General features: G+C 39.8%; 3 protein-coding genes across 4 annotated transcripts; 1 reads left to right on the top strand and 2 right to left on the bottom strand.

Annotated features, from left to right (window-relative positions):
- The first annotated feature begins 12,556 nt into the window (after positions 1-12,556).
- On the top strand, positions 12,557-24,442 carry hsf2 (heat shock transcription factor 2). Its single transcript, XM_071529363.1, has 12 exons — positions 12,557-12,728; positions 13,749-13,857; positions 15,238-15,365; positions 17,004-17,128; positions 17,831-17,906; positions 18,046-18,107; positions 18,600-18,675; positions 18,885-19,018; positions 19,913-20,197; positions 21,342-21,444; positions 22,281-22,347; positions 23,567-24,442. Exons 1-12 carry the CDS (start codon positions 12,636-12,638, stop codon positions 23,833-23,835), a joined length of 1,527 nt encoding a protein of 508 aa, XP_071385464.1. The 5' UTR covers positions 12,557-12,635; the 3' UTR covers positions 23,836-24,442.
- A 2,208-nt stretch (positions 24,443-26,650) lies between these two features.
- Positions 26,651-40,050, bottom strand: serinc1 (serine incorporator 1). Of its 2 annotated transcripts, none has more exons than XM_071529359.1 (10): positions 39,925-40,050; positions 36,847-37,008; positions 34,886-35,079; positions 34,406-34,485; positions 32,904-33,041; positions 31,405-31,574; positions 30,024-30,114; positions 29,722-29,863; positions 28,246-28,470; positions 26,651-28,072 (listed from the first exon to the last, which is right to left on the bottom strand). In XM_071529359.1, the coding sequence occupies exons 1-10, from the start codon at positions 39,961-39,963 to the stop codon at positions 27,934-27,936; spliced, it is 1,380 nt and encodes a 459-aa protein (XP_071385460.1). In that variant the 5' UTR covers positions 39,964-40,050; the 3' UTR covers positions 26,651-27,933. The 2 variants fall into 2 exon arrangements, with proteins under 2 accessions (XP_071385460.1, XP_071385461.1); XM_071529360.1 differs by having other exon boundaries at positions 39,934-40,042.
- A 3,605-nt stretch (positions 40,051-43,655) lies between these two features.
- On the bottom strand, positions 43,656-46,209 carry LOC139652328 (tripartite motif-containing protein 16-like). The gene is made up of 2 exons (XM_071529362.1): positions 44,565-46,209; positions 43,656-44,138 (listed from the first exon to the last, which is right to left on the bottom strand). Exons 1-2 carry the CDS (start codon positions 46,192-46,194, stop codon positions 44,083-44,085), a joined length of 1,686 nt encoding a protein of 561 aa, XP_071385463.1. The 5' UTR covers positions 46,195-46,209; the 3' UTR covers positions 43,656-44,082.
- Positions 46,210-72,089: the final 25,880 nt, after the last annotated feature.

Here is a 72,089-nt window from a genome sequence, read left to right as displayed (position 1 = left end):
GTTGACAGAATCTCCAGTGCAGCTGGAAAGCAGCTCTGGAGTTTTGGCATCGGTGGAGAAGTGCCATTTGAAGCAGGATTTTGAGGTTATGTAAGAGAGCTGGCTGGCTAGCACTCATTTCCTTACAAGAGACTGTGGACAAACTCTTGGAACGTTCGCTGCCATGGGGCTAATGAAGCCACGGACACTTCTTTTGTGAACAATTATTTATTGATTTATTTTTTTTTCCTCGAGTAATAAAATTCCAGACAGACATGAGGGATACAAAGTAACAAGGGGTAATAAATAAGCAATGAAGCAATGGATTGTTTTCTTTCTCAGCTGTCTTTCATTTGGCAGACCTCTTTGTCTTTCACTGTTTGTCTTGACGTTTTCAATTCAAGTTGCTGTTCTTGGATTGCAGACCCATTCCAGTGAAAATGTTTTTGAACATACCAAAATATAATTCATATCAAATAAGAGATATGCAAGAAACAAAAGGAGATCAGAAGAGTTTTCCACAGTGCAGCACCAAACAAAAAGACCGAACGGGCACAAACATTTCCCCTTGTCGTGACTCTAATTTTGATACTTGATATTTTTGGCGGGGAATTCTTTTCTCTGTTTTCTGAATTTGTATGGAATGATTGAATTTATTGAAGTTGAAACTGATTATAGAAATCAAACTCGTGATGCTCTTACCAAGTTTTTATCCTATTAAAACCATATTGCATTGAAAAGTCCTAGATATTTAGTTTTCTTTAAGATATTAAATTGATACTGGACTCTTGATTTGTTCTGACTTGACTTGGTGTTCTACATTTAGACTTGAGACTTGACATTAATGACATGGACTTGACTTGGACTTGACTTGGTGTTCTACATTTAGACTTGGGACTTGACAGTAATGACATGGACTTGACTTGGACTTGACTTGGACTTGACTTGGTGTTCTACATTTAGACTTGGGACTTGACAGTAATGACATGGACTTGACTTGGACTTGACTTGGTGTTCTACATTTAGACTTGGGACTTGACTTGGTGTTCTATATTTAGACTTGGGACTTGACAGTAATGGCATGGACTTGACTTGGCAAACTACATATAGACTTGGGACTTGACTTGGAAATCTACATATAGACTTGGACTTGACTTGCTTGTGCCTCAAGACTTGAGACTCAAGCCAAGTTGACTTGGTCACATGGTCATATCTGGCAGTTTATTACCCCGTGGCCCTTTTAGAGGGACATTTTATTCCATTTTGACAAGTTATTACATTATCTGATATTCATTACATGATCAGTATGGCCTGTCAGGTGACTATCTCCCTCTGTAGCTTTGACTGAATGATGAGGGTTTTTTAATGCAACATGAATGACTCAGCAACCCACCCCCCACCCACCTCCGCCCCACCCCCTCCGCCTCCTCCTCCTCCCGGGCCTAACTAAGTCTTTGATGATTATTTCTTTCTGGTTTGTATTTGTATTTAATTGTGAACTCCTCTTCCACCATCTGCACGCGGCGTTGACGCCATAGCTGTGACTTCAGCCCTCAGTAATGATATCCTGTCTTTGTAGATCCCACCTGACTGAGCTTAGTTAGCAACAGATAGATGAGGGAATGGTTGTGTTTGGAGGCTTCCATATGGTTTTGCTCTGCTGCTTTCACACGCACACACACACGTGCGCAAACACACACGCGTGTAGACGAAACCAAAGACGCTACCACACAAAGAGGTTGTAAGCCATTACATAACCTTCACACCTCTGTATCCTAAAACCAAAACCGATATCCTCTCGATGAACTATATGTCTGATACCCCCAACTCCCCCTACCCCCAACCCCCTCTCAAACACACACACACACACACACACCAAAATTTCCACCTCTTTGCTGATTGACCTCCTGGGGTTATTAAATAAAAAGCAATTTGGCATTTTCTCTCTGTCTCCCGGGGTCGTGAGAGACTTGCATCTGTGCATAGCAAAAAAAAAAAAAGGGCTTGTAAAAACGAAATAAATATATATACAATAAACAGTGAGAAGCAGCTGGCACACGGTTTTATAGTGCAGTCGGATTAACGTTTCTCTCTGTTGCTTTATGGCTGTGACTTGTCTTATTCTCTGCTAGCGCTGTTAATGGTTTACAGGGACGGCTGGAGCTGGTGTGGAGTCTCGCCGCTGAGTCTCGCGTAGCCAGACCTCCGTGTCAAACAGAACGAGGTCTGGAGAAACTCAAGCAGAACTCGGTTAGAAGAGATGCATTTGGGCAGGCACCTGTGTGTTGTCCTGCTAGCAACTAGTCCCGAAGACAACAGAACTCTTCCTACTCGTTATAGACCTTTTTCACAAACATGGCTGCCGTACTTCCGCAGGGTAAAGCTCGGTTCTCACCACTGTCACCCATAACTCTGTCTGTGATCACTTATTTTGTGTTTCAACATAATGTATAACCAGAGGTGGAAAGTAACTAAGTACATTTACTCGAATACTGTACTTAAGTACAATTTTGAGGTACTTTACTTGAGTATTACCATTTTATGCTACTTTATACTTCTACTCCACTACATTCCAGAGGGAAATATTGTACTTTTTACTCCACTACCTTTATTTGATAACTTAAGTTACTAGTTACTTTGCAGATTCAGATTATTAATACAAAATATAATCAACTAATAAATTGTGATGTATTATTATAGATTACTGTAAGCTACCCAGCAGTATATAAAGTAGTGGAAATCAGCCCCACCTTTTCCAGCTGCAACATTAAACTGATGCTTACACGTTAATGCATCAATAATTATAATTCAGTAATATAATATGTACTGTATTATTCTAAAATGAGCCATTCTGCATAATGAGTACTTTTACTTTTGTTGCTTTAAGTACATTTTGATGTTAATACGTTTGTACTTTTACTTAAGTAACATTTTGAATGCAGGACTTTTACTTGTAACAGAGTATTTTTATACTGTGGTATTTCTACTTTTACTTAAGTAAAATTGATTGGAGTACTTGTTCCACCACTGTGTAGAACACAATACAGGTGTTGTCACTGACATATCTTTCTGTTTCTGTTGTCAGACGACTGTGCAAGTAACTGATCGAGGGTCACAAAATGCTAACTGGCTAACCAAGGCTAACGGTTAGCATTTTGTGACCTTCGATCAAATCACTTTCTTTTTTACAGTTGTGCAGTCGTCTGTCCTCTCTACATGCACATATACCTACACACACACACACACACACCCCTGATATACGGTAGGTGATGTCTTCTGGTGTTGCATTGCCCTCTGTGGCCTCTGGTAACCTAGCTATTGTTTCAACCCATTGATTTTCCACCCAAGATTTCCACTAATGTGAAATGTCCAAACATATTTCATTATTGCTTTATTTTGGCTTGCGGATAGTCTCACATAATTTCCAAGTCTCACTGAGCTGAAAGAAAAGAAATGGATTTAATGTTCTTTTGAAAAAGAACTTCCTGAAAGTGAGGAGGGAGAAAAAGAGACGGAGTGAAAAAAAGCAACTGGAGGTGTGTTTTATTGTTGCACTTTAATACATGGCTCTTAAAAATAACTACTTTGGTGAGATCATTTAATTTCAATTTGTGTGTGTGGGGCTATTGAAATACAGCACCAATTAATATGAAGAGGCATGCCTATTGGGTTACACTTAATCAAACATTGTTTGAAAGTGCAGTAAAACTTATCCTTTGGCAGTCTGGGTTGCCTAATACCTGCGTGGCATACTCCAAAACATATTTATTCATTAAGCTAAAAAGTAAATCTGCTGAGGTCAGCACTAATGCGGGGTTTTTTTTCTTTGGGTTGTTTTTTGTTCTGTTAGACTTCAAAATTAATCGAATAATGAGAGAGAACAACAACTATAAAATGAGTGTCCAAGTTCTACATCCAATGGAAAATGTCTATTCATTCCAACCATTCTGTGTTCCAGCTCCACTGCATAAGTCAGTATGCAGGCGCTTACCTGCTCCACAACTACACACACACACACACACACACACACACACACACACACACACACACACACACACGCCGTCCTCCCTCCATCCAGGCCAGGGAATGGACATTAGTCAAGAATGCATTGGTTCAACTTGAACAATGCTTTAATCCGGTGGTTCTCAACGTGGGGTCCGGGGACCACCAGGGGTCCTTGAGGGGGTTCCAGCGGGTCCAAGGCAAATTGACGAATTATTCAACTTCACCATTATTTAATTTACAAGAAGTGAACACAATTAGAGAATGTAAAGGAATGACTGTTCTGGTCATTGTTTCACTGTTATCTCTATAACTACAATACAGACAGTCATGGAATTCAGGACAAATTCATACCGAACAATAAAAATATTCTCAGATTTGGGTCCGAGAGACAAAATCTCATCAAATGGGTGTCCGTGGCTCTAATGTGGACTAAATTAAGGGTCCTTGATATCAAAAAGGTTGAGAATCACTGCTTTAATCCACCTCACAGTACAAATACAACGTAAATAGATCAATCAATTGACCGGTTAATCAATCGATGGCCATTAGTTAATCAATCGCCAAATAAATTAATGATAAAATGATTGAGATGATTGAGAATTTTGTTGAGACTGGATCAACTTTATGGCGTAAATGAAAACAGAAATATGTGATGGATTTGTCTTGAGCCAAGCCGTAAAATTTGATTCTAGACCTTACAGTTCAGGAGTTATTGGCCAAGACGTAAAATTGCTTGTTATAGCGCCACCATCTGGCCAATCGGTGTAATTTTTGTGATTTGAAACATATCCACCAAATTTGGTTGCTCATACTGTCATAGCTTTGCATTTGTCTCGTTTATATATTATTTGGCAAATAATTTCTTGTTAATTGAAATAGTTCATCAAGTAAATAATAATAACGTTAATATAACTACCTTACCCTGCCTTCCCTCTACTCTGATTGGTTCGCGAATTGGTTAACGAAGCAAATACATTTTTAACGTTGATGAAAAAAAAAAAAAATTGTCCCAGGTATACAGCAACATAAAAACTTGCAATGGTGAAAAGGAAAAGAAAATTTACATCAATTAGATTTTTTTAGGAATTTGTATTTGCCTAAATTCTGACTTTGATGATTTTTAAAAAATGTTTCCCTATTTTTTCTAGACATTCTTTTTGGGCTCCAGTGAAGTACGGAGCCCCTAAAGTCCCGAAAGGTGATATTTTTTTATCTTGTGCGCACAAGTTATTATCTTGTGTGAACAAGTTATTATCTTGTGGGAACAAGTTATCTTGTGCGCACACAATATTTATCTTGTGGGAACAAGTTAATTATCTTGTGCGCACAAGATATACGGAGCCCCCAAAGTCCCGAAAGGTGATATTTTTTTTTATCTTGCGCGCACAAGTTAATTATCTTGTGGGAACAAGTTATTATCTTGTGCGCACAAGATAAAACAAATCACCTTGTGCGCACAAGATAATTAACTTGTTCCCACAAGATAAATATCTTGTGCGCACAAGATAATAACTTGTTTGCACAAGATAATAACTTGTGCGCACAAGATAAAAAAATATCACCTTTTGGGACTTTAGGGGCTCCGTAGTGAAGTGATAATTCATGGTTTTCATTTCAATATTAGCTCATTAAGCCACTTTAAGCTCCCCTTTTCTGGCATTTTTTCACTGTATTTATTCAGAAAAAAATCAAATTGATGTAATTTTTCTTTTCCTTTTCACCATTGCTAGTTCTATGTTGCTGTACACCTGGGAATTGTTTTTTTTTTGCGTCAATGTTTAATTATTTTTTTGCCTCATTTTCACATTAAACCTTTTAGAATGTCGCTGCTATATTTTACGCACGCTTGAAACCGTAAAAGATGAACAAATGACAAACAAACACACAGACACACACAAACCTCACACTTACATAGTGTTAGTGTTATTGTGTTAACATGGTAATCAGGGTTTTTCTCATTTGGGAAATGGATGTGGTTAGCCAGACTCTCATTATATGTACACTTACCACCTTCCATACTTACAAAGCATAACCAGCCTTTAGGCATGAAAGGGTTCCTCTCACTGTAGCTCATATATATCTGGGTTGGCAGCCAATCCCATCGGCTTCATTGTATTTATTTGCAGCTATGTGCAGCTTGAGCCCAGAGAATGTGAAATAATTCCATGTATAAGCCCCACAATTACCTGGATATATGTCCATAATATCTCCTTTTGAAGCACTGTAGGCCCAAGCTGCATAGAACTCCAAACATATAAATTTTGATGCATAGTGCAATATAAAGGAGGGTAAACCTCCAGTTGCTGATCATCATTATGTGAGCTTAGAATTATAAGGATCTATCTGCCTTCAGGATAGTTCTGAGATATTGAACTTCAAAGTTTTCAGCATCCATTGAGTTAAATGGAGATAGGCCCTTTTGACTCAAAAATCATTATTTTCAAAAAATAACACCACACATACGTCAACAGGCACTCATTGAATAGGTTCATGCGACTAACTCACTTTTGACAAAAAGGTCAGATAGAACCTTATAATACCAAGGTCACAACAACCACTAATATGAGCAAAAATCAATTATATTTTTTAGACAAACATTGTTTTTTTCTTTAAAGTTCCTCACGTAATTTACATCAGTCTGATAACTTATGATCAGTAGGATGAATTCATGTCCTAAAGACTTATGTCAGCCTAAAAAAAAAAGGTGGCGAACTCTATTCCGCAGATAAAAAAGGCGGGTAAATCCCTGCCTATATATCTATCAAGTCGATTCATATGCGCAGTGTGAAATGAAAATTCCCTGTATATGTCACCTGTGCGCTTGTAATGCGCTCTGATTCCTGCCTCCCCGTAATCTCCCCCCCCCCCGTGTCAGAGTTAAAGAATGTCCTAATTACAGCCATTTTAAAGGAGCGGGTGACGTCTTTTGATGTAATATTACCGTCCGACCCAATTAGCTCGGCTCTTGTCAGCTTCGCTCAGCGGTGACGGCTACTAGCCCCGAACGTTCGGCCCGAGCCGCTCACCGTCGGCTCCTTCAAAATTCACCAAGCCCCGCCCCTTTCTGAGGAACTACCCCCCCCCCCCCCCCCGCTCCCCCCCTTCTAATCCTCCCAGTGTCTTTCTCTCTCTACCGCTTTAAAAATCCCTTAAAAGAACCTCACGTTTTCATTCATTTACACGAAATTCACCCCCTTAAATCAGGCAAAAATCCCCTTAAAATGAATTAAGGGAGTAATTAATGGAGGAGATCCCATCGAAAACCTCCTTAAACACCACCTCAATGTTTGACTCCTTACTTTCTAATTTAATAAAAAAAATTCAGGGAGAGAGGAACTTTTCCATTCATTTCCACTTAATAACCCTTTAAAACAGTGGTTCTCAACGTGGGGTCCGGGGACCACCAGGGGTCCTTGAGGGGGTCCCAGGGGGTCCCCAGCAACTTGATGAATTGTTAAATTTCAGCATTATTTAATTTACAAGCAGTTAACACAATTAGAGAATGTGGAAGAAAAGACTGTTTTGATCATAGTTTCACTGTTATCTCTCTACCTACAATGCGAATTGTCATGGAATTCTGGACAAAATCATATCTGACAATAAAAATATTCTCAGGTATGGGTCTGAGAGACAAAATCTCATCAAATGGGGCTGTGGCCCTAATGTGGACTAAATTAGGGGTCCATTGTTTGAAAAAGGTTGAGAATCACTGCTTTAAACCATGCACAAAAGGCATGAAAAAATCCCTTAATTACTAGTGCCTCTGTGAATCAACCCATGAATAAATCCCTTATGATACTAACCTTACTTTTTTAAAGCTATGTTATTTTTTATGGATAATTATTGTTTATGTACTGGAGAAATTAAGGACATTTCAGGGATAAAATGAAGGGGTTTGGTTTCGTGGTGCATGTAAATGATAAAAAAAAAAAAACAGAAAGAAGAAAAGAAAAGAAGAAAACATTACAAATTGTATCTCAGCTTAAAAAAAACAAAAAATGAAGGCGATGCACAAAGTTGCAACTGGTTTGGACAACAGAGACGAAATGACCAATAAACTCACAACGGTTTTCGAACACCTCATTCACAACTGACTACTCTTTTTCCCTTACTTCACTGGTTCTCAACGTGGGGTCCGGGGACCACCAGGGGTCCTTGAGGGGGTTCCAAGGGGTCCCCAGCAAATTGATGAATTGTGAAACTTCACGATTATTTAATTGACAAGAAGTGAACACAATTAGAGAATGTAGAAGAATGACTATTTTGGTCATAGCGTCACTGCTATCTCTCTACCTACAATACAGATAGTCATGGAGTTCTGAACAAATTCTCAGATTTGGGTCCGAGAGACAAAATGGCCCTAATGTGGACTGAATTTGGGGTCCTTGATATGAAAAAGGGTCGAGAATTACTGCCTTACTTTACTATAGGAGACGTCACGCCCCCTTGTGGACAACAGCTCCACCTCCGGACTGGAGTGGAGAAAAATCCAAACCTTTGCATTGTCTTCAATCCGTCTTGACTCCGCTATTCTCTATCAGAGTCTATCTATTAGTACTGTCAGCAGGCAGTTTGTATACAGTTGTACTGACAGCAGGCAGGCTGTATACAGTAGTGCTGAAACACACACAGGTTTTCTAATGAATCAAGGCTGCCATCTAGTGGTCAAGGAGAGTTGTCACTACAGTTGGTTGGTTGTAATTCGAATTTCAGAGAAGCATTACAGTTTTTCACAATTGTTTACACACTAAAACTGGAACTTGGGACACAATCACAAACAGAAATCACTGAAACTCATGTAACCAATGCCTAAACCAAGTCTGCAATCCTACAAGCACATTTTCTGCTTTTTACTCAGTTTGCAATTCTCAGTCACACTTTTTGCAAAACACTACACACAGTAATGTGTAGTTTTGTCTCATTCTCTATAGGCACAACATTCAAAAACTAAAATCACATGTGTTCATTTGGAAGCACTGCCATCCCAAATGCTTAACTTCATTTACCAATTGGCCACATTCCACTCATCACACATATAAACACTAATATCTGAATTGTTCACTCAGAAATCAGAGCTTTAGCTCTATAAAAAAGGCCACAGGTGAGCTCTCTTGCTTTTGAGAACAATGGAAACCTATGTCGCAGTGAGAGCTAGAGGAAGAGGAGTGACAGTAAGAGGAGGAAGAGGAGGACGAGGACAAAGAAGAGCAAGGAGAACAGTTATCTCAGATGAGATCCGGGTCACCATGTGGTCCACATGGGTTGAGCCTGAGGGAGGCTGGGCAGAGAGTCCAGACCAACCTGAGCTTCACTGCTGCTTCCATCATCCAGACATTCAGAAATAGGATTACAGTATACTATAAAGCAGTGATTCTCAGTCTTTTTCATATCAAGGACCCCTAATTTAGTCCACATTAGGGCCACAGACCCCCATTTGAGGAGATTTTGTCTCTCAGAGCCAAATATGAGAATATTTTCAATGTTAGATATGATTTTGTCCAGAATTCCATGACTATCTATATTGTAGGTAAAGAGATAACAGTGAAATTATGATCAAAACAGCCATTCTTCTATATTCTCTTGAGTTAACTTCTTGTAAATGAAATAATGGTGAAGTTTAACAATTCATCAGTTTGCTGGGGACCCCCTGGAACCCCCTCAAGGACCCCTGGTGGTCCCCGGACCCCACGTTGAGAACCACTGGTGTAGAGAGTAGGCTACATGCCCGTTACGCCTCTCTACACCATGCTACTGTTCTTTACTGTATACTGTAGTATACTATAGTCCTACATATCACTAGGCCTGTGCTACTCAGTGATGGTTGGCCAATGTTACAGTAATGTGCCATTTCATATCGAAAATTTGAAATATTCTTGGACCATAACCAATCACATCATGTTTTTAGATCTTCTGCAGAACTGAACATGGCTTGTGATGTAAATGAGGTGTCCGTTTTTTTTTTGTTTTTTTTTTACGGAAAACCTTTTTTTTCTGTTTGTCTCCTAATGAATTGTGTTTTGTATATAGAGCACTTCACATATCCAACACATATTCAAGTGTTGAAATAAAATATTTGTGATTGAAATAAAGTATTTGGGCATTACAATATTTGTGAACACATACATTACTGTAACAGCCTTTTCCAACCGGCTGCTGTGTATAAGTCTACCTCTGAACATGCAAAAGGCATAAGCCTATGAAATATTCATAATAGTGTTTTCCGTTGAGCACATCAGTGTTTAGTCGGTTGTTAGAAACATGCATTCATTTGATGGTTGTGTGTGTCATTTTATTGCAAAATAACATTTTGAAAAGAGATAAAATGGTGTTTTTCATTTTGCCAGTGATTTGTGGAGTTTTGCATTTTGTGTTAGTGGTTTTGTGTTTAGAGTTTTGAGAAAATGAGACCTAGTTTCAGAAAATGTGTGTAAGCAATTGTGAAAAACTGTAATATATAAAATTATCCTATTTACATATAACTTAGACATCAGTTTGAGACTACTGACTTTGATGTGTTCCATGAATTTACCTCCTATAGATTAATGTCCGCCTAATAATGTGATTTATATATATTATTTTTACATAAATTGGTAGGTAAAGTGAGTTAGGTGGCTTACAAGTTTACATTTATTTGTACAATGTAATGAAACATATATAGCCTATATATAAACAAGTGCAACAAATTGTGCAGGTAAGATAAAAAATAAATAAAAAATGAATGAAATCTCACATAAAACAAACAAAATGCAAGTAAAACATTTCAAAAATAAGTGACAATGAAATAAATACTTTATAAAGGCAAGAGAATAAAGAAAGTACAGTTGTGTGTGCATGTGTGTGTGCGTGTGTGTGTGTGTGCCTGTGCATGTGTGTATGTGTCAGAAGGAGTCAAGTGGAAGCAACAACCAGCGTTCAACAAAACTTCTCGTTCAAAACAAGATGTAAGACAAAAATGTTCCCCAGTTTTGAGTTGAATAGCAGACTCATTTGCCAAATAATGTTCTTACTGTGTATGTGTATGTATGTGCTGTATATCTGTGAGTGTGTAACAGCCAGCATCTACTGCGAGAGTGAGGAGAGAAAGAAAGAGAGAGAGAAAGAAAGTCGGACAACATGGACAGTTCAAGCAGTTTGGTTCATCATTCATAACTTGTCTATATTTGAAGTTTTTGAGTGATGTAGACTGATTTGCAATGTTACTGTAATAGGTCCACAGTCAGAATCCTCTATAGCTAATATCACAATGAGCAGTTTGACATCTGGGAAGGTGGGAATGATTCATGTCTTGTATTGTAGGTCAGATAGTACGGAAGAGGATTAGGGCCACATGTGAAAAATGTATTTGAGTTCAGAGTTTAAAGTCAGAATTTTGAGAATAAAGTCAAATTCTGACTTTAATCTCAGAATTCTGACTTTAAAGGAATAGTTCACCCAAAACTAAAAATTCTGTCATCATCTCCTCCCCCTCATGCCAGTTGAAACACAGGTGAAGTTTGTCCATATAACACACAGGGAGGTTGCCAGCACAACTCCATAGCAGCCTTCTCCAAACAACTGAAGTCAGTGGGGACCACTCAGAACACAAATACATTTTTCACATGTGGCCCTAATCCTCTTCCGTACAGTCAAACTGTAATAGAGTGTTAACAAACTGATGAACCAAGCTACTGATTTTGCTGATGACACCAAGAGAATGAGTTATTTTATTTCAAACTAGGTGAACATGGTTCTTCCAATTCACGATTTCATCAATCAGGACTCCGAGGAATCTTGTTGATGAGTAATTTGATTATTTCAAACTGAAAGACAAGCATTAGAGCAGTGATTCTCAACCTTTTTCATATCAAGGACCCTTAAGTTAGTACACATTAGGGCCATGGACCCCCATTTGTCTCTTGGACCCAAATCTGAGAATATTTTTTATTGTTGGATATGATTTTGTCCAGAATTCTATGACTATCTGTATTGTAGGTAGAGAGATAACAGTGAAACTATGATCCAGTCATTCTACTACATTCTGTAACTGTGTTAACTTCTTGTAAATGATATAATGGTGAAGTTTTACAATTCATCAATTTGCTGGGGACCCCCTGGAACCTCCTCAAGGACCCCTGGTGGTCCCCGGACCCCACGTTGAGAACCACTGCATTAGAGGATTCAAATCAAATTTGATTGAAGACCAATTAGTTTCTATATAAAGTTATATTTCCACATATTTCTATGTTTCTATGTATTTAACCTATATATTTATTTTTATTTCAATTTATTTACATTTTTCCTTATTTCTATATGCTTCTACATATTTCTATGATTTCTACATACTTCTCTAGTTTTGTATATTTTCCTTAATGTTTATAAAACTAAAACTTGATAAAATCCGAGAGGTATTAATTATATTAGGTGTAAAATCCTACATTTAAAGTACTCAGTAGCCCATTTTGTTGTTTTTTTGTTTTGGGTTTTTTTCCCCAATTCCACGTGAGCGCTCTTACGTAAGTTCATATTTGACCAATCCGCTCCCGTGCTCTGGAACCGGAAGTTGTTAGGCATTTTCCTCAGAGCGACAGACTTGTTTAGCTTTTCGTCCATAAAACAGAGCCCACACTGCGCAGTTTGGATCAAAGTGTGTGTTCATTTGCTGAATTTGCGAGATGAAACACAACTCTAACGTCCCGGCTTTCCTCACCAAGCTCTGGACGCTGGTCGAGGATGCAGATACCAATGAATTTATCTGCTGGAGTCAGGTAACGTTAAACTGTACTCCGTGCGCGTGCCAGTTAAGCTAACGCAAAGCAACCACTACCGTTAGCTGGCGAGGTTCGCCTTAAGTTAGCATGAGTAGCATCTTGCCACGCCACACAGCGATAAAAACAACAAGTAGATATCACCAGCCCACTCTATCAGCTATGTATGCTAGCCCCACCTGCTAGGTGCAACGCAACTGACAAGCATTAGCTGGAGTTAAACAACAGTTAGCTAGCTAGCCATTTTCTTTCATTGTTTACCTGTTTGCTAGCTAGCAGGTAATCCTCATTAGATGCCACATTACTTCTTGTGGCCTTTCAGCGAAGATAACTGTAAATGTGAAAATGCGTAAAAAAACGAGGTTATATCAATAATTGTAAATGATGGCGAGACAACAAACGAAGCTGTTACTGATACCGTGGTGTAAATTTCACCTCCTCTATTCTTCCTGGTAGTAAACACAGGGGAAGATAGGCTACACCACCGCCTTTGTAACGGTGCTCTTTGTGTGCATTTCAACAGTCACAACTCTCTTGTCTTTTCCATAAAACAGGAGCAAATGATTTTCAGCAAAATTTGTATTAGATAAAAAAATTATGGGCGCGTGTTTGCAATTTGTCCCCCAAGTCTGCAAGGTAGTTAGCACAGTGGTGTGGGGTCCGGGGACCACCAGGGGGTCCTTGAGGGGGTTACAGGGGGTCCCCAGCAAATTGATGAATTGTTAAACTTCAGTATTATTTCATTTACAAGAAGTTAACACAATTAGAGAATGCAGAAGAATGACTGGATCATAGTTTCACTGCTATCTCTCTATCTACAATACAGATAGCCTTAAAAATTCAGGACAAAATCATATCTAACAGTAAGAATATTCTCAGATTTGGTGTCCGAGAGACAAAATCTCATCAAATTGGGGGGTCCGTGGCTCTATTGTGGACTAAATTAGGGGTCCGTGATATTAACAAGTTTGAGTTAGCAGACTAGCACATTACAGTTTGTCATGTTGATGATTTCTCCAGGAGGGCAACAGCTTCCTCGTGCTGGACGAGCAGCGCTTCGCCAAGGAGATCCTCCCCAAGTTCTTCAAGCACAACAACATGGCAAGCTTCATCAGGCAGCTCAATATGTGTATGTCCATCTGTTTGTCTCTGTACCTCTCTGAGTGACCACCTGCTGGTTTTAGTCTAGGCTTTTTTTTTGCAGTTGCTGTGTTGGAATGCCCCCATGCTGTCTGGTGACTAGCGGGGGGGGGGGGGGGGTGACGTTTGATTTTTTGCATCTGTTGGGTCCGTCTGTAGTCACACACTCGCTTAAGGGCTCCCAGCTGGGTGGTGACGTACCATCAGGGTGGATTATTTCCTCCTGCCCCGCTCTGAATCAGTAGTGGAAGCTAGCCAACAACCGAAATAGAAAGCCACAATTTGCTCTGTTCAGTGGCCAAATGTATCAAAGTCTATGTACATTTCCTTATCTCTTGTTAAGATGCATTTTGTCCCAAGATCTCATAACAAAACTATGTTGATATTTACAACTGGTGTTGCCGTTTTATTGTAGTGCACCACATGTAAAATTAGACATGAATTTAACTGTACTAGGCTAAATTAAACTACATATCATTGATTCTTAGAATGCGTAAAGTTGTAGGCTATCGTATGGAAGCCCATTCCCGCCATTCAATAGAATAAAAAACGAATCAGTTGTGACTTTATATTTCAGAATTCTGACTTCTTATCTCAGAATTCTGACTTTTTAATCACAGTTCTGACTTTTTATCTCACAATTCTGACTTTTTATCTCACAATTCTGACTTTATATCTCAGAATTCTGACTTTATTTCTTCCACTTCTAACTTTATATATCACAATTCTGACTTTATATCTCAGAATTCTGACTTTATTTCTTCCACTTCTGACTTTATATCTCAGAATTCTGACTTTATATCTCGGAATTCTGACTTTATTTCTTCCACTTCTGACTTTATATCTCAGAATTCTGACTTTATATCTCGGAATTCTGACTTTATTTCTTCCACTTCTGACTTTATTTCTCAGAATTCTGACTTTATATCTCGGAATTCCGACTTTGTTTTTCTCTCGCCGTCAGAATGCCGAGATATAAACTCAGAATCGTGAAAAAAAAAAGTTGGAATTCTGAGATATAAAGTCAGATTTCTGAGATATAAAGTCAGATTTCTGAGATATAAAGTCAGAATTCTGAGAAACAAAGTCTTTCAAGGCTCCCATACTATCTAGATGAACTATGCTAGGCTACATTTCTCTTCTCACTCATCTATCATGTTTAGGGGTTGGTTTGTTTCTGTGCACTCCATTACGGTAGCACACATTGTGTCCCTCCATCACATGACAAGGAGGGTATCATGTGCCCTTTAACGGCTGCACCCCGTGTGTGTGTGTGTGTGATTTTGCGTGTCTCTGTTGTAGCGTACATACATGTACGGAGGTGTGTGCGTGTCCTCTGCCGTTGTTTGATATATTCCCCTCTGTGCAGATGGATTTCGGAAGGTGATGCACATTGACACGGGCATTGTGAAGCAGGAGAGAGACGGACCAGTGGAGTTCCAGCACCCATACTTCAAACACGGAGAGGACGACTTGCTGGAGAACATCAAGAGGAAGGTCAGCATGTGGATTCACCTCTCAGTGATCCGGAGAGGTTTTTATTCTTTGTCTGATTTAATTTGATCTGATTTATTTGGTAATTTAAAATGTAGCCTAGCACAAGGCCACGGTTTCCCACAACGCCTGACAAGCATAGATAGCTGTCTTGACAAAACACACCCAACCACAGGGTCTAGTGACATCTGCTGGCCAAAAGTGATATTACACATAAAGGTCCCATATCGTGGAAAATGGGATTTCCCTTGCCTCTGTGATGATAAAGGAGTTGGATGTGCTGTCTAAACATGGTGAAAGTATCAAAACACACGGTCGCCAACTAAATCCACACAATCCATATTACAAAAGCGAGCCTCTAAACGAGCCGTTTGGACTTCCGTAACTTTGTGGCGTCACAAAGGTTCGCTCATTATCAATTTTGTAAGAAATAATAGACTAACAAAGTGTTTTTTTCAAAGCGGTTGAGCGGTTGTTATTGTTTATTTACAGGAGAGTTTTCCCTACCTGTAGCCGCCGGGCCGTGGTGTCTCACGTTTCACTCTTGAAACAGTTAGCCAATCGGAACAGAGGGGTCGTTAATATTAATGAGCCTTAAAGACACGGTGACAGAAACAGCCTGTTCTTGGTAAGGCTCAGAGAGATGCTGGAAAAAGAACATGTAAAAATGGATTGAGAGTGTTTTTGGTACATGACACCACACACACAGCTTTGAATGGACCTCAAGACATAAAACACTGGGAAGTGTAGAATATGGGACCTTTAAAGAGTAACTTAAAGCAATATTCCACTTAGTTTTAACATGGGGGTTATTCGGCACTTGACCACCATGAAAACCAGAATATAAACTACTCACCAAGATCGGATGCAGCTAGACGAGTTTGTAGCGTTTGGATTTTTACTTCCCATTCATTTGAGTGAGGCCACAAAAATAGCCTGAAAACTTATATTTAACACATTCGTGAACATATTCAACAACAGATCCCACTTTTAAGACAATAAAGCACTCTTGGGTCTTTCGTCAATTTGCTTTAAACTAAAATTAGTATTTAAAAATAAAAGTAGATCTGGTCTCTCAAACAGGAACCATCTCTCCTAAATAGTATCCCTCCGCTATGTTGTCTTCTATCAATAAAAATGCTATTTGGCAAAATTATATTCTAAAACATTGGACCAAAGTTCAATTGAAAATCACAGTAGTAGGATCTGTAGATCTGTCCGACCTTCCTCCTCTGTGCTGTGATTGGTTATCAACTTCGCAATGCAGGGGAGAAGCTTAAAGAAATGGAACACGACCAAATATGTACTTACACCTGCAATAAGCGATATCAGACCTTATAACAAATCCTGAAACTAATGTGTGCTATGTGGAGATTTCATTGAGACATAATGATATAAACTAATATCCACCCGCAGGCCAGCTGTGTTGTTGTTTTCACCTCTTTTCTAAAGCTTGTTGTCAAATTCTTGGCCAGAACGAAGCTCCTCCTGGTCCCTCTCGTAGCTTTTCAATATTTATTTTTAACTAGCTTCACGTCTTGATAATAGCTAATCCGCCGATCACGACCGCACTGTCCGTTTATGCTCCCAGCTGGCCAGTGGTACTGAGAATAGATTTTTTTTCTCCTTTTTGCCTCGCAGGTTTCCAATGCCCGGCCGGAGGAGGGCAAGATCAGACAGGAGGACCTGACCAAGATCCTGGCCAGTGTCCACAGCCTCCACGGCAAACAGGAGAGCATGGACGCCAGGCTGGCAACACTGAAAAGGTTGGCATCAAACCTCGTACAGTTTATCCCAGCAAACCCCAGGAATGCAGGGCAATTACAAACATGTATTGAAAACCTGGACCAAAAATTAAAAAAAAAAAAAAAACGGCTTACACATGTCCTGACATGCTCTGCACTACATGCTGTAGTTGCATGTAGAAAATAACAAAAATAAAACATAAGCCATTGACTATATTTCTATGTTGCTTAACATGTGCTCATTTGTCTGTTAGACAACAGGGTGTCCAGGAGTCCCTAAAAAAACTGTAAAGTAAATTATCTAAATTTAAGGCCTTCCAAAGTGTTAAAATGTCTATTAACTCTAACTCTCTAATTAACTCTATTAAAACCCAGGGTGACACTTTCTGTGAAGCATGTGTTTATAGGAACTAGGAAAGGCGGGACAAGAAAATGCAACCAATGATATTTACTGTAATTCTTGATGTAAAATATGTAAGAATATACAAATTTCTCCCAATTCTAAGATGATTTTGGAACCACAAGGGACGAGTTGAGGTTTTGGTCATACACAAGTTATTTAAAATATCACAAACCACGCAGAAAGCTGCAAAATTGCACGGAACGGGCCTTTAACACGCCACCCTGGTTTATCTACTCAAAGGGGAGCTGGGAGTTAATTAGAAGCAGCAGTGGAAATGGACACTTTTCCACCTTAATGTGCTTTTTTGCTTCATTTTCCAGAGAGAATGAAGCACTATGGAGAGAGATCTCAGATTTACGACAGAAACACGCACACCAACAACAACTCATCAAGAAGGTACTTTAGCACCATGCTGGGGGGATCACTTCATATATCGGGCTATATGACAGTGTATTGTTTTTTCCTTACAGTATAAGGAAATACTGTAAAACTGCATATGACGTTGAATGTAATACTCTTTACGTTTTTTTCCCAGCTGATACATTTCATCGTCACACTGGTACAGAACAACCGCATTCTGAATTTGAAACGCAAAAGGTGAGATCACAAAGTATGTCACATCCTGCCAGCTAGGATAATAATCATAATCAGCTGATAGGCATTCTCAGTAGGTATGAGGTAAAAAAAAAAATATATGAGGCAATTTGACAGCTCACACATATTCATTTCTGATGTTGTGTTATGAATGTCATAGCCTATTTGGTTTAACAGTTTCATGTGTTGGGCAGAATGAAAACCTGCTTAATCCAGCACACTAACATGTAATAACTGTGTTTGGATAAAAACTATGATTTATTTCCACTTGTTACTGTTTATGCTTGCTGTTCATTTTTGCATGTGCTGTTAGCAGAAATCCGGATAAAATGCAAAATTTTAATCGGCAATCAGATTGGCGATCAGCTGATTACGCTGTTATTAAATAAAAAAAATTACACCTATATTTATATGCAAATAATATAAACTATGAAATCCAGGCTATGAGTATAGAATGTATTGTCAATATTATTCTGTCCCTTTTTTTTTGGCCAGGCCGCTCATGAACAGCAATGGAAAAAAGCCCAAATTCATTCATCAAATCTATGATGACAAAGCGTGCGTGGAGCAGGTCAGTGCATACCAATAATATACCACAAATATTTCTTGAGATATGCATATGGCCGTCTTCTTTCCCACCAGAACAGCTTGTGTCGTAAGAGCCGGAGCATATTGTACTTTTTATACACGCCTACATTGGCGTTTGTTTCCGAATATACGCATATTCCGGGATACCTGTTGTGCTCCGGTCCAGAGTTTGACTTGTCGTGTCCTCCCCAGTCGTCTGTCAACAGTCTAAACGGCGTGAAGAGTTCCGAGCTGTTGGACGACGTCATCATCTGCGACGTGACGGACGAGGACGCCGAGGCCATGGCCGAGATCACCGAGGGCTCGTCCAGGGCCCTCGACCAAAGGTTTGGCCACAGTTTCTACATGAAAGTAAATGGGGAGCAGCTGCGAGGTGACTGGCTAGTGGCCGCTTTGGGAAAACACGTTGCCACAGTTCATCTTTTTAGAGGAGAGCATTCGTAGTAGGCTTGGTCGATATCCAAAATTTGATATCGCGATACTGTCCCACCCAAATATCGCGATATACGATATTAGCGCATGTTTTTTTGGGGGGGTATTTTATTTTATTTCTCTCCAAATTATGCCAAATTAACTTGAAACTATAATTGGCAATGTATACAGGGTTCCTACGCAGGTCTGGAAAAGTATTAAAAGTGAATTTGATCATTTCCAGGTCTTGAATAGTTTGGGAATTTGAAAAAAATGTCTGGAAAAGTATGGAAAATGTTGCGGTTCAGGTCCGATACACACATAATTCTAGCTTTTATGTTGTTGTAGACCCACTTTGAGTCCACAGTTTTTGTTGATGTGAAGAATAATGTTCAGATAGAGGGATGCTCTTATTACCCAGCCGCTGTCAGCATGCATTATATCAAATACCCACCAAAATCAAATCCGGTCAAGAACATAGGGTCTGGGAAAAATATGGAATTTTAAAACGGAAACCGTGTAGGAACCCTGCCAATCATCTCACATATTCTGATATTTGTCGCTGTGAAGAACAATCTTCATCTATACAGTGATATGACCTAGTTAGCAGGGGCAAGATGTCTATCTGCGTAAATCATACTGAACACCAGACAAAATCTTCAAAACAAATCAAGGTCTGGAAAAAGTATGGAATTTTTTAATTGAAAATGTGTAGGAACCCTGTGTATAAATGTTCTATATTCAGTAAAAAATATATCTATAGAAGAAAATGCCATGCTCTTTTGCATTTCCCCCCCCCTCCTCCCCAGTGATGTAGAGATCGTGGAAGTGGAGTTGGACGGCTGCGCAGTCCTACCGGCCGAAACGGAGGTCAGCACCACCTCCGCCGACGACGCGAAACCGGCGTACCCGGGCCTGTCCGCAGAACCGGAGGAGGGCCAGAGGAGCGCCTGTTTAGACGGCGGCGTGGCGACCAGCAGCGCCCTGCAGCTCAACAAGCCCTCGGGCCTCAGCCTGGAGGACCCGGTGAAGATGATGGACTCCATACTGAACGAGAGCGGAGCCATATCGCAGAACATCAACCTGCTGGGGAAGTAAGTCCCACGGTCCCATCGTTTTAATGCAGTGATTCTCAATTTTTTTTCATATCAAGGACGCTTAATTTAGTCCACATTAGAGCCACGGACCCCCATTTGATGAGATTCTGTCTCTCGGGCCACAATCTGAGAATATTTTTATTGTCAGATATGATTTTGTCCAGAATTCCATGACTGTCTGTATTGTAGGCAGAGAGATAACAGAAACTATGATCAAAACAGTCATTCTTCTACATTATATAATTGTGTTAACTTCTTGTAAATGAAATAATGGTGAAGTTTAACAATTCATCAATTTGCTGGGGACCCCCTCAAGGACCCCTGGTGGTCCCCGGACCCCACGTTGAGAACCACTGGTTTAATGAATGGTGGTGGACGGTTAAAAGCAACAGGATGAGACGGGAGGAAAAACTGTCAGTTATTTTGAAAACCGTCATCAAAGTAGGCTTGGGCCATATCCAAAATGTAATACTGTCCCGCCAAAATATAGCAATATACCATATTATTATTTTTACTTTATTATTTTTTTTTTTACCTTTTTCTGATTTTTTCTTTTTCCAAATTGCATCAAATTTCTAGGATCTTACTATTCAAACATTGGAGGAAACGATGGCCATTTGGTATAATTTGCTAATTACTGCTTATGGAAAAGGGAACCCACTTGAATTGAATCATATTCCGGAATATTGAAATATCGGCCCAAGCCTATATCGCAACAAATGGGCTTGTAAATGAACCGGGGGAGAATGGCGCCATCAGTCTTTTGAACATCCCATACCTTGCGTGTTTTATAAATGATTATTTTAGATACCAATTTCCATGTTTCTCTCCCCAAATTGCCAGAATTTATAGAGGGAAGATATTAGGAGAGCTTCAGGACTGCCAAAGACCACAAAATTACAAATATTATGAAATATTATGACCACTTGGCCTTGCTTTTTATCAGGGTGTCAGCTGTGATAAAAAATGTAGGCTGATACACCTTGATGTTTTTTGTATTATCTGAACCCCCTCCAATTATAGGCTTTTTTTTTTTTTTTTTTTAAACCTTCACTAAGTTGAAATCATTCCATTCATTAAACCCCGGGTGTAGGTAGTGGTTTTTACTGGAACCTGGTCTTTAATGTGTATGTCTCCCCAGGGTGGAGCTGATGGACTATCTGGACAGCATCGACTGTAGTCTGGAGGACTTCCAGGCCATGCTGTATGGGAAACAGTTCAGCATTGACCCTGACGCCCTAGAGGTAAAACAGCATTACTACACACTGAACTCCAATCAGTTAAATATTGGATGGATATTCAGTGGATATTTGTTTGCCCACCTTCAGTAACATGTAAAGCAAACAAGTGAAATCACACTGAATATCCAAGGGTGCAATTTTCCTTTTGATCTTAAGAGGCCCCGCATTATTTTTGCACTCTTTGGCTTTTAAACTTGAACGATCCCTGTGGGGAAATTGAGTCATTGCTGCAGCAAATAATGGGATATAGCAAAGAAAAATAGAATATAAATGAGGACACGCACAACTACGGAAGAGGATTAGGGCCACATGTGAAAAATGTATGTGTGTTCTGAGTTTAAAGTCCGAATTCAGAGAATAAAGTCAGATTTTAAACTCAGAATTCTGACTTTAATCTCAGAATTCTGACTTTAAACTCAGAATTCCGACTTTAATCTCAGAATTCTGATTTTAATCTCAGAATTCTGACTTTAATGTCAGAATCTCAGAATTCCGACTTTAATCTCAGAATTCCGACTTTAAACTCAGAATTCTGACTTTAATCTCAGAATTCCGACTTTAATCGCAGAATTCCGACTTTAAACTCAGAATTCCAACTTTAATCGCAGAATTCCGACTTTAAACTGAGAATTCTGACTTTAATCTTAGAATCCTGAGTCATTCCTCACCTTTTCACAGGGCATCAGTTCATGTTAATGGGGATTTCCATTTAAAGTGGATTTTTGTAGCCTAGGTCTAGATTCAATCCACTTCTTTGACATTTCTTTCTCTGTTTCTTAGGTTATAAGCTCGTGTTTTGGTCCTTTTGATCTAATGTTTGTCATTGGGTTTTGTTGAAGGAGAGCGTGGCATCCAGAGAAAACGCAGCCCAGCTAAACAGAGGCAGGACAGATGACGACAACACAGGTGAGTGGGGGTCTGCTCAGATACTCGCATACATGTCTGAACTTACCTGGAGAATATATAGAGAAGAATTATCTTAACCCCAAACCCAAATCTGTGTAAAGCCTGACGTCTAATGGTACAAAGCATACTACTATAAACACGAGAAGAGAGAATTCCCGCACACTGTCCTTTTACTTGCAATAAACTTGATTTAAAGGTTTCGGTCCTTAGACCTTCATCAGGTAAAACTGAGGAACAAAGAACATTCCAGACAGATATAGCCAACACAATCAGGGACCATGAGCTGTCAGGCAATCAGTCCCACAGTCTGTATGCATTTAGCCAATTAGAAGGCACAACCCACCATCAAAAATGGACATTCCACAATCTATGATGGACGGCAACTACATCAATTTATATACAAACATTGAATCATATAGTTAAAGTTAAAAACAAATAATCCAAAATCATCTCTTCCATAATGACAATAATAATAGGTTAATGGTAAATCTCAGGGTAACATTATCATAATTTCAATGTTTAGGCTACCCCATAAATATACCTCTAAATAGGCAGTAGGTTACCACAATACAACATTTACACAGCCATATTCAATCATATAATAGTAGAAATAGAAAATAGGAAAAAAAAAAAAAAAGAAAAAATATGAATATAGAAAAATACATTGAATCTCACAATTGAAATACATAAACATAGGGATGATGAAGACAATGTGCAAAAATCATCCAAACAGGGCTTCAATACCTGGGCAATAGAAGAAAATTCCTCTTTAGTGGATAAACCTATAAATCTAATAACAATCAAAGAGGAATCTGTCCTGGCTGATCCCATACAGAACTAATATTCACAGCATCACATTAAGTAGCAACTCATCATTAAGACCTTTGGGGGACAATGTCTGTAATGTGAAGATCCAAAAAGCTTCACATCTCTTCAGTAACAAGTTGTGCTCACCACCTCTAGGTGGCACCTTTACCTTTTCTCTACCATAAAAACATAAGGAAGAGATGTCATGCTTTTTATCATTAAAGTGCATAGCAACAGGATAATAAGTTTCTAAATATCAAAAAATGACACGCTAATGCAGAAGACAAATAAATAAACATCTAAGACAAAATTGCTATAAAAAATCTAGGGTGCCTAAGACTTTTGTACAGTACAGTAGTCTGGACTTGTTCCTTCTCGATTCCCTTTCAATCCGTTTTCCGTGTGTGTTCAGACAAGCAGTTGGTCCAGTACACCTCCTGCCCCCTGCTGGCCTTCCTGGACGGCTGCGCCGACGCCCACCTCCTCACCTCCCCGACCTCCGCCGAGCCCCCCTCGGAGCTGCTGGACGGCGGCCCCGAGCCCGAGCGGCCCCCCCGCAGCTCCCTCATCCGCCTGGAGCCGCTGACGGAGGCCGAGGCCAGCGCCGAGACGCTCTTCTACCTGTGCCAACTGGGCCCCGACGGGCCGGGGGCCGACTCCGCCCAGCTGGACGGGGTCTGAGAACCGGGTACTGGTTTAACAGCCTGATGATGATGCTGGTTTACTAGGCAGAACCCACAACATCCAGAATCCATCAAGATATCCTTCCCTCCAAGAGAGATTGTGTCCACTATTCTCCACCTCTCCACAACGTGCTCGCCAGCAGGCACGGATCCAGGATCAGCTCCGCAATATCTTCACCATCGACAAAGACGCGCATCAGGTTTCCTGGAGCGGCATCAGCTAGGAGGCGACTTCACTCGTGTTAATGGACTGCACCTTTTGTATATACTCATGAAAATCTATTTATTATGGTTTTTGTTTGTTATCTTTCGGTACATTTCTGCCCACACAGCTAAAAACTATTCATCAAAACAACATTCCTTTTTAGCCGTTGTTGTGTTCAAGGTCGGGCTCAGTTCCCTTTCAGTTCATAATTTGAGTTAAATAAAATTAAGATATTGGCTATGTAAAGGAACCTGGATGTTATGTGGGAACAGTCTTGAAAACTGGGACAAAAAAACACTTTTTTTGTCTTTTTTTTGGGTGACTAAAAACATGCTAACATGCAGCTATGGTCCTTTTTAAGATGGTGAAGGTGGCATTACATTTCAGTCCAGGAGAAGGTGTGTGTGTGTGTGTGTGTGTGTGTGTGTGTGTGTGTGTGTGTGTGTGTGTGTGTGTGTGTGTGTGTGTGTGTGTGTGTGTGTGTGTGTGTGTGTGTGTGTGTGTGTGTGTGTGTGTGTGTGTGTGTGTGTGTGTGTGTGTGTGTGTGTGTGTGTGTGTGTGTGTGTGTGTGTGTGTGTGTGTGTGTGTGTGTGTGTGTGTGTGTGTGTGTGTGTGTGTGAGAGAAACTCTGTCCAGTAGGTGGCGCTCCAGACTGCCATAAGCAGTTTGCCACTAAAACAAAGAGGAAATGGATGCTGAACTTCAGGCTTCTGTTCAATATTGTTCATCTCTTGTGAGTAATGAATCTCTGACATTAATGACATGAATAGCAACAAAACAAAAGCTGCAAATGATTTTATATTTTTGTCATTTTAGGAAAAGTCACGAGTCATACTGTTGATAAAAAACATTGTTCTATATTTAATCTAGAGTCATGCTGAACCAAAGCAAAAAATAAGGGTTAAAACGCACAAAAAAAAATCAAATAAAACACAAAAATATATACTAATTTATTAGAATTAGTATATGAGACTCTAGATTATGGTTTTGAGGTTTTAAATTATTGTTTTCCTTGAAATTTGTTTTACTAGAAATGCATAAGTGTTTACTTAAGTAACTGTTTAAAGTTTACCTTCACCCGAAATCACAACTTTTTAGCCTTTGTTGGAGAGTTTGAAATTGGTTTGAAAGTTTTAATATTTTAATCGCTTTCATCAACACGCTTCAGTTCAACAGCAACGAGACATTTTGTCCCAGTTCTCAAAAATAACCGCTAAAATAACGATGAAACCGCCATTTTATGAAAACTGAACTGAAAGTGAGTTAACCTCGGCCCCAGTTCCAGTTCCAGTTCCAGTCATCCCTCCATTTCACAACAGCAACAACTGTATATTATTTCATCGGTATGTATTTCCTGACGTTGAGATAACGGTGTTGAGTTTATGTTACAGTATCTTCATGTATTAGAAAGGGAAGCGCTCTACTGCCGCTTCTCTCCGGGAATTTCATTTCTCTCGTTGGAAGGATCACACGTTCACCAACATAGAAGTGCCTGCGTCATATTTCCCCCCCACGTTTCTTCTCGTAGAACCGCACCGTGTAGGACTTGAGATGCTGTAGTAGTGTGGCGTGCGTCATCGCAGGGGTCACCGTGACACCTCTGTGACCTGCCTTTATCCCTGTGAGCTTTCTGTCATTGTTGCAAGCCTTGCAATAACAATAAAGGAAATGCAAAGTGCCTGTGCTTCATTTCTCCGGTGCTTCAGTGACTCTCGGCACAGATTCAAAACTAATGGGTGTGTTACAGTGGATTTTCAATGGAGGTTCTGTATTCTGAGAATAAAGTCATAACTCAGAATTCTGACTTTAAACTGACTAAATTTTTCATGTGGCCCTAATCCTCTTCCATACTTCAATGCGAGTGGAACAATGAAAAGACTGAACCCAGAGTGTCTGGAGGTCCTTCAAAAAAAGTCTGAAGTGATCAAAATTTAAGGCCTAGTCTTAAAATGTCTTAAATCCAGTAATAAAGGTCTTATTTTTTCACTATATAATGACAGGTTAGTACAACCTGCATCCTGTCTGCTTTAAGTTGGACTTCCCTTTTTCTTATTCTGCCTGTTTAGTTTAACATCTCATTAGCTATATTCAATCAGAAAGTCCTTTAGGGCTGCAACTAACGTTTATTTTCATTGTCGATTAATCTCGATTATTTTCTCGATTAATCGATTAGTTGTTTGGTCTCTAAAATGTCAGAAAATGGTGAAAAATGTGGATCAGTGTTTCCCAAAGCCCAAGATGACGTCCTCAAATGTCTTGTTTTGTCCACAACCCAAAGATATTCAGTTTACTGTCATAGAGGAGGAAAGAAACCAGAAAATATTTACATTCAAGAAGCTGGAATCAGAGAATTTTGACTTTTTCTTAAAAAATTACTCAGACTGATTAATCGATTATCAAAATAGTTGGCGATTAATTTAATAGTTGACAACTAATCAATTAATCGATAAATCATTGCAGTTCTAAAGTCCTTGCAGAATTAAAAAGGTCTTACTGCCCAGTACAGAAGTCACAACCTACTTTCCTTTTAAGTACATGGCCCACATACTTCAAAAACATACAGTACATCATGATGCAGAGGCAAGACACAAAACAGACTTGGTTTCCATTTCGTCAGTTTTATTACACGTGTTACAATGCACTTTTACATGTCAAAAGGCAAATAACTCTAGGGTAAAAGCGGGGGGGGGGTGAGACAATTCCGACAAACTTATTATTATAATACATGTCCGGTCAGTCTGTGAGAAACACTACTGAGGTTTGAAGACTACAAAATAACTTATCCACGACTTTTTCAAACGATCATCGTTTTACAGGTAAGATCAAACTCCAGTGCAAATCATAACCAACAAACACAAAACCAATTTAAATATGTTAAATATGTAACGACTGAGGTGTGTACGAGCTGCAAACAAAAAGCGAAACTGAAATACATAATAGCAGATCACTATATCATGCAAAACACTACATCCCAAGTTGCCCATGCTTGTTGATGGTACTAGTCAGTGAACTATGTTGCTTTTCTAGGTTAATCTCTAATCCTAAATACCACAGCTAGAATCATGTTTGTACACAACTTAAAGTTGACGAGAGCAGAATAAAAGCGGCTTTTCCCCCCTATTTTTTTTTTTTTACACGTAACATTGATTCCTTCTCATAAATAATCCCGCAGTCATATAAATCTCAGCTACACCGAACAAAGCGATAAACCGCTTCGTCGGCAACCTTCGACACATCGGCAAACATCCCCGTAAAAAGCTTCGGAACCAGCTACTGTTCATGTAACACCGAGTTTCAAAGCAAAAGCATGCAGCTGTGTTTATATAGAAAGGAAAAAGGAAAAAAAAAAATCAAACCCGGGGAAAGGATGGTGGGATGGGTAATCCACTAGGAATGCGCATACAGTATATTTACAATGGCAACAGCATGGATCGCCACGGCGACGGGGCTGCTGAGGAATTCACGATTAACATTCTACCAAATGAGGGAGAGACCGGGCTGCATTCAGGGGCTGAGAGGCATTTCAGAGACGGTTGCAGGTTGAAAATTGTCATGTCTCTTCCTCCCGTTCTTTGCCCCCCCCCCCCCCGCTCCCTCCAACCGTTGCCTAAGAAGACCGAGCTCGATCGCGGCGAGGAACCTGCAGAAAAGCCACCGCATCTCTACTCCCAAACCGGCCCTGAAACCTTCCGCCTGCCCCTGAACGCAGCCCCCCGGGGGCCCCGTCCGGCGGTAACAGATGAAGGGTAAAAGCTAGAACTACTAGCCAGAACAAATTCACCTACCTGTTTTTTTTTTTTTTTTTTATCTATTGTTTTGCTCACTTCACTTTTTCGAAAACAAAAAAAATGGGTGAAACAGGTGATGAAATTCGGAGGGGGGGGGGCGTTTTCAGTCAAAGTCTCTGTTGACCAGGACCAGCGGGGCGACCAGCGTCCAGACGTAGAGGGCGATGCAGATCCAGCTGGAGGAGATCTTCACCCAGACCGAGGGCCACTTGCTGGTCATCGTCTCGTAGGTGGAGTCGGGGCTGGACGGGAAAAAGGGAGGGGGAGGGGGAGGGGGAGGGGGGGGAGGGGGAGGGGGAGGGGGGGGGGGGGGGGCAGAAGACGAATACATCAAGCAGCTTCAACGGGTAAGTCATCACGAAATATTCGAGGAATACCCCGGCCATCGAGCCCGAGGCCCCCCCTTTTGCCTTACCTGTACCAGTTGGTGAGGGTCATCATGATGTAGAGCGACGCCAGGAACAGCATGAAGTGGAAGAAGGAGTAGGAGTAGGTGACCCCGTCCTTCTCGTTGTCCACGGCGCGGCCGGGGCCGTCGCCCTCGTCGAAGCTGTCGCCCGGGGGCCCGTCCTCAATCAGCGCCGACTCGTCGCTGGTCAGGGTCAGCTTGTTGACCTGGGCGTTGGACGAGTTGCGGATGCTGGGACAGAAACGAAGGAGCGTTAAGGAAAGGAGTGGTGCTGTCGTTGAGCCAGAGGTGGGGGACTCGAGTCACAGTTTTATTAGCTTGAGACTCGACTCGATGCATGAAGAGAAGACTTGAGACTTGACTTGACTTGGGTTCTGGTGACTTGAGACTTGACTCTGACTTGTACTCTGATGACTTGAAAAGGTTTCTAAAGTCTTGACTTGAGATCTTGTGTTTGTGTAAATGACTTAGATTTGAAAGTGATGGGATTTGTTCCAGCAGACGACTGAATTTAAATTCTGTTTTCTGAATTTGTATGGAATGATTGAATTTATTGAAGTTGAAACTGATTATAGAAATCAAACTCATGATGCTCTTACCAAGTTTTTCTCCTATTAAAACCATATTGCATTGAAAAGTCCTAGACATTTAGTTTTCTTTAAATTGATACTGGACTCTTGATTTGTTCTGACTTGACTTGGAAATCTACATTTAGACTCGGGATTTGACATTAATGACTTGGACTTTACTTGGTAATCTACATTTAGACTTGGGACTTGACATTAATGACATGGACTTGACTTGGTAATCTACATTTAGACTTGGGACTTGACTTGGACTTGGAAATCTACATTTAGACTGGGGACTTGACTTGGACTTGGAAATCTACATTTAGACTTGGGACTTGATTTGGACTTGGAAATCTACATTTAGACTTGGGACTTGATTTGGACTTGGAAATCTACATTTAGACTTGGGATTTACTTGGATTTGGTAATCTACATTTAGACTTGGGACTTGACTTGGACTTGGTCATCTACATTTAGACTTGGGACTTGACATTAATGACATGGACTTGACTTGGATTTGACTTGGTAATCTACATTTAGATTTGGGACTTGACAGTAATGACATGGACTTGACTTGGAAATCTACATTTAGACTTGGGACTTGACTTGAGACTTGTGCCTCAAGACTTGAGACTGACTTGGTTGACTTGGTCACACCTCTGCACTGAACTTTTCTATATTACATTGTATTGTGGTTGTATTGAATCGTGAACCCCATATCACGTATCGTATGTTTCCTATCATGTTGACGCCAGACAATGCTAGGAAACAAGAGCGGCTCATTAGTAACATACTGGCAATGTTATTAGTAATACACAGGTAATGTAATTATTATTTGGTTACAGAGATATGAGGTTCTTCTTGACTTGTGAAGTAGATCATTGGAGAAAGAAGTGGAAAAGCGCTTCCTCACCTGGAGTAGAGGACACACATGAGGAAGAGGATCAACCCCACGATGCCCTGGGCGTCCCACCACTGGACTACGTGGTCCTGACCGGCGGGAGTGGTGCTGTTCAGCCCGATAATACCCAGAAGGCTCGGGTTGCACTTCCTGTCTGTGGAACATGAGCAGGAAAGTCATAGGTCTGTACAGACTCTTAGAACTTTACATCTGTTCATTTGAATAGCTAGAAAAGTGACATGTATAGCTCAATCTGCTTATGTCTTATATCCCACATCCTTCAGACATTGTACATTGTGTGACTGGCATCTTACCAGGCTCGTTGGTCATGGCAGACCAGGTCAGGTACATGGTGTACAGGGTGACCAGGGAAGACTGCAGCAAGCCAGACCTGGGTTGGGATTCCTTCACACAGAAAACATCATGTTTTAGCGGAACAGGGGCCAGATTCACAAAACCTTAAGAAAAAAAAATCTTCTCAAATGCCATTTTTTTCTTAACTTTAGTCTTAAGAAAAACCCACCCTCTTCTCTTATTCTCTACCGTAATCCCCCATATTATCCATTTTCCCCAACAGTATTTTTTTTCTTATAATAATTTCTTCAGTCATAACTTCAAGCTCCTGCCTTTTTGGACCTTTAATACACACACTAGTCCTTTTACCGTTTTTTGGTCGCGCGATGGATTGCATTAATACTGACAAACGTAATTATTTTATTAAATGAAAATTTGAATTCAGTCTTGTAGCCTGAATGGTAGCAAGCCTAAAGTTTATTAACCAGAATTAATTCAGGCCCTATTTTAAGAAGTTCCTAAGTAGGAAAATTAAAGAACTTCGTAAGAAATAAGACTGTTACTAAGAAAATACTACTAAGTATTTTCTTATATACATATATACTTATATACTAATATTACTAAGAAAATATTGAGGAATTGCACCTAAGAGCCTTCTTAAGAACTTCCTAAAATTTCCTCTTAAGTAATTTCTTAAGATCTATCTTAAGAACACATTGGTGCATCCGGCCCCAGATCTATGTTATTTGGCCACTAGATGCCAGTTTGCACAGCATTTATAAAATGGTGGATGGTGATACAGCAAATCTGCTGCCCATTCATTTCACTGAGTCAGACAACTGAGTCAGAACTGAGACGGATCAAAAGCCAACTCAAAAGCCAACCTAGCATTAGCTTTAAACCAGTGGTTCTCAACCTTTTTCATATCAAGGACCCATAATTTTGTCCACATTTGGGCCCCTGACCCCCATTTGATGAGATTTTGTCTCTCAAACCCAAATCTGAGAATATTTGCATTGTTAGATATGATTTTGTCCAGAATTCCATGACTATCTGTATTGTAGGTAGAGAGAGAACAGTGGACAGTTGTGATCAAAATAGTCATTCTTCTACATCCTATTCTTGTAAATGAAATAATGAAGTTTAACAATTCATCAATTTGCTGGGGACCCCCTGGAACCCCCTCAAGGACCCCCGGTGGTCCCCGGACCCCACGTCGAGAACCACTGCTTTAAACCATGTGCATGCATCCTTTGAATATCAGCAGCCTAAATATTTGAACAGGCGCACAGATCTTTCCCTAGCAATTCTCTATCACTCATTATCATTCTATATCCTTCCCCTAGCACCTCTCTATCATAACTCTATATGGAAAAGTCCCAGAGTGCAGCCGGTGCGGACCTGGATCTGAGGCAGGATGGACAGGACGGAGGCCCCGACGCAGAGCAGCATGTTGACGCTGATGAAGGCCTTGTTCTCGGTGCAGCCGTCGGAGTGGGTGTAGTAGACGTAGAACATGACCAGGGAGACCAGAGACAGCACGTAGTTCACCGTGGTGGCCGACAACAGAGCTGCGGAGGGACAAAAGGTCAAAGGTCAATATACAGTAGATCAGTGATTCTCAACCTTTTTCATATCGAGGACCCTAATTTAGTCCACATTAGGGCCACGGACCCCCATTTGATGAGATTTTGTCTCGCGGACCCAAATCTGATGATATCTTTTATTGCTAGATATGATTTTGTCCAGAATCCCATGACTATCTGTATTGTAGGTAGAGAGAGAACAGAGAAACTATGATCAAAACAGTCATTCCTCTACATTCTCTAATTGTGTTCACTAATTGTAAATGAAATAATGGTGAAGTTTAATAATTCATCAATTTGCTGGGGGACCCCCTGGAACCCCCTCAAGGACCCCTGGTGGTCCCCGGACCCCACGTTGAGAACCACTGCAGTAGATCAGCTTGGCAAATCAACAAAGAGTTTGGGGACACCACATTTTTCTGTATTTTTTACTATTTTACACATTTTAGAATAATAGTAAAGACATCAAAACTATGAAATAACACAACTGGAATTATGCAGTGACCAAAAAAGTGTTAAACAAATCTTATATTTTAGATTCTTTAAAGTAGCCGCCCTTTGCCTTGATGGAAAGGCATTGGAAAGAAATTCATACAAAGGCATCAACTATTTATATTTGTGTAAGAAACAAATTTCAAGCATTTAAGCAGAAGCCTTTAGATCAAAATGGCTGTAAGAGAATAAAAAATCACAGTTCATTCAATGAGATGTGTCCAAACTTTTGACGAACAGTGTATATGGGGTTGATATGAGCCATTTATTAAGAATTGACCAATACTACACTGGTTGTCTATGGGGAAACCCTTAACATTAATTGATTAGAATGGGACATTTTGATTGGATTCTGCATAATATAGTACCATTATCGTCATAATCATGGGTTTTAAATGGAGAGTTTAAATGTGCCATGGTCTAAATTTTTAAGCTGAGGCCATTCCACCTTGACAATAATACAATTCTGGGGGGAAAACATGGAATACTTGGAATTTTTTGGATGTGAAAATGATCAAATTTGAAGACGATGTCATGAAGATGCTGAGTCAGCAGCATCATTTTCTGTTTCAATAGATAGATATAGTCACTGGTTAAAAATAGCTTCGTCTGGTTAGATTTGGAAGACTGTAAACTAAGGACATACACCATTTCTACTCCAAACCCTTTCTCGATATGATTGTAATAGAAGACACTATTATTCCATTACTTGTCAAGACGCTCACAGCTGACAACCATGCGATTAACACCAAGCTAGTTTTCACTTATGAAATTAACAAGTTCTCCATGTTCATACTCTTCACCGTAGCGCTGTCACCGTACCTGCATACCAGCAGCGGGAGTTGCCCTCCTCCATCTTCTCAACCCAGGACTCGTTCCAGGAATGGGCGAAGTCGATGAGCAAGACGAGCTGGATGAGGATGAAGCAGAAGGCCCCGGCCATGCCCATATAGAACCACACTGTGGGAACAGGACAGGTTTTTAGAACAGTCATCAGGGTATCTGCAATCAAACACAGCCTATTTCCAATTGAAACAGCAAATCAAAGTCAAATAAATGGGTAGTTTATGGAAAAAGGGCATCAGGAAATGAAATTGTAAAGGGAGATGAAGTCTAATTGTGTTTAGTAAAGCAAATATGATGCATATTGTACTACTAACTAGGGCTGAACGATTTTGAAAAAATATCTAATTGCGATTATTTTGACTGTGATATTGCAATAGCGATATGATTTGCGATATTAGAGGGAATGATAATTTTTACATCTTTATTCTCATTTTCATTGAAAAACGTATTAAAATGATTATGGTGTGATTTTTGCGGGGATCTGCACCAAACAAAGATGTTTTCTTAAGTCTGTAGAATATGATGTGTAGGCCAGGACATCTCTGCAGCACCACAATATTTCATTTAAAATGCTATTTTGACACATTTCACCTTTAACAAATATTGCACCTCCTGCGATTTGAAAATTGCAGTAGGCCATATTGCGATTTAGGTAAAATTTTGATTAATTGTTCAGCCCTACTACTAACCCTGTTCTGTATTAATCTAAAAGTGGAGATTCAGTGTGAAGTGTGTCATTGCATGGTGAAAAAAATAAGACCTGTAATAACTGGATTTAAGACATTCTAATAAATTTTAAAGGCCTCACATTTAGAAATTTTAAGACTTTTTAAGCAGATAACCTGTGTATTCGTGTCTTTTTAAAAAACTGAATCAAATGTCATTACGCTATAATAAATCAGACATGTACATTTTTTCCCCCCCAAAATGTTTTTCTTTTCTTTTGTCTTATTTCTGAAACAATGAAATGAATAAAACAAATCTTCAGCTGTCTAATTATAACTTCCAATAAATAACAAAATTCTTCAGCTGGGTTATTAGAACATACAATAAATGAACAAAATTTTCAGCCGTGCCACTAGAAAAAAAACCAAAAAAAAAAACATTCCTTATGGAAACATGGAGCAATGACCAAGTGACTTCCCCCAATATCCTGACTGTAGTGGTAACTCGCTACAACATACACAACTGACATCACCTTGGATATTTTAACATGCTAACAGGCTATTGCTGGTCTCAGATCTGATTGACTGACAAGCTTACGCTACAGAAGGACGGTCAAGACTGGTCCGGATTCAAGCCTCAAACTTGAAATAACGGTTGATGGTCATGAATGGATCTGATCCCTCACACACCACCAGATCATCTGCATTTTTTTTTTGCTTTCTCTGCTCGTTTGGAGCCTGAACGTTGAGTTCCTCGTATTCTTATATTCTGTGAAACGCCACAGATGAGATGAGGAGGACAGCGATAATTACCAGTAGTGAAGGGACCCTCTGGGATGAAGAAGGCGCCGATGGTGATGGCAGCAGCTGCGGCAAATTTAAAGAACCAAAATCTAAAGAGATGAGAATATAAGCGTCAAATAGTGACCTTGATCTGGCTGACATGGTTTTTTGAAGGCCAATAACATGCATTTTTTGGATTGAAGCTGCTGATAGACGATACTTTGTGCCAATATCTTGAATTCTTTTATAATTTTCATGTCAAAAAATACCAGTACACTGTGTTTCACAAAGAATGTATTCCTGTCAGGGTAGAAAAGCCTTTGAAACAGCATCACGAGCCACCAAAAATCTCCACTGAAACCCAATGACAATAACATACTCATGCGTACTTGCGTGGAATCCGATCCAGATATCTCATCGGAATCAATTCCGGTTCGGCGTATTGATCGATTCTGCGTTAAAAAAAAAAATGTAATAAACTGCAGGGACGAGTGTCTACGGTGGACTCACCCGTTGTGTAGCGAAGCTCGCGGGTCCTGGCTGCTCTTGACTTTGATCATGAGCAGAGAGAAGAGCAGGAAGAACATGGCCATGCCGAAGCAGACGCGGTACACGGCCTTGTAGCCCACCAGCACGTCGCAGTTCACGTGACCCTCCACGCCGGGGATCGACGAGCCCGTCCCGCCTTCGCAAAACCCGGGGATCTGCAGGAGAGGACGGCAAAGAGAGGGGAGATTTAGAGTAGAGCTGCAAGGATTAATCGATTAGTTGTCAACTATTAAATTAATCGCCAACTATTTTGATAATCGATTAATCGGTTTGAGTAATTTTTTAAGAAAATTAAGTGGTTAAGTGGCTGGTTTCTTTCCTCCTCTATGACAGTAAACTGAATATCTTTGGGTTGTGGACAAAACAAGACATTTGAGGACGTCATCTTGGGCTTTGGGAAACACTGATCCACATTTTTCACCATTTTCTGACATTTTATAGACCAAACAACTAATCGATTAATCGAGAAAATAATCGACAGATTAATCGACAAAGAAAATAGTTGTAGTTAGTTGCAGCCCTAATTTAGAGCTGCATCTGGCAACGTTTGGGCAGCAACTGAGCAATCTCGGAACCCGTCGTCTATCGGTCTGATGACCAGGGGTTAAAGTGGGCCGGAACGATCCGGTACGGCGTTCCGGCACCTTCGATTAATAAGTAAATAAATCTGATTGGCAGTTTCATACATAATAATGTGAAGCGAGTTCACGGGGCTGCCGACTCTCACGCATTGACCGAGAGACTCACGCAATGGACATTTATCACACGCTCTCACGCCACAAGTCCGTTTTCTCACACGGTGAAAAACAAATTCATAAACGCGAAGACAGAGCAGCACCGTGCAGCAGAGAGTTATTCAGACCATCTGAATAGCGAGAAATATACACAAATCTATTATATTGCAATTTATTCCCATGCATGCTGCCCAGAGTAATCCCAGTCTATGTCCCAGTGCTATGTCAATGATATTAACTGCAATACAGTATATTGGCATATTTTTAAATACTTTAGCTTTTTCAGTAAACACAAAACCTTTTATAAAAAAAACTGATGCTGCTGCTTAAGATTTGCTGTGTTTGAATATAATGAAAGGGTTTTTTTTTCAATTTGCAATTGAATTTATAGGGCAGAAATCGGGCTCAACACTAGAATACCATGTTTAGGAGTACCACACATAAAATAATTGGAGCCTCATGCGATGTGGAAACTTAAGTGGTTCATATCACAATTTTCTTTCGATTAATGTTGTGTAGCCTTTACAGCGTATGCCACCAGGTTGATGTGACGTCATATAACTGCATCTCAGAAACCTCGGGGCTGAGAAATCTTATTTACTTGGAATTCCAATTTGAAGGGTTCCGTTCTGTTGCATTTTTCCTAGTTGGAAGTCGTAATTTCCGACTTTCCAACTTCTCTGTAACGGAGCAAAAGACGAAGACGTTTACCGACGTCACCTCACGGGATTTGCGAAGGTTATTTGAGAAATACAACTGACAAGATCCTCAGTCTTTCAAAAGAAAGACTCCTGGAAAGACTCCACAGGGGAGAAAGAAGAAAGATGCAATATTTAAAACAAAGCGATTACAAAACGAATGGACGACATCTCTCCATCCCCAAGTGCTGAGATGCCCAAGGATTAGAAAGAAAAGGTGAGAAGAGCAACCAAGAGTGAGCAATTAAGCACACATGTATTGATATTCCACACGTTTACTAGTGAAACAGCACTATAAGACAAAATAAATAATAAAAGTACTATTGTAAATGAGTATTTGTTGAAGTTTAGATAAAAAGAAATACTGACCTAATATTGACACGACATCCTGGGGCACAAATACAGACCCTGTAATATTTCCCCATCTTGTCTTTTCCTCATACTCTCATATTCCTCTCTGTCTTACACAATACGTGATACTGGCATTTACCTTCTTGAGCTGCCCCTCCATGCCGGGCATCAGCATGATGCAGGCGATGCCCACTCCCAGCAGCAGGAAGAAGGCGTAGATGAGGCGGGTCACGGTGGAGTTGTTTCCGCTGGGACAGCACCGGCACAGCAGGCAGGGGGCGCTGCCACAGAGGCAGGGGATCTGGAGGCACGGGGAGAACGGACACGGGTTCAGTGAGTCAGCTGACTTGTGAGGCAAATTGGCAGAGGTCTGTTATTACCAATATGAGATCAGTAATAAGAAACCGTCAATGCAGTAGTATGAGCATCCATGGCTGGCAAACATGGCTGCTAGATTTTAAACAAGGCAACAGTAACCATCTCGTCCCCCATCGATAGATAAGGATGGTGATGACACAGCAAAAAGGAGGAATCAGTGACTTCTTTTAAATCACTTCTTAAAACCCATTTTTATAGACTTGCGTTTATGTGATGTCGTCTTTTTATAATCTTTCTATCGTCTTTTTACGTCTTTTGTCTTAACTCTGTCTTACTTTTATTCTATTTTACTGTTTATCTTGGTTTTCATCCTACGATCCCTGTTTATTATTGTTTCATTGCCTTTTAATTTCATAATTTGAGTATTCTGCTTTTATTTTGTCCGTCAAAGCACTTTGTAAACTCTGTTTTTAAAGAGGTGCTATATAAATAAAATAAATTTATTATTATTACAAAGTGCGGTACAAGTGCGAAACCCTACTCAATTTCTGTGAGCAAAACAATAAATCAACATTTTCTGTGGTTGCTTTGTCTGTGGTCTACTAGCCTAATTTATGTCAAATATAGCCTACATGGATTTTGTCGTTACCTTTTCACAGTTGTCAAACAACAGAAAGTTCATTAAAATGTTTTTTTTTTTTCGTGTCAGAATGCTAACATGACATTTTGCGACTTCCAGATAATTCAGTTATAATGGTCAAGCAGTTGTGACAGACGTGAAAAAAGGTTATGGGCAAATTATTAGAACACAGAAAAAGCAACCAGAAAAAATGGCGCTTTTTTGTTTATGCCTATAGAAATTGAATAGGGTTTCACACTTGTACCGCACTTTGTGGGCGTGGCCCATGTGAAACGTCACGCCATTCTTATCTGTGATGCAATCCTCCTCTGGGCCAATCAGCAACAAATATGTCAATCTTGTTTTGACCTGCAGCGCCACCTCTGGACAATTTTGGAAATTTTGAAGAAACTCGAACGTGTATCTGAAATTAACCTTTTTTGCCCAGAGCTGCCAAGAGCTGGTAAATGCCACAAATATTTTTCACCAGCCAAAATAATTAGCATTCATTTTTCAGAACAAGATTTCATTTTTCAGAGAAATATGCCAGTCTGCAGAGGTTTAGACACTACAGCAAAGTAGTAAAATCAAGAGTTAGGGTTAGCAGCGATATAACCCATGACACATATCCTCTACTTTTTTGGTAAAGAATATTAATAATTCTTCAATCAATTGACATACAGTCTGACATTACAGTCTGACTTGCAAGCCACAGCACACTTTTGCTAAACAGACTCACTGAAACATAAACATTATGACAAAATATACAATAAAGTCAGCATCAATTGCTGAGTGAATGGCTAGTGAGATAACCACTATATACAGACATACATCTTGATGCAAACTTGTAGTATGCATCATAGTAAGTAGTATCAAACATATAGCATAAATGAAAGCTTCTCTGTAAATTAATTCATTTTGTTGATATTGGTGGCTGTTTGGCTTAATCTAACACTAACGTAACATCACTGGGCTTTATGTTTTATACTGCTAAGAGATTAGCTGAAATAGAAGCTAAATCTGCCCTAAGAATACACTAGACAGTGGCCATCTTGGCTGTACACTAGTGGCTCTAGCACACACACATTAAGAAATACCCTTCTAGAAATAGCTAGCAGTAATTGTACTGGCTACTACTTACATCTCCAAAAACTAATAAGCCAGCAATAAAACGACACGAGTCTATCCTGTTCCGTGTATTTAGGGAGCTAGGCCTGATATGTTCTGTGCTCGTATGTTCCGTGTTTATTCTGTTTTAATAACTGCTTCGCCTAATGTCCTCCATCAAAATACAACCTTTTCAATTTGAAAAGGTGAAATTCTTGTATGCCGAATTTTCCAGAAAATCCTATCGATTCATAAAACGTCTTAAGTACCAGGTAAACATCTCTACGCAAGCCAGCATTTACCTAACTATGGAAGTCCATTTCCGCCAGTGTGATGAAAAAAATGTTTCTCATTATTTTGAGATACTAAGTCATTATTTTGAGAAGGTTTCTCATTACTTACAGGACCGTTTTTTTCATCACACTGGCGGAAATGGGCTTCCATACCTAAAAGAGCTTACTCCATACAATAAAAACAGGACGTCTCGGGGCTGTTGGTTAGTTTGACAAGCCTCCGAGTCTAAATAACTACTAGGTTGTTGATGTTTCTTCTTTGGCAGACATGTTGGTGGGGCCGCCTGCCTGTCAGTCTACTTCCATTAGACTGACCCAGACCCACGTTTCGCAATCCGGACTGAGTGCTGTAGCAGCAGATAACACGTTATTTGAGTCTGTTTTCAAAGCTGCAGTGTTGCAACAGTGTCCAGCCTCATTTAAATCACTGACACCGACAGCTGCGTGTTTACCAAAACAGGTAGCTACCAAACATTTAAGACGCCATATCAAGTATCTTCTTTTAGACTTGTTTTTTATTTTGGCCAAAACCAGGTCAGCACATCGAACCGAAGATAGCGAGGCCCGACACATTTCCGTTATCTTTTGATCTTCAAGAAACAAAGACAATATATCAATACGACGTTAGCTCTATGGTTAGAAACTGAACCAATAAACATCTTGACTATCACAACCCTGGTGTCAGGATGATATAGATGAACAGGTAATGAACGTTATGTTTGCTGGTAGAAACACTGCGCCATAGGGAACCACCCTGGCCTGCCGCTTTGTGTTGTTGCGCAGTCATGACAGCGCTAATGGCTACGGAACAGTTTAATAAAAAAATGCTAAAATATTAACTCCGAACATCAGTTTCGACACGAAGACATAAGATAATTACCCAACTCGCCATGGAGCACAATCCGAGAACGGCCCCCATGATGGGTTGTGATGTTTTCCTTTCTTAGTCGGAGAAGGTGAATGATGCTCTACCGTCTGGCGTCTGGTCTGTTTACAAGTTAGGGCCACTTCCGTTTCAGCCGAGTGGCCTGACGTCACATCCTGCATAAACATTTGATGGACTAAACGTATGACGAAATAGATTCATATGAGTAAACATTGGATTTATGACTAGACATGATTTATGTGAGTAAATATATGTATATGACTAAACATCGGTTTAGACCTATATATACTCTGGAATATATATAATCTGGTGCAGTATTCTCTGGACCTGTATATTTCTTGTTTTCTCTGTACTGCAGATTTCCATAGCTTCCCATCAGTGCAATTAGTCAGGTTCCATCAGAGAACCATGTGCATACTGTAGGCTATAGATAAGAGTCCTATATATATTTAAAGGTTGATTTAATCATGTCAACTCTCGGAATACCTATACGAATACGAATGTTGTTACCTATACATTCCAGTAGGTGGTGCTATTGTACTAGCAATTATCTAAATACACACTGTACATTCCCCTTTTCAAATAAACATCTAAGCCTTATCTTAACACTGAACACTTACTTTAACTTTTTTTTTTTTTAAGTTTAGTCCAAATATACATATGCATTTTCTTTTTTTCTTAGCTCCATAACAAAATGTCCCAAGTGTTACCAACAGTCACTTTTTCTTCTTAACTACCAAGGGAGAGGTAGACTGCTCTGCCCTTGCACACCAAATCAAAGGGATTATTCTGCCGTTGTCTTGTCAAGTCATGTTTATTTACATAGCCCTTTATCGCAAGCATCTCAAACATATATCTCAAAAAGCATACATACATCACTATACACTACACATTCATGCCTATGGGCAATTTAGAGTCTTCAGTTCATCTGAGCTGCATGTCTTTGGACTGGGGGAGGAAACCCACGCAAACACAGGGGGAACATGCCAGCTCCACATAGAAAAGATTCAAACCCACAACCTGCTTGTTCTGAGGCAACAGTACTGACCACTGATCCACTGTGCCACAGCCTTGTACCTTGGGTCCTAACTATTTCACAAATTCAGCCTTTGGGGTGGTATGCACGCTCGCTCTCGACTGACCTGCAGGTTGTGGTGAGCTGGCAGGACTTGAGCTGGTGTGCTGGGGGGGGGCTGTGCTGGTGTAGGAGCAGACTTAGAGCTGTGCTGAGTCTCCAGCAGAACCGGGAATGCCCATTGTTCCGACGGCCTATTATTCCGAAACCCCAATAGTCTGAAAAATGTCCCATATTGGACCGAAAGACCATTTGTCCGACATCCCGGAGGTGGTTGGGTTGAGGCATGGGGTCACTGAGGTTAGGGTTAGAGCAAGCTTACGGTCAAGGCTGTCAGAAGCCACGGTTGTGGATGGAGCCAGGCATGGAGTTTTCGGACTATTGGAGTTTCGGAATAATGGGCCATCGGAAAATAATGGGCATGGCACCAAGAGAACCAGGGTAGCGGGAGGCAGTTCTGTAGCTGTGGTCTGTAGAGCCTCTCCGTAGAGCTGGTGCTCTTGCGGTTTCTCACAAGATCTTATCAGATGATCAGCAGGGACTATACGCTCTCTTGGGCCATCGTGAATCAGAAGAAAAAGTGACAGGCGGGCCCGAGGTGCTTCACAATAACAACTTTAGTCCGCTTCTCCTTCCCCTCGCAGAAATGTCTGACTCACACTGGGTTCCCCTCCTGATAGGCTTTCTGTTTCTCTTGCTTTTCTTTAGCTGACCTTTCCAGACAAGGCTTGAGAAGATTCACCTGGTCCTCAACTGCTGCTTAAGGAACAGCTCTGCAGGTGTACAGCCTGTAACTGTGTGTGGAGTGTTCCTGTACATCAGTAAAAGGTTTGACAGTCTGTGTTGTAGCGAGATGGATGTCCGCTGTATACTCTCTGCAAACACCTGTTTCAGGAGTGCCGATTGGACAGTCTGCACAGACCTTTCAGCAGGTCTATTGGATTCTGGATGGTAGGCAGGTACCAGGGTTAGCTTCATGCCATTAGCCTTCAGGAACTGTTTAAATTTACTGGAAGTGAGCTGGGGTCCATTATCGTACACCACTTCCTCTGGTAATCCTTAAGAGGCAAATATGTTGCGTAAGCCTTCAATGGTCTTTGCTGCAGTCGTAGTTGACATAGGGATAACCTCTAGCCATTTGGAATGACTGTCTGCTAGAACCAGGAAATACCTTTAACTTTATCCAGACAGGGCCACCGAACGTGACTCCTTGCCAAGGCCTTCATATGGCAGATGCTTAGATGTCTTGTGTCGAGTTCACTCAGTGACCTTGATTGCTGTGCAGCAGGTACAATAACTCCCCATAGCACACATCCTTGTTCAACAAATAGCTCTTCTATTGTAAAGTATGGTCTCATACCTTATGTGGTTTGGCCATCCATTCAATGTGCGCTCTCTAACTTTGCTGAGTAGCGGGTCTCTACCTGTACTCTGTGCTAAGTCACTGGCTTGTATTGGCAACTCTTCCATTAGTGAGCATAGGAAGATGCTGCTCTCTACTGCAGTGTTGTCTTGGTTACCTTGACAGCCCATCACCGTTTGCAAGGTCCAGTGATTTGCGATATTCCATTTCATAGTTGTAGGACATCAGTAGGAGTGCCCATCTTTGCATCCTCAAGGCAGAGAGTGTGGGAACTGCAGACTTAGGGCCTAGAATTGCCAAAAGACGCTTGTGATCAGTGGTTAGTATGAATTTCCGATGATAGCCAATGCTTCCTTTTCAATTTGAGAGTATTTGCTTTCTGCACTTGTCCATTTTCCATTATGTGTGATATCGGAGTATGGGCATCCAGAGACAGCACAAACAAAGGATGAGGGCATGATGAGTCTAATGGAGGGGTGAACAAGTGAGAGAGAGATGAAGAAAGGGAGGAACAGGTTGAGGGAGACAGAGAAACAGGTGGACAGATAGACGGACAGACAGGCATTGGATAGATAGATAGATAGATAGATAGATAGATAGATAGATAGATAGATAGATAGAACTACCCACACTGAAAACTAACTAAAACTAAACTGAAATTGAAATATATAAGAATGAATGTGTGGTGAATATTACAAGCAGAAATAAATATCAAAGGAACGAAGTACCTTGATTTATAAAATTACCTCAATGATATTCACACTACAGTTTATTAAAGGTCTCTATTCATGTTCTCATGTTCTGTTTCTATATTCCAGGCCTGGATTTTGAAGACTTTGGTCAGTTCAATGTGAAATATTTTGATAGTGGCTGGGCAATGTGTTAACTAGGTCATATCATTTTTAAGTTTATCAAGTTTATTCTTCATCACAATATCTGAAATGACAGCGGGGCCAGGACTACACAAAACCGTCAATATGTCGTCATATGTGTGCCAGGACTGAACAAAGCTTTTTCAGACATTTTGGAAATGATCTAATTACTGTAATTCTTCATTGAAAAGACCCAATCTTGGTTCTAAAATGCAACAAATGATTAAAAACTTGGAGGTTGCAATCTTAGTCCTGTGTGACAAACCTGTTTCAGTGAAGAAAGTTGCAAGGATAGAGATTGATTGGCAAATGTTATCCATTCAGTTATACTGTCATATTAGTTTCGCATTTTCTCTAGCAGCTTTGATAGAGTTCCTGGAATGAATACAGAAGAAATACTTTATTCATTCTTGTATTTTATTTTAATTCATTTTTGCAAACGTTCACTTTGTACACACATCCAATTGCTTGAGTTTAAGTCAATCTTTCATTTACATATTCACTTCACACAATCAACCTGTTAAACCAGCATGTCGACATTGCAGAGGACAAAATGAATGCACTCACAAAGGGCCAAAGTGCTGGGAACAAAATAAACATTAACTTACACTAAAGATAAGACTGCTGGCATTGAGGTCCATACAGTCGAAACAACATTTTACAACAATACAAATATGCAACAAAGATATATAGACAACACAACAGTTTACTTTTTCATATGAATAAATGTCTGTTTTACTACTCTATCACCGATTGATATAACACAATAGCAACCCGACCTATATCCAGTTCATTAAAGTGTTTCCATTTGCTGTTCAAAACACCTGGTGTCTGGTAGCTCTTTACTGGGAAAAATCCTCTGGTGCACAGGAAGTGACGCATTTTACATTTCCAGTTTCTTTGGAATAAATAGAACAACTGGGTAGCATGAGCAGTGATAGCCACCATTGGCTCAACAGACAAAGAAAAGAGCGCCACATACAGAAACTCAAACTTCATCAACCAAAGACACACACTGTTTGATTGACATGTGATCTCTGGGAAGCGTAGTGCAGAAACACCACAGCAATGAGCGCTGAGCACCAAAGATGGAGACAAAATAAAAGGATTTCCAGTTCAAAAGAAAACATTCAGACCAGCAGGTAAGCAATATGGAACCTGGACAGACCTGAGGAAGTCAAAACCCAAAGCTTGTCCAATGGCGCTCTCTAGTGCTAAAGATGGAGAATAAATGAAAAAAAACATGAAAAAACAATCTTACACATTACTGCTTTAACACCTCCTTACTTAAGCTTACACAATTCAGCAGTGTCTCCAATACAACCTGGAAGCCAAAATCCAGGATGGAGAGGCTGAGTGAATGTGGTCTGGACTCTGTGGAGGAGAGTCATGGTTTCAGAGACGCTGTAGAAGGACAGAATACCTGCTCTGTGATCCAGGTACACTCCTACTCTGGAGGACCGAGGGCCTGGGATGGGAGTTGTGATATTGTTATGTCTGAAGTGATGACTATTGCAACAATCTAATGCCCAAGATTTGTCATTGCATCCAAATTGACACTCATTCCCTGTTCTGCTGATATCCTTATATGAGACTGCTACTGAAACTTGTATTCCCTTCCACTCCACCTCCCAATAACAACGTCCAGTCAGACCCTCTCTACTCAGGACCTGAAACCTTTGAACGAATCTGTCTGGGTGACTAGCATATAACTGTTGTTTTCCCATGGAAGTTGTTTTGCTTTTCCCCTTAGATAATGACAGATATGTGTTTGCTGTGTTTGGATCCAGTGTGATTTGATGTGAATATTGTAAGAATTCAGCTCTGGTCTTGGGCTCTGGTGGTGGCGGCAGTAAAACATCCACTTCAGTCACTGTCAATGAGATCTTAGGCCATTCCTCTGTAAGAATGCCCTGTAGTTTATCTCTGGCCTCTGACACAGCTGCAGTCACACCCTCAAAGTAGCGCAGAGGACGGATATTGGTGCCGGGTGAGTCTGTAGATTCACTGAGACGTGACAGCGAGGGGTAACTGTGTAGAAAATGGATGTGATCCTCCGTGTGTGAGAGCTGCTCCAGCTCAGTGTCTTTCCTCCTCAGCTCACCGATCTCCTGCTTCAGCTTCTCCTGAAGTTCTTCGGCCCGACTCGCTTCCTCTTTCTGCCGGGATCTGATCTGCTCCTTCACATCAGAGCTTCTTTTCTCAATGAGACGGACCAGCTCAGTGAAGATCTTCTCGCTGTCCTCCACTGCTTTATCAGCAGAGCGATTGATAGCCTCCGCCTCCTGTTGAAGCACCTTCACGTCTTTCTCTCTGTCCTGGATTCTCTGCTGGATTTCTTGCCGACTCACCCTGAGCTCTTTCTGCCTCTCGGTCCTTTCTGCTGCAGCTGAGACTGTGTCATGGCCTTTGTGTTCATCCATGGAACAGAGATAACAGATACACTGCTGATCAGTACGGCAGAAAACCTTCATCACCTCGTCATGACGAGAGCAGATGTTCTCCTGAAGCTTCTTGGAGGGGTCGACCAGCTTGTGTTTTTCAAAGGTAGAGGATTCATAGTGAGGCTGGAGGTGCTGCTCACAGTAAGAGGCCAGACACACCAGACAGGACTTGAGGGCTTTCAGCTTTCTCCCAGTGCAGAAATCACAAGCCACATCTCCAGGTCCGGCATAGCAGAGATCAGGAGGAGCAGCTTGAAGTCCTGTCTTCCTCAGTTCCTCCACCAACTCTGCTAACATGGTGTTTTTCACCAGGACAGGCCTTGGTGTGAAGGTCTGTCTGCACTGGGGGCAGCTGTGGATTTTCTTCTGATCCTCTTCATCCCAGCAGCTTTTAATACAGCTCATGCAGTAGCTGTGCCCACAGGGAATAGCCACCGGATCCTTCAGTAGATCCAGACAGATCGAACAGCAGAACTTTGCCCCGTCCAGTTGAATTCCTCGCTGCGCCATTTCACGTCTCAGTGACAGTGAATGTCAGATAGTTTCACTTTCTCTCAACAGAAAGAAGTTGGGCTCTGATCCAAACCAAACCTCTGGTCCTTTCCTTCATGTTCATTTGCTGATCTGCAGTGAATGGGCTTGTCAGCTCTTGCACTTCAGAGCATGTTGTTTACACTCATCTTTAAATTGGCAGATCTGTGAAAGGGGAGGGAACGAGGAAATGCCTGGACAGAATGGAACTCGCTGTATTTGAGACCAGGAAGAAGAGGGAGGGGTTATCAGGCATTGCTTCATACAAGATAAAGGAACCGCTTTAAAGAGGCAGTGTGTGTTTAGCCCTCGTCTACAATATTAAGAGTATTAGCATTCTAACAGTACTACATTAATGTAGCAAGTTGTGCAACATTACTGAATAATTAGTATGCAGTGGTGGAAGAAGTACTCAGATCTTTACTTAAGTAAAAGTAGAAATACCACAGTATAAAAATACTCTGTTACAAGTAAAAGTCCTGCATTCAAAATGTTCCGTAAGTAAAAGTACAAACGTATTAACATCAAAATGTACTTAAAGCAACAAAAGTAAAAGTACTCATTATGCCGAATGGCCCATTTTAGAATAATACAGTACATATTATATTACTGAATTATAATTATTGATGCATTAACGTGTAAGCATAGGGCTGATTTCCACTACTTTATATACTGCTGGGTATCTTACAGTAATCTATAATAATACATCACAATTTATTAGTTGATTATATTTTGTATTAATAATCTGAATCTGCAAAGTAACTAGTAACTTAAGTTATCAAATGAAGGTAGTGGATTAAAATGTACAATATAATGTAGTGGAGTAGAAGTATAAAGTAGCATAAAATGGTAATACTCAAGTAAAGTACAAGTACCTCAAAATTGTACTTCAGTACAGTATTCGAGTAAATGTACTTAGTTACTTTCCACCTCTGTTAGTATATAATACTTTGGAAACATTTGCTTACCGGTCCTTTCCTTCTCTCTTAAATCGATGATGAGGTAGTTACAACAATATTACTCAATACCTATTATGTATGGAGAAAAATGCCTGACAATCTGAAAGCTTAAAAGCTCAGCTGTGAAAGGTTGCAACTAGTTTTGAAAGTTTGAAGCACAGTTTTGAATCGTTGTAGGAAGGAATCTGTACTCGTGTTTGAGGTTCCGTGGTCGTAAGAACGTTTTGGAAACCTTAATTAAAAAACTGTGTAATTCCAGTTTGAATACTTACACATTACTTGCTACTTTACTTAAAAGTAATGCATTACTTTATTACTCCCCAAGAAAAGTAATTACACTACTTGTTACATTACTTTTGCGTTAAACCGTAAAACAATTGTGCTAGGCTTACTTGCTTGCTAGGCTTACTTGCATTGGGGTACCGAGTAGCGACATATCTTTGATAAATTGCAAAAAAGATGCAATTGCTTTTGCCTCCCTATTAGCCAGGAGAAGGATCCTGTTGGAGTAAAAATCTGCTGAACCACCTAAAGCATCTGTCTGGCTTAGTGACCTGATGCTTTCCTTAAGCTGGAAAAGATCAAATACTCTATTAGGGATCAACCAAATAATTTCACTCAATTTGGGATCCCTTAATATCCCACTTTAAAAGATTAAAAGACTCTTCCCCTAAACTGACCATCGCATACCTTTCCCTTATTACCTTCTTTTAACCTCCCTCCCCCTTATAAAATTGGCCACCTCTGTCAGTCTAAGTGTTGTGAGGGTCATGGTCTGGTCTCATGGCGTGAGCACATAATCATGAAAAAATCAAGCAGTATACAATCCAGAGCTTTGTCTTATTTTTATTGTAATTTTCGTTCTTATTGTTTTGTTTTATTTTATTATTTTTATTTCTTTGTTGTTCTTGTTTTGGTTTCTCTCCTCCCATATACCCAACTCCATTCAATTTTGTGTAATTGAGCGTATTTATTTTTATCTAATAGTTCTATTGAAACTCAATGTATATGTCACTATGTTGCTATGCTCTTAGTTACTTTAATTTGAATTTCCTATACATGTAGCTTGGATTATGGGTGGGAAACCTGAAAAACAAAAAACGAGAGACTAAACATCTGTAACTAATCTGTTCATTGTCATGTTGGTCTCTAATAAAAAATAACAATAATAATAAAAAAAAACAATTGTGCTAGGCTTACTTGCGTTCATTGGGCCAATAAATATTGTAGACCCAAGCCCACATTACAGGCGTGGAGCCATTGTTTCGGGAAGTGAGGGAGGACACTTGGTTGAAGACTAATTTATTTTATTTTATTTTACCAATTTTGTGGAATAACTCTGCCCAGTTAGATTTTAAGAGTATCATGTGGCAATATTCAAATATTCAGTGATATACTATAGGCCTATTCCCTATTAACTAACTTTTTAATTAATTAAATTAAAAAATAGTGCAAATTAATGGTGAAATTTAAAGTAAAAATGCACTGAAATACACTCATTAAAAGGCTACCAAAATAAAATGTTTTTGCTTTAAGAGTAGTTTATTTTTCTTTTCTTTTGTTAATTCATATTGCATACTTACAGAAATTAATTCTTAGAGCAAGGCCTACATGATCAATCCACCAAGTCCAATTCCCTGTATGTGTAAACTTACTTGGCCAATACAACGGATTCTGATTCTTTCAGATGGTAAATACTACTAGAAAATACTGTTCACTCAGCTTTCAGATGGTAAATACTACTAGAAAATACTGTTCACTCAGCTTTCAGATGGTAAATACTACTAGAAAATACTGTTCACTCAGCTTTCAGATGGTAAATACTACTAGAAAATACTGTTCACTCAGCTTTCAGATGGTAAATACTACTTGGGAACTTATGGGGTTTGATGATGGACTCTGATTTCTCTGACTTTCTGAATTCTGACATCACAACAAAGTAATCAAATGTGGGGAATGTTTCATTTCTTATAAAGCCAACAAAATTGATTTCAGTCACAAAATGACACCACTACTCACTGGATTTCTGGTTTGTGGTTGACATTGCAATGTTTGTTTGCTGTAAAACTGAAGTCAGATGTTTCATTACCAAGTTCACGCGTGTTAAGTTTGAAAAAGCTGATATCGGAAACTACAGAAAACTACAATCTCGGTGTCTCGACGCCTTTAAACGAGTTTAACTGCACAAACACTTCCAAGTCGGTGCTTTCAGGTCATTCTGATAGATATTCCTGTATGACTTTGCACAAATAGGGGGGGGGGGGGGGAGCAGGGCAGACAAACCAGCAGATGGTCCATCAGACAGAGCGAAAGCAGGAGGGTAATGTGGGTATAAACAGACAGATGGATGGAGACAGTTTGGAGGAATGGTGATGATGTTTTACACCTCCCAAATGTGCCACAGTGATCATCTTCCAATAGCAGCTGTCTATGGAAAGCAACTGGAGTCGAGTTAATTGATGGAACTGACGCATGTGTGTGAGTCGTCATTTAATAGGGTCAGACACACCTCATTTTTTTCCGGTCTGAAACTCACATGAGGCCATCATCTTCTGAATGATATGACGAAAACAAAGAACTCATCTCTGTTGAGCTCACAGGAAAATGAATGAGAGTGAATGAGACATTTTACAAAAAAAAAAAAAAAAACACCTTGGAGGAAAATTGGGACCACTTTTTTTTAAGAAGTTTGTATTTTCATTTTTTTTTTTTTCTTTCTTTTCACTGCAGTCTTCCCAGCTAATTTGAAAGTCAAACATCCTGAGATATGGGTGGAAGCATTTGTTTCAGTTCCGTCTCATTTTTCCTTGCCGAGATAACATTTTGAGTAAAAACCGGTCCATCTTACCCCGCTCTCCCCTATATCATGGGCTTAACCTTACCAAATGTATGCACAGTTTTGTCTCCACTAGAGAGCGCCATTGGACAAGCTCGTTGGGTTTTGACTTCCTCAGGTCTGTCCAGGGTCCACGTTGCTTAACTGCTGGTCTGAATTTTTTCTTTTGAACTGGAAATCTTCGAGTTCCTTGTTATTTTATTTGTCTCCATCTTTGGTGCTCAGCGCTCATTGCTGTGGTGTCTCTGCACTACACTTCCCAGAGATCACCTGTCAATCAAGCCGACAAAGAAAAGAGCGACGGAGAGTGCAGGAGTCCAGTAGAAGTCCTACAGGATTCTTTAATATGATTGTCAAGGAAGCCAAAACCATGTACTGATAATTTGCAATGATTTGGCCTACGATTTGTAAGAAATAAAATGAATACTGTGTCTTTTTTTAATGAATAACACACTCTGTCCTTTGTTTCCTTTGTCCTGCAGAGTGGAGTGTTTTGTTTTTTTCCCCACATACCATAATGATGTAATCAATGCATGTATGTGTGCATGTCCATGAGTGGTTTTGAGTGTTCTTATAGGTGGATAATAGTATATGCTATCCATACGTGTTTCCATATTAGGTTGGTTGGCTTTGTCTCAAGGAATCTGAACCTGTGGGTTTGGCTCTGTGTCAAGATTTACTTTGTTACTTTGATTGATTTTGTTTAATCTATATAAGTGAATCCTCTCCACTCCTTTCTTTGTCACTTCTTTGTTGCTCGTCTGGAACACTGAACTGAACCAGGCATGTCTGAATAAAGAATCCACGGAAGACTCTTGAACCTTTGCTCGTTCATTTTGACCCACAAGGGTGAAGTTTATTTTTCCCCTACAGATTCTTACGTATGAATTAGGGGATGTTATGATATGCTGCTATGTGGTTACCATACCTCTGGGTCTGCCTCCGGTGATAATTTGCCTTTCCTCCAAGGAAACTACTCGAATATAAGTACTACTGCAAAAAATCTCCATCTTAACAAGTCATTCAGTCTAATAACAAGTCGTAAAATCCTAATTCTCTTAAAATAAGTGAAAAGATGTGCCACTGTGGTGAGATAATTTCACTTGTTTCTGATGCAAATCAACTTCTAGAATCAAGTGTCATTTTCTTGATAGTAGTGCAGTGATCTGTTTCAATTGTTGACATATTGACACTCATTTCCTGAAACAAGTGAAACTGCATTGGAAACAAGTGTTCTAATGTTCCAGTGTGTAACAAATGATCTCACTCCACTAGCTGATTTTTTTCACTTGTTTAAAGAAAATTAGGATTTTAGGACTCAATAATAGACTAAATGACTTGTTAAGATGGAGATTTTTTTTGCAGCGGAAATTAAAGTAAAAGTAAAATTACTGGTGTAAAAAAAATCCACCGAAGGAAAAGTAAAAAGAAACTAATTTAAAATGTACTCAGAGGATAATTGTGCACTACGGAACCAAGCCCCTTCATTTTCTGCCTGAAATGTCCTTCATTTCTCATTACATAAACGTTAATTATCCATTGAAAATAACATAGCTTTAAAAAAGTAAGGTTAGTATCATGGGTTTTTAAGGGATTTGTTCATGGGTTGGTTCGTGGAGACAATAGAAATTAAGGGATTTTTTGGTAACACTTTACAATAAGGGTCACTAAGTTAAGGGTTAACTAACCCTTAATTAACAGTTAACTAATGTGTCTGGTAATCATTTACTAATGGTGTTCATGTTAAATAAGGTATTAATTTATACATTATTTAATAGTCATCTTTATAAACTATTAAATAATGTATAAATTAATACCTTAGTTAATATGAACACCATTAGTAAATTATTACCACACACATTAGTTAACTGTTAATTAAGCTTATTAAGCATTAACTAACCCTTAACTTAGTGACCATTATTGTAAAGTGTTACCGATTTTTTTTTTTATGCCTTTTGCATGCATAGTTATTAATGAGTTATTAATGGAAATTTCCTGTCTCCCTGAAATTTACATTAAATTTGAAAGTAAGCAGTCAAACATTAAAGGGTACTTAAGATCATTTTGATGGGATCTCGTCTATTAATAACTCCCTTAACCCATTTTAAAGGGATTTTGCATGGATTAAGGTAAATAAGGTTATTTTAAGGGATTACTGGTTCGTAGAGAAACCTGACCCTTTCCTTGTTTTCTATGTAGGCGCTCAAGGCGAAGAACGAATGACTCAGATCCTCTGTGTTGGTAAATGTACAGTCAATGTAGCTTTAAGCCAAGGCAAGCAGAGGTCATCCTCTCCATAAGGACTCCCTGTCCTGGACTGTACTCGCAATGCTAATTGTATTAATGGAAATCAAAGAGGATTAAGTCTGTAGTAGCCTAATTCTTTCAAGGCTCTGTAACACTTTCTCTTTCGGTAAGTGAGGTGACTTGAGTTAAGCTGTGCAAGTCATTCTGACACCAGCTACGTCCTGAGACCATAGAAAGCCCTTATATTCTCATATATACTTTCAGTGCTTCTACACCTTCTTACTAAGAGAGTGAAGCAGTTTGCATGGGGAATGGAACCAGTCAGTGGTGATCATTTAATGCAGTGATTCTCAACCTTTTTCATATCAAGGACCCCTAATTTAGTCCACATTAGGGCCACGGACCCCCATTTGATAACGTTTTGTCTCTCGGACCCAAATCTGAGAATATTTTTATTGTTAGATATGATTTTGTCCAGAATCCCACGACTACCTGTATTGTGGGTAGAGAGATAACAGAGAAACTATGATCAAAACAGTCATTCTTCTACATCCTCTAATTGTGTTAACTTCTTCTAAATTAAATAATGGTGATGTTTAATAAATTATCAATTTGCTTGGGACCCCCTGGAGCCCCCTCAAGGACCCCTGGTGGTCCCCGGACCCCATGTCGAGAACCACTAATTTAATGGGATGCGAAGTAGGCTTGGGTGATATCCAAAATGTAATATCGCGATACTGTCCCGCCAAAATATCACGATATACAATATTATCGTGGGGGCGTGAATGGATTTCCTTGCTTTTACATGTCTTACTAGATGGCTGCTTACTAGGTGTATGGGTTATAGGTGTTATTAATGGAAAGCTCCTGTCTCCCTGAAATTGACATGAAATTTGAAAGTAAGCAGTCAAACATTAAGGGGTACTTGAGGTCGTTTTGATTGGTTCTCCTCCATTAATAACTCCCTTAACCCATTTTAAAGGGATTTTGCATGGATTAAGGTAAATAAGGTTATTTTAAGGGATTACTGGTTGGGAGAATCACTGTAGGAGAATGGATTTTCTTGCTTTTACATGTCTTACTAGATGGCTTACTAGGTGTATCACATAGACAGAAACTCACACACACACACGCACACACACACACACACACACACACACAGGGAGAGGAACAGATCAATCAGTAGAAAGGTAAAGAGAGAGAGTCTTTCCACATGAATCCGCCCTCATCTTCATTTATGAATATTTCATTCTATAATCACGCCTTAGCAAATTACTATTCGCTAACTATTCTAAATATTGAATTTCTTGATGGAATGATTTCATTGCCACCCCTTATCATTTCAGAAATAATTATACGGATACGGATACATGGATGCCTTTAATGAAGCACAAGCTGGAGGGTGTTTTCATGGTTTTGCTTGGCGAGACATTTCTTGCTTCCTTGCCATGATAAACACTGACAAACTGTTATTCAGACTGGGGGTGGAATTTAACAGTCCCATGGCTGGCCTATGTGTCTGACTGCTAAGTGCCAGTCAAACTGCTGCCTTCACTGTCATTTTACTGTTGTCAGTATTTTCAACTCATGTTAAATTCTATGGGCATAGTGTCTTTTAAAGGGGGGTAGGGGCAGCATAAACGTACGATTTTCTGAAAATTTTCTGTACTTGACTTTTGTTCATATTGGTGGTTGTTTGACTTATGGAGGTCACTTCGTTTTCATCCACTGCTTATGGCTGAAAACACATTTGCCCCAAGTTCAGCCCCTAGTACTAGCCGTTGCGCGGTCCCGTGCGTTGGAGAGCGTCCAACTGCTGTGCATGACGTCACAGCAGCGGGAGCGCGTGCGGGCAACGACGGAGAGCAAGAGAGAGAGCGAGCGAGCGAGCGCGCGAGAGAGACAGAGAGAGAGCGCGCGCGCGAGAGAGAGAGACAGAGAGAGAGAGCGAGAGAGAGAAGGAGAGAGCGCGCGCGCGAGAGAGAGAGACAGAGAGAGAGAGAGAGAGAGAGAGAGAGAAGGAGAGAGAGAGAGAGAGAGAGGTTGATACCTCAGGTTCAGCGGTAAGGGAATTCCTCCATAGCGCCATATTCCGTCCGTTTTAACGTCTGCCACTGACTCTACTGACCTGGTAAGTCCTGACATAATATATTTAGCAAACGTTGTCAGTGAGCTGAACGGAGAAGGTTGTTTTTTTTTTTTTTTTTAAAGTTGGGGTTAGCCTAACTGGTTTCCTCCCATTCAGCACATTGACATTGCGGTGATGCTGCTGGTCCAGTCCAGCAGCCAGAATACAGAACATGTTCAAGTGCATGCTGAACACACAGCATTAACAGTATATTCAGCTGGAAGACGGCGTGTACCCGCCTGGCTTTAAATCCAACAATGGCAGCGAACATCCACCAGGCTGCTGTGGAGTGCAGCATTGATCAAATTATTGATATCAAACGGCCTTATAGGGAGATTGATAAATAATTGATCACAGAGGACGGTCACCGGGGTAAAGCTTGCCCCGTTGTCCCCGTAGAAATTTGACTGGAAGCTACAGTATGTCTCTATTTTAACCAGTTATCTGTCAAAGTCCTCGTGAGCTGCATTTTCAGTAATTACGTTTGTTTGGGTTCATTAGACTCGTCCCTCTGTTCAGGGAATGACAAGGTGAATTAGTGTTAGAAAACGTCAGAAACATTTGCAATTCACAGTGTTTACCAGGCTTGCCGTGTGGCGTTGTGTTTTTACTACTACAACATGTGTGGTTGAATGGCTTTGGTTCAGTTTGGCAGCATTGAAGCAATCCTAACAGGTTTTTACAGCATCCCTCCAGTCACGTTGGGCTATTTTTAGCCCTGTGTTTCTTTGGAGATTAATTTGGTTGGAGGGAGGCTGAGTGGACTGGCTCCCTTAGGAAGCTATCAGTAGCTGCCTCTTCACTGCACTATGAAATAATAATAATAATAATGATACTACAAAGGGAATTACCCACTGTTGTATGAAATGCAGGCTGATTAGCTGTACAAACAACAGGTAGACTATACAGTATACCGTTAGAGGTGTCAGAGCCAACAGGGACCTTATACACACACTATACATTATGCTATATATTATTTAATGCCTGCTCTAGAAGTTGTAGCTTATGAATAAATAACATGTGCTGTCATTGGTGGAGTATTGGTCTACATTGAAATGAGTGATTTCTGCTACTGGGACATGAGAATTTCAACATTGCTGATGCTGTGTTCAATGTCAAGTCAAGAAATTCCAGCCTTCCAGCAGTCCAGCTCAGAATGAAAAATAGAGGAGAAACATGGACGCCTGCTAGGTTTTCTTTGTTCAACGTAAAATACGGTTCCCCATGCAGATACTAATGTCATGTCAGTGATATTTTGCAACATTAGCTAGCTAGTTAGTATGGAAGCCCATTTCCGCCAGTATGATGAAAAAAAACGGTCCTGTAAGTCATTATAATGAGAAACTTTCTTGCCTTAGTATCTCGAAATAATGACTTAATATCTCAAAATAATGAGAAACCTTCTCAAAATAATGACTTAATATCTCAAAATAATGAGAAACCTTCTCAAAATAATGACTTAGTATCTCAAAATAATGACTTAATATCTCAAAATAATGAGAAACCTTCTCAAAATAATGACTTAGTATCTCAAAATAATGAGAAACGTTCTCAAAATAATGAGAAACGTTCTCAAAATAATGACTTAGTATCTCAAAATAGTGAGAAACTTTTTCTAAATAATGACTTAGTATCTCAAAATAGTGAGAAACTTTTTCTAAATAATGACTTAGTATCTCTAAATAATGACTTAGTATCTCAAAATAGGGAGAAACATTTTCAAAATAATGACTTAGTATCTCAAAACAATGAGTTAGTATCTCGAAATAATGAGAAACTTTCTCAAAATAATGACTTAGTATCTCAAAGATACTAACTCATTATTTTGAGAAAGTTTCTCATTATAATGACTTACAGGATCTTTTTTTTTTCATCACACTGGCGGAAATGGGCTTCCATAAGTTAGCATAGATCAGCTGTAAGTGCAACCTTATGTGTTAAACCATTCACCAAACTGGTGTTTTGATAGATTTGAGGTCATGCAATGCTGAAAATTGAACTGTGTATTGAAGATTAGAAATATGTTAAAAGTAAAGCTGTGCAGCGTTTACAGTTTATGTTGAGGTGATGTCAGATGACTATCTCGGAAACCTTGGAGTTGAGAAATTGCTGCTTGTCTGTCTAAATGCCTGTATATCGCTCTGCACCCACCTCACCAAGTCAAATTCCTAGTATGTGGAAATTTACCTGGCGAAAATAATTCTGATTCTGACTTGGAATTCCAACTCGAAGGGCCGTTCCATTGCATGATCCCCGGTAGAAAGTCTGAATTTCCGACTTTACGACGTCTCTGGAATGCAGCATTGATTGATTCATATAAAAGTCTGTAATGGGAGGGAAGTTGTATACAGACACATACACAAACACTGTCCAATATTCTGCAATCTAAGCATCTATTGCCATGTCAACACTAGCCGCCTATTGCCCGCTCCCTGCTGCCGTGTTCATTGTCTGGTGAAGCTGTCGATTATAGCATCCAGGGTGAAACTGATACCATTGTCACCTCTGGTATCAGCTGTCTGAAATGAATATTGGAATGTTTCCTCCACTAAAATTCTAATTCAAACTATAATTATCTCCTTGAGTGCTCATTTTCTAATACATTTTCTGTCAAAAAAAAGAAAAGAAAAGTGCCTAATCACAACTGGTGGGCTTTCAGCTTGTCTCACACCAATGTGAGTAGGCTAATTCTGTTAATCACATAAAGCAGCATGCTCAGTACCTAAGTTAATATGGACATCTCTCACATGGAAATCCAGGAGACTAGCAAACCTTGCTTTTTGCCTCACTGTGGCAGTCCCAAATAAACCTTCAATAACTTCTATTGACACATGTAGGCTGGTGTATCTCAAATACCCTGAAAGCAAAACGTTTGTATTGACCTAAACTTTAGGAACAAGTAGAGCTAACTTTTTTGCTTTTCTAAATTTTTCATATCGATGGCTGTTTGCCTATGATGACCCCCGACCAGAGGTTTACAGTTTACCCCCTTTTTATTGTAGTTCACATACTGCAAGTAATGTGCTAAAAGTAGAAACGAGGCACACTAACATGGATCCAGAGTGACAATCAGAGTTTCAGGGGACACATTTCAACACCCCACCCCACCCCCCCCCCCCCCACCACACACACACACACCCACACCCACCCCCCTCCCACCCACCCACTGTTTTCCCCTGAGCAGCGCTGACCCAAATAAACTCGACGCACACTGTCAGCTAAACCCGCCGCCGCGTGCAAACTTATCCTATAGAGCAGATGAGGACCGGCCATTTTATTTATTTATGTATGTACGGCTATCGCTGCTCATGCGGTTCTTCTTCGTTTGCGAAATGTGAAAACACATCGTTTCAGTTTTTTTTCCCAAGACAGACCTACCAAACGCCGGGTGTTGTAAAAGCTGTAAAAGCTTTCATGAACTCACAGAATGAATCACTACTGTGTTATAGCAATCTGTGATAGAGAGTAGGAAAAGTGATATTTATTTGTTGGAAAATATTAGGGCTGGGCAATATATCGATATTATATCGATATCGTGATATGAGACTAGATATCGTCTTAGATTTTGGATATCGTAATATCGTGATGTGGCATAAGTGTCTTTTCCTGGTTTTAAAGGCTGCATTACAGTAAAGTGATGTCATTTTCTGAACTTACCAGACTGTTCTAGCTGTTCTATTATTTGCCTTTACCCACTTAGTCATTATATCCACATTACTGATGATTATCTATCAAAAATCTCATTGCGTAAATATTTTGTGAAAGCACCAATAGTCATCCCTACAATATTGTCGCAATATCCATATTGAGGTATTTGGTCAAAAATATTGTGATATTTGATTTTGTCCATATCGCCCAGCCCTACTTACAACTGAACATTTAGCCCACTTCATAGGAAATACCGAGATATATATCGCGTATCGCCATTCAGCCTCAAAATACCGAGATATGATTTTTGGTCCATATCGCCCAGCCCTAGAAAATATTGCATATTATTGCGTTAATATTGGCTGGCTAAAATGTTAACGCTAATTCTATATGGTATCCATTCATTTTTTAAATAAAACAATTCAAAATGATGTCTAATAGGGGCCAACCTGCATTGATAGATGGACTCTTATATTCAGTTAATGAGTCGCTACATAGTTTGGAGCACCATATGACTCTCCCTGGTAATATCTATCTAATTGGCAGATTTGATGACAGGTAAAGAGTAATGATTTATCATGTGGAATCTGAAATGAGTGTGTGTGTGTGTGTGTGTGAGAGAGCTTGCATGTGAGCTGCTGTATGTAATTGCACACAGGGGACTGAGAAGCACGGCTGAGATTTTTCCAGCCTTTCCTGCATGTGTGAACAGACTGAATGTGTGTTCACTGCAGTAAGAGTAGGCTCTGGGGGTTGTGGAAGCTTGTACTGCATAAACAAAGTGTACAGTGTAATTTACCGAGAGTCACCGAGATATTTCTATCTTGTCCACGCTGACTACGTTCAGGCAGGAAGCTGTGCTCCTATGGTTCTGATGCCTTGACTTCAATCAGCGGTGAAATTGGTGACATGCAGCAGAAAACGGAAACACATCCATGATTAGTGGTTTTGATTTACAGCTTTAGCTTTATAGCCCCATTATGATTAGTTGTTGTGGTTATCATTGTTCTATAGTCTGATTATGATTAGTGGTTTTGACTTACATCTTTTTATAGACCCATTATAATTATTGGCTTTGGTTGACATCTTTCTATAGCCCAGTCTTTATGATTAGTGGTTTTGGCTGACATCTTTCTATAGTCCAGTCTTTATGATTAGTGGTTTTGGCTGACATCTTTCTATAGTCCTGTCTTTATGATTAGTGGTTTTGGTTGACATCTTTCTATAGTCCAGTCTTTATGATTAGTGGTTTTGGGTGACATCTTTCTATAGTCCAGTCATTATGATTAGTGGTTTTGGTTGACATCCTTCTATAGTCCCATTATGATTAGTGGTTTTGATTGACATCTTTCTATAGTTTAGTCTTTATGATTAGTGGTTTTGATTGACATCTTTCTATAGTTCAGTCTTTATGATTAGTGGTTTTGGTTGACATCTTTCTATAGTCCAGTCTTTATGATTAGTGGTTTTGGTTGACATCTTTCTATAGTTCAGTCATGATCAGTGGTTCTGGTTGACATCTTTCTATAGTCCAGCCATTATGATTAGTGGTTCTGGTTGACATCTTTCTATAGTCCGGTCATTATTTGCGGTTTTCTTGCTATTACCATTATGATTAGTGGTTTTGCTTAATATCTTTCTTCTTGAGACAATGTAGACTAGCAGAAACTCTGCTTGAACGTTGCATTTTTTCCTTCTCTCATGCTGCATCCTAATCCTTTTGTGCCAGGCTCGGCCGAAGCACCCCCCCCCCCCCGATGGATATTTTTCCCGCTGTAAATACTAGGTATGGAGGAGAAAGTTACAGATGCCCGCATAGTCCTGCTTGAAGCCGATTGGTTTTTGCTTCACTGAGCCCGGCCAATTTCTGAGCACCTTTTTCGCCTCAATTCACGCCGCTTAGAGGGCAGTTGTGTCCATCTCGCTCCATTTGCCTCCTTTCAACTGACTTCCCATGCATTCACACCCAACTCTAAACTCTTCAAAAGCTCTGACTCACCCAATTCCAGTGGTGTATAGTACTTAATATTTGCTCTCAGGAATGACCGAATATAAGCTAAAATATATGGATACGTTTTTTGTTTTTTTTACCAGCTTCCAAACATTGGATGCAACCAACACTGGTTTGTACAGAAAGTGCATCACAAGAAAAGTCACGGAGGAACATTTCGAAGTCTTGAGGTTTTTTTTTCAGTTCTAAAATTCAGAACAGTAATCATCTGACGTCGGCTTGCCCTTTCTAGTGTTAAGACAGAATCATTTAATCCTAACACAATGTTCCTCTGCTGTTGCTTGGAGACGACAAGCAGCGTCATGTAGAGAAACCCCCCCCCCCCCCCCCCCCACACACACACACAAATGAGTAGGAAACAGGATGGACCCATCTCTCCGCTGCTTTTGCCTCTCTCCGCCTCATCTCTTTCTTCTTATGTCATTGTCATTGTCCATGTTACCGTCCGTTCCACTGTTTGTCCCGGCACCTATTATAGGTTTCTTCCATCGTTTTCCTAATTAGGTTTTCTTGTGTCTTTGTTCTGCTTCCTTGTGTTTGCCGTGCATCATTCTGATCTAGAGCTGCAACGATTGATCGATTAATCGATTAGTTGTCAACTATTAAATTAATCGCCAACTATTTTGATAATCGATTAATCGGTTTGAGTAATTTTTGAAGAAAAATAAGTCAAAATTCTCTGATTCCAGCTTCTTAAATGTGAATATTTTCTGGTTTCTTTCCTCCTCTATGACAGTAAACTGAATATCTTTGGGTTGTGGACAAAACAAGACATTTGAGGACGTCATCTTGGGCTTTGGGAAACACTGATCCACATTTTTCACCATTTTCTGACATGTTATAGACCAAACAACTAATCGATTAATTGAGAAAATAATCGACAGATTAATCGACAATGAAAATAATCGTCAGTTGCAGCCCTATTCTGATCTACGATTCATTGTTGATCAGTTAGATCTAGCTAGGCTCATTCTCTGTAAAGTCCTTTGAGACATGTTTGTGATAGTGGACTACATAAATAGATGGACTTGAACTTGATGGGAGGCCTTCTATCGAGTGGCTCTCTTTAAATCAACACAGGAAGAGAATGCTTTATAGATCAACTTCATATCATTTGAATGTTTGTCCTACTTTTTCTCTCTCCGGGTGTCATCAAGGAGTTGGTAAATGCCTTCGACGGCTTCTGGCGTAGGTATTTCCCAGTGAAATCCCAGGAGGGGATCCTCTCCCTTTCCCATCATGCTTTGCTTGGCCCAGTCAATCCAACTCTAATTGGCTCTGAAAACCACTGAAGCTCCGCAGTCGCTCTCTAAGAGTGTTGACAAATCTGTGCCTTGTTTTGTGTGTGATCCAACTGGGCCGTGTGTGTGTGTGTGTGTGTGTGTGTGTGTGTGTGTGAGAGAGAGACTTATCATTATGTAACCACAATGTTGTGTCTGCAAAAAGATGAATTTAAGAAGTGATTGAGTGGGCCAGAGAACATTTGACTATCACTTTGAGTCCTGCTTTCATCTGCTAAACACACAGTAATATCAGTTTCCAAAGAAGAAATTTCACAATTTGCAGTAGCCTATATCACTGATTCTCAACCTTTTTCATATCAAGGACCCCTAATGTGGCCACGGACCCCCATTTGACCCAAATATTTTTATTGTTAGATATGATTTTGTCTAGAATTCTATGCCTATCTCTATTGTAGGTAGAGAGATAACAGTGGAACTATGATCCAGATAGTCTACATTTCTTCTACATTCTCTAACTGTGTTAACTTCTTGTAAATGAAATAATGGTGAAGTTTAACAATTCATCACATTTGCTGTGGACCCCCTGGAACCCCCTCAAGGACCCCTGGTGGTCCCCGGACCCCACGGCTTATATTATACCAGTATATTATATCAATTCACTGGTATACTGACCAGATTGTCTGGCTACTGTTACTTGTATTACTTAGGCTACATTTTCTACACATATTTTTGTAATGCTCCTTGTGCACTTGCTGTTCTACTGGATTTGGCTGCCGTTCTCCTCTGTTCATCTGTCTCACCCCTTCTCTCTGCTGCTCTCTGTTCATCTGTCTCACCCCTTCTCTCTGCTGCTCTCTGTTCATCTGTCTCACTCCGTCGGTCTGCTGTTCTGTGTTCATCTGTCTCACTCCTCTCTGACGTTTTGTGTTCATTTGTCTCACTCCTAGGGTTGGGTAGGGGTTCTAACCACCGGTCTAACCACCGGTCCATTTGGCTAGTAACCCCTCTGCACGTAACCCACTTGACTGACTCTCTTAAGCGTGTTAAAGCGTGTTAACCTTCAAACTGCTTGGCTTTCCATACACGGGTAACAGTTCACCCGACAAAGTTCACACATAGTCACAGTTCCTCCTCAAAAAAAACAGCGCTGAATACATACTTAACATACATATAACTTCAATTGATAGCCCGAGAGAGAGAGAGAGATGGTCGAGCGAGCTAGAGAGAGAGATGGTCGAGCGAGCTAGAAAGTGAATGAAGAGAGGGAGCGGTAGTAACGAGAAAGCCGGTGAATCAGAGAAATAAAACGTTATTTTCTGATTGTTTCACAGCGGTTATGTTCTAAAGCGCAGAGAGAGAGAGAGAGAGAGAGAGCCCCGTATCAAAATACCGGTAGCCTACCTTAGAAAAAAGATTAAAAAAAAAAAAAGATCAACAGAGAAATGTCTTGCTGCTGCTTCTCCTGAGTTTTGTTCAGCAAATTTGACAACTGACAGCTTGAATTTCAGGTCGTACTTTTTTCTCTGTGCCACCATGGTGATCAGCAAATGTGACTGACATTTGAATGCAAGTAAAAAAAAAAAAGAAACTGCTTCGCAGCGTCAATGGCAACCGGCTTACAGATTACATATAAAATTACATTTAAAAAAACGAATATCCGAATCCCAAAATTGAAAACCGAATACCTACCCGACGAACGAATATCCGAATAGTCGAATATTCGGGTCCAGCCCTACTTGTAAAAGAGGTTGTTTTTTTTTAAATCTCAATGAGACTTTTTACCTGGTTAAATAAAGGTTAAATAAATACATAAATAAAAAAAAAAAATAGCGCACAGTGAGTTGGCTGGCGCAGCTCCCTGGCAGCCTTCTTCAAAACAACAGAAGTCCATACGGGTTTGCAGCATAACCCAACTGTTCTGGAGCTGTTCTGTCACTACGGTAGCAAGCAGATGCTGCCTTCAAGTGCTGTTGGAAATGTTGTAATGACCGGTAGAGCACGCTTGAATGGCGAAAGTGGTAAATACAGCCAGTGGCAAAAATGTATTTTGCCATTATGCCAAATATGCCTTAGCAGTTTTTGAAAGGTAATTCTGAGACAAAAGTAATTCTACACAGCAATGTCTGTCTTGAGTAATAAAGTTAAATCCACTGAAGCCGTTCATCCATCTCACTCCTCTCTGCCGCTGTTCTCCGTCTCACTCCTCGCTCTGCAGTTCTCTGTTCATCTGTCTCACTCCTCTCTCAGCTGTTCTCTGTTCATCTGTCTTACTCCTCTCTGCAGTTCTCTGTTCATCTGTCTCACTCCTCTCTCTGCAGTTCTCTGTTAATCTGTCTCACTCCTCTCTCTGCAGTTCTCTGTTCATCTGTCTCACTCCTCTCTGCTGTTCTCTGTTCATCTGTCTCACTCCTCTCTGCCACTGTTCTCCTGTCTCACTCCTTCCCTCAGCTGTTCTCTGTTCACCTGTCTCACTCCTCTCTGCAGTTCTCTGTTCATCTGTCTCACTCCTCTCTGCAGTCCTCTGTTCATCTGTCTCACTCCTCTCGGTTGTTCTCTGTTCATCTGTCTCACTCCTCTCTCTGCAGTTCTCTGTTCATCTGTCTCACTCCTCTCTGCCACTGTTCTCCTGTCTCACTCCTTCCCTCAGCTGTTCTCTGTTCATCTGTCTCACTCCTCTCTGCAGTTCTCTGTTCATCTGTCTCACTCCTCTCTGCAGTCCTCTGTTCATCTGTCTCACTCCTCTCGGTTGTTCTCTGTTCATCCGTCTCACTCCTCTCTCTGCAGTTCTCTGTTCATCTGTCTCACTCCTCTCTGCCACTGTTCTCCTGTCTCACTCCTTCCCTCAGCTGTTCTCTGTTCATCTGTCTCACTCCTCTCTGCAGGTCTCTGTTCATCTGTCTCACTCCTCTCTGCTGTTCTCTGTTCATCTGTCTCACTCCTCTCTCTGCAGTTCTCTGTTCATCCGTCTCACTCCTCTCTGCCACTGTTCTCCTGTCTCACTCCTTATCTATCTATCCCTTCATTAACCTCTGACAAGACATGGCTGAAAGGTAGATTTTGATTGGTTGGAAATTGCTTGTGATTGGATTGGAAATAGAGCATTATAGTACCAAGATGAAATGCTGAAATGTCTTTGTTAGAAGTACTTTTTTTTTATATTTAACTCCAAAAGTTTATTTTCTTAAACCCCCCCCCCCCCAAAAAAAAAAAACAACTAGATGGCACTCAGTAGAGCTAGAGCTGCAACGATTAATCGATTAATTGATTAATCGATTAGTTGTCAACTATTAAATTAATCGGCAACTATTTTGATAACCGATTAATCGGTTTGAGTAATTTTTTAAGAAAAATAAGTCAAAATTCTCTGATTCCAGCTTCTTAAATGTGAATATTTTCTGGTTTCTTTCCTCCTCTATGACAGTAAACTGAATATCTTTGGGTTGTGGACAAAACAAGACATTTGAGGACGTCATCTTGGGCTTTGGGAAACACTGATCCACATTTTTCACCATTTTCTGACATTTTATAGACCAAACAACTAATTGATTAATCGAGAAAATAATCGTCAATGAAAATAATCGTTAGTTGCAGCCCTAAGTAGAGCGCATACCTCCACCAACACTATGCAATTGTCAATATATGCCAGTTCCACATGTCAGATTTTCACCAAAAGTTAATAATTTCTCCCATGTCACATTACCAACTTGTTTCACATCAGGAGATATACACATTTTCATGACTGGACATGAGATGTGCTTGTTCAAATTCTAGCCACTTTTAAACATTTTAGTTTGCCTAATTTAGCAAAAATTCCCTCAATTCCGCAAAATCTTTTTCTTGATTAAGAAATTATGCGATAAATAGTACTGGAAACGCATTTGTTGAATAAACGATGACACAGCATAACAATTTTTTCAATTTTTCTGGTGGACGTAGCTATGTTAAGCCTGTTTATTTGCCTCAACCCAGCTGATGGAAACACACAATTATATGGAAACACTTACATGGATGCATGCATATGCACACAGACATGCCCACGTAAATGCATGCACACACACACATACACACCCCTTAATCTGATAGCATATCCACAAAACCAATTGCTAATGCTCCATATGTTGTGCTAAACTATGGTTTCATAAGCTCCCTAGCCCTTTGGCTTTTTGATGAAAGGATGAAAGGTGATTGTGGGCGACATGTAAACGTCACACTATTCAATTCTGCAATATTGTAATCCCATCATGGTTGTACTTTAGGGCAGGGACATCTCTCAGATTAGACCCTTGTTTTTTTGGGGGGATTTAAGGTTATGTGTCCACCTCTCTCTACAGCGTTAGCCTGTTTGCCTCCTTGGTCACTGTGGAAGGGACAGACTGTTGACAATGCTGAGAGCTTGATGCCTTCTTTAGTGCTGACTCATCAAGTTTAACACTCACTGCACCAGGAGCTGGAAGTTTGAAAACATTTGTACTTGAGTGGAAATCTGCCATGCTTCAAAAATATTTTTTCATAGTGGTGCATGACTCCCAACACTGATTCAAATTGTGGGGGTCGCTATACATAGGGCTGGGCAATATGGTCATGATAATCATAAGGATTTTTCTCGATATAAATATATATCACGATATGGTTCATGTATGCAAAATCACGTTAAATAATCAAATGAATGTACCGAACCGAATGGTAATGGTAGGCGTGATGTCAAACAAAACAGAAATATTCAAATAATATTCCTACCATACCTCATTTTATGAGAGTTATTAAGTAAAATTTGCTTGTCATTATCAATTCAGACAGCAGAAATGTGTGTCACGATATCAAAATATCTTCATATCATCACGATATGATTCCACTGAAAGATGATAAACGATAATATTGAATTATCGCCCAGCCCTAACTATACACATTATCGATTCTGTACATTACTGTAAACCATAGGAAAACACATCTGAGACTGCTGCCGATATTCGCTGTTATCGAGTATATTATCGAGTATGGGGATATTTCGTGAATATCACGATATTTCCCGCGATATCGAATATTATTCAAGTGGGTTCCCCTGTCCTCAATCAACCCGTATTTTCTGGGAATAGCAGGAATGAATAATACAAAGTAGTACAAATCTTCTTTTGATTTTTTATTTAATAAAAAGATTTTTTTATTAAAATTTTGGCTTTTCTTTATTACTGTGTCAGTAGACTGCTTTTTATAGTACTTTTTTAAAAATTATTTTTGAAAACATCTTCGCTTTATGGAATTTTTTTTTTACATGTGCCTAATAGGGCTGAAACGATTTTGAAAAAATATTTCGATTAAAATATTGCGATTATTTTGACTGATTTTGCAATTGCGATATGATTTGCGATATTAGAGGCAATGATAATTTTTACATCATTATTCTCATTTTCATTGAAAAACGTATTAAAATGATTATGGTGTGATTTTTGCGGGGATCTGTACCAAACAAAGATGTTTTCTTAAGTCTGTAGAATATGATGTGTAGGCCAGGACATCTCTGCAGCACCACAATATTTCATTTAAAATGCTATTTTGACACATTTCACCTTTAACAAATATTGCGCCTCCTGCGATTTGAAAATTGCAGTAGGCCATATTGCGATTTCGATAAAATTTCGATTAATTGTTCAGCCCTAGTGCCTAAGACTTTTGCAAAGTATTGTATGTCAGTTACGCTGTACCAGAAACCTGTCCACGTTGGAACCGATAGAGGTTGAGGAAAGTTGTTAATACCCCTTTAAGCAAAGGTTTGCCATCCTTCATACAGGTTTTTCATGGTCATATATCTATATATAACTAATGCTTAGCTCAAGCAACTGTTGAATGCAGCTTTCTAAAAAAAAGTTGGACACAGACATTTGAATATCAATGCAGTTGTTGCTCTAATTTGAGACAACAGTTTCTGGAGCATGGAAAGTTAAGGTTTTAGGTCAGGTGTAGGGAGGAATCACTGTTTCAAATAGATTCAGTGCTGTATGCCGTATGATTACCCATGGTGCTCTCTGCTGGTGGTGACTGGTGACTCTAGGTCAGAGGATAATACATGAATAGATTTCTCCTTTGTCAGGGATTCACACCAGATAGTCACTCGAAGCAGCACAGCTGGTCGGGAGCGGACAGAGCTCCCACTCTGGTCAAGTTTCTTTCCATTAATCAGTAACGAGGAAGGATGGGAGCTACCTTTCTGGAGCATGCATGGGAGTGCACTTATTCAAACACCCATCCTTACACACCCTAATCTCTCACTCTATCAAAACTCACTCTCACTCTATCTCGCTACATCTCCCGTCTTTGTTTTCTTAAACCACTGGATTACTGTGTGTGTGTGTGTGTGTGTGTGTGTCCACGATGTTGTTTCACTGCTGGCTCTCTCTGCTGTCTTAAATCAGTGGATTTAAGCGGGTCAGCACCCAGCAGTGCCAAAAATAAACCATATGACAACCTCAGTAGTGTGTAAGAGTGTGTGTTTTGTGTGTGTGTGTGTGTGTGTGTGTTTGTGTGTTTGTTGAGCCCTGCTTCTTCATTTGACATTACACTCTCGAATGTTAAGGAGTGTCGGACCACAGTTTATAGGACTAAATCACGGCGAAGTGCAAATACAGCATCACATATTTATTATGTATTTAAGTATTAGGCAGATGAATGCAACAACAGGAGAAGATCCGAATCAAAGACTACAGCAACTGGATTGGTGTTGATCCATAATGTTAGCTAATGTTAGTAGTCCTAGACCTGGACCTAGACCAGTTATTATTGTCAACATTAACAGCCTTTATCTTTAGAATTAGATATTTCGTATTGGTAACATTGGTCATTTTTTTCTTTTAGCTAACGCTAGAGGTCAGCTACAATTTACACTGTTAGACCTGGTTGGTTGAGAGATAAATGAATGAAGTGAATACTATTATATACTTTTTTTATATATTTTGAAAAAATATCTAATTGCGATTATTTTGACTGATATTGCAATTGCGATATGATTGGCAATATTAGAGGGAATGATAATTTTTACATCATTATTCTCATTTTCATTGAAAAACGTATTAAAATGATTACGGTGGGATTTTTGCGGGGATCTGTACCAAACAAAGATGTTTTCTTAAGTCTGTAGAATATGATGTGTAGGCCAGGACATCTCTGCAGCACCACAATATTTCATTTAAAAAGGTATTTTGACACACATTTAACAAATAATTGCAGTAGGCCATATTGCGATTTCGATAAAATTTTGATTCATTGTTCAGCCCTATTATATACATTTCTCAACAGAGAGGAAATAATTCTGCATTCCAGCGCATGGGTTCTGAATCAGGACTCACTGGAAGCCATATTGTGTAGCTGACAGCCCTATGTGACAAGCTTGACAATCCCTTTGACCGTTGTCCCCTCTGTCACGTCTAAATGGAGGCATGATGTGTCGGACAAGGGCCAGAGAAGGGCCGCACTGATAAACAGTTTTGTAATCAACACCGCCGTCTAGACCGCTGTCGGATGTGGAAGGAATTAATTATGCATAAAAGAGGAAAAACTCAGGGGAAGGATTTTGATACCCCCATTGTAGCCATGGCGGACAACGTGGATTAATATAGAAGCATTTCCTTGGAAATTTTATGCTGTCAAGGTTTATTCACTCTGATATTCCTGACTGAGGTTGAATTTCGATATTGGATGAGCATTATATTAGATGGGATCTGTCTCTAAGAGCTACTTTGCTGTGTTGTCCAAGGTAGTTAAACTGGTCATGTATGCAATGCAGTGTCTGGAGTATACATGTGTGTGTGTGTGTGTGTGTCTGTGTGCATGTGTGAACTGCTGTTCATGTAATGAATGCGATTGTGGTTGCCTTTTCTCTCCCCCACTCAAAGACATTGAAGCTCACACAGATCTGGTCAAGGTTAACGCTCAACAGAGCATAGCGGACGGACACACACACACACACACACACACACACACACACACAGTCTCTCTCTCTCTATCTGATCTCGTCCCTGTCTCAAGGTGTCTTTTGTACCGGCTTAACTACACCGGGTGTGTTTCAGTGGAATCATATGGTGATGATATGAAGACATTTTAATATCGTGACACACATTTCTGCTGTCTGAATTGATGATGACAAGCAAATTTTACTTAAAAACTCTCATAAAATGAGGTATGGTAGGAATATTATTTGAATATTTCTGTTTTGTTTGACATCACACCTAACATCACCATTCGGTTCAATGAGATTATCATTCATTTGATTATTTAATGTGATTTTGCATACATGAACCATATCGTGATATATATTGATATCGAGAAAAATCCTTATGATTAATCATGATATTGATTTCAACCATATTGCCCAGCCCTAGATCACATACGCAGCCATTTACTTCACTGCATCCGTCTGTTGCGTATTTGAGCCATATAAATGTATATAAATATCAAGATTTTGCTTATTATAGTCAATTATCACATGTCAGTGAACAAAATAGAGGATACATAAACCAATGTCACTTAAATAAATGTTGGAGATGAGGTTATGTATGGAGCCGCTGAGAAGCTTCTGTTTGGCTACATTTACGCCTACACTTTTAATAAAAGTGACATAAGCGCTCCTATATGGTGCATTAATGTTCCTCATGTTCCAACTTGAGTTGTTTATGGAAGAATAAGCAAAACTAGATAACTGTGTTCACTCACCCAGTAGCTAAAATCTTGCTCTGATAAGCTATAGGAAACTTCAATTTGATTGGTGGGTGCACCAATCCCCCACAGGACAATGTTGACAAATGCGCAAATGTAGATCTGTGACTCACAATACAGGTTTTATACTTGTGAGACGCAACAGTGTGCATTTGTGGATATACATTTACACGTGAATTTTGTGGCCAAGTCAGTGGTTCTCAACGTGGGGTCCGAGGACCAGCAGGGGTCCTTGAGGGGGTCCCCAGAAAACTGATGAATTATTAAACCTCACCATTATTCCATTTACAAGAAGTTAACACAATTAGAGAATATTCTCAGATTTGGGTCCGAGAGACAAAATCTCATCAAATGGGGGTTCGTGGCCCTAATGTGGACTAAATTAGGGGTCCTTGATATGAAAAATGTTAAGAATCACTGGTTTAAGTCACCTACCATTAATGTCTGTATGGCAGCGAAGACGAGTTACTGTCTGCAAATCCCCGTTACTGACTGTGGAATGTTAAGTTTCACTTTTGTCTTCACAGTGGGAGACTGGAGATGTGTGTACATCTCCACATTACAGACATTATGTGATGCGACATCAGGCACATTAGAGATCAATTTAGATCCATTTATATATAGTGACCAACTTTTGAATTGATTTTGTGCCTCTGCATGGGAAACACTGCATCACAGACAAAGATGACCATCTGACAAAGCGCATCATCTCACTGTCACCTGACTGACTGACTGACCGACCTGAATTTGCCTCACGATGCCCTCGGCTGTGCCATGGGAAAAATCGAACTTCACTAAAACAAAAGGTGTCATTTATGATTAATGGCTGTCCATGTTTGTCAGTAAATTTGACAAATGTAGCATTCTTTTGAAAACATCCTCAGGTTACTCAGGACATGCTTTTTGAAAAGGCTAATAGTGAAATCTGAGGATGTCTCTTTGCAATTGTACACCATGAGGAAATCTGGTGAACGTGTTTGAGGTACACGTGCTAACACACGTCAAGTACACTGCATGTTCTTTTCTTCATCTCTTAACAAAATGTCAGTTTTTATCCCAATCGTCACAACCGTAGCAATTTAAATACCAAGAGTCAGAGGTGAAAAAAACACCCTGGCTTATTACTGAAAAGCCATCAAATGAAACGATTTGAAGAGATGCTACATTTAGGATTTTGTCACTGTTACTAAGTTGCCGTGAAAGTAGTCATGATGAGACATCGTGCTAGCAAAAATAAAACAAAAAAAGTAGTGTGGAGGGGAAATGGTATGCCAATGGAAGGCAGGTCACAGGGGCTAAAGAATATTGCATGAAATTATAGTGAGAGAAAATTACACATGGATTATATATTATTAAATGAATCAAATCAGGATGAAAAATGCCTCTGGGTTCGGCGTCACTGCTCTCTCCATAGGTAAACAATGGCTCAGATCATGTGTTGACAGCTTAAGGCTACCTCTGTGACCTTACTAGTTTACTGTATATCAGTGCTACTCAAATAAATGAAAGCTACCTCGCCTTTCAGAGCTTGATGTTTTCTTTAGATAACAGTAGATTGTGTGATCTGTAATGATTTCTATGCAATAAGAGCGAGGACATCACCAGGATATTTTAAAGGCATGTTTTGAAGTGGGTAATTTGAAAGCACTTTTGAGTAATTTTAAGAAAGACTAACTTAGTAAAGTAACCAGTTACTATTTAGGGTAAGCAACAAAGTGACTAGTTTGTAACTACTTACTAGTGCTTAACACTAAAGATAGAGACAAAATAATGGTAACACTTTACAATAAGGGTACATTAATTAACAGTTAACTAATGTGTCTTGGAATCATTTACTAATGGTGTTCATGTTAACTAAGGTATTCATTTATACATTATTTAATAGTCTTCTTTATAAACTATTAAATGTATAAATTAATACCTTAGATAACAGGAACACCATTAGTAAATTACACATTAGTTAACTGTTAATTAAGTTAGTTAATGCTTTAGTTAATGCTAAGTTAGTTAATGATTATTAAGCATTAACTAACCCTTAACTTAGTGACCCTTATTGTAAAGTGTTATCAAAATAATAAACACCACAGCAATGACCGTT

Source organism: Centroberyx affinis, unplaced genomic scaffold, assembly GCF_046629955.1.
Source record: "Centroberyx affinis isolate AG114_WGS23_722 - 3 ecotype Tasmania unplaced genomic scaffold, CSIRO-AGI_Caff_v1 ptg001780l_1, whole genome shotgun sequence".
Taxonomy (NCBI): domain Eukaryota; kingdom Metazoa; phylum Chordata; class Actinopteri; order Beryciformes; family Berycidae; genus Centroberyx; species Centroberyx affinis.
This window is presented reverse-complemented; position numbering and strand designations above follow the sequence as displayed.

Excerpts from the sequence above, each read along its gene's own strand:
- hsf2 (XM_071529363.1), top strand. The coding sequence starts at position 12,636 with ATGAAACACAACTCTAACGTCCCGGCTTTCCTCACCAAGCTCTGGACG. Across the intron at positions 12,729-13,748 it reads AATTTATCTGCTGGAGTCAG|GAGGGCAACAGCTTCCTCGT; the intron begins GTAACGTTAAAC and ends TGATTTCTCCAG. Across the intron at positions 15,366-17,003 it reads TGGAGAACATCAAGAGGAAG|GTTTCCAATGCCCGGCCGGA; the intron begins GTCAGCATGTGG and ends TTTGCCTCGCAG.
- serinc1 (XM_071529359.1), bottom strand. The coding sequence starts at position 39,963 with ATGGGGGCCGTTCTCGGATTGTGCTCCATGGCGAGTTGG. Across the intron at positions 30,115-31,404 it reads CCATCCTGCCTCAGATCCAG|GAATCCCAACCCAGGTCTGG; the intron begins GTCCGCACCGGC and ends TTCTGTGTGAAG. Across the intron at positions 28,073-28,245 it reads ACCCTCACCAACTGGTACAG|CCCCGACTCCACCTACGAGA; the intron begins GTAAGGCAAAAG and ends TTTCCCGTCCAG.
- LOC139652328 (XM_071529362.1), bottom strand. The coding sequence starts at position 46,194 with ATGGCGCAGCGAGGAATTCAACTGGACGGGGCAAAGTTCTGCTGTTCG. Across the intron at positions 44,139-44,564 it reads TCCTGGATTTTGGCTTCCAG|AAACTGGAAATGTAAAATGC; the intron begins GTTGTATTGGAG and ends TTTATTCCAAAG.